The following is a 71,504-nucleotide window of genomic DNA, read 5'->3' on the forward strand; positions in this document are numbered from 1 at the left end:
AAAGTAGCTTCCTGAAAAAGATTCATAAACAGACATGTCAATACTGCATTATTTACTGTAACTCCCTTCGTCTGAAAACAATCATCTTAGCATGATTAAATGATGTTTATGAGGAAATTGGCCCAGAATATCTACATTTAGTGAAGATGCTCGAACTCACCGAATCCCAGGAAACACATGAACACCAGGACCACGATTCGGTGCAGGAGGTGGCTGGGGTCGCAGATGGCCGGCAGGGGTCTGCCGGGGCCGCTGGTCGTCGGTCCACCGGCGAACGAGACCTCATCCTCCGGTTCCAGCAGGTCCCGCCGCTCCTCAGCATCCGCCATGTTGGATTGTTTGGGATATGAGTGGACAGCAGCGAGAAAGACGGAGCCGATCGATCATATGACCCGGCAGACGTGTCACGTGACGTGAGCTATTGTGGGTGAACTTGTTTGACATGTTCCAGTGAGACTGGACCTCATGGACCCGAGGTAGCAGGCTGCCGACTACGGTATTAACACTCTACGTGATACGGCCAATTGATACGTCCATCGCTGATCTTTATTCATTGAGCAAACTCCCCGGTTTACTGAGCAATAATACTTTTCCCCCCTGTCTGTCTTGCGTCAGCGAGTTTTCCCTCGGCTCTCGACTTCCGGCGTTACGTTGGCGAGTTCACGGTGTCAAGTGACAGCCGCTCGCGGGAGCGCGCACAGCCTCAACTTCCAGGTATTTCATGGATTCCTCGCAAATTTTGGTCAGATAGCTTCATCTGTATTCAGCAATAATAACAGTGAGTTCAGTGGTGAAATTGATACATCTGATCAGTTTCTGCACTGTAGGGTAATTTTAGGTAATTGCACTTTAGGAGAATCGCTACTAAGATGCAAATGTGCTTTTAATTCATAAAATGTTACCTTTCACATCAATATTTCTGCACATGCAAACTATGACAGCATTACATATTTATTTTCCAACCAAAAATCAGTGGATATATAGAGAAAACAATCAGTGGTTTTGTCCATGAAGAAAATACTTACTGCCACATAAAATTATGATACGGCATTAATCCAAGAGTAAAAGTGATCTATATATGACACATAATTGTAAATATAATAGTCAATTGAAAAAAACTTTTGTCTGCATTTGCATTTAGAGAGACGAGGTCAGTTCCTGTTTGCAGCCGAGCTACTGATTCTGATTTAAAGTTGGTGGAAGTGTCAAATAAACAAATTGGATTATAAAGGATCTATCGTTTTTGTATGCATGATTCAAATATCCATCCATCCATTCTCTACTTCTTATCCTGTTAAGGGTCATGGGGGGCTGGAGCCTATCCCAGTAGCCTTCAGGTGAGAGGTGGGGTTCACCCTGGACAGGTCGCCAGTCCATCACAGGACCAACACATACAGACAGACAACCATTCACACTCACAGTCACACCTACGGTCAATTTAGAGTATCAATCAGCCTCGTCCCCTCTTGATGTCTCTGGACTGTGGGAGGAAGCTGGAGTACCAGAGAGAACCCACACAGGAACAGGGAGAACATGCAGACTCCACACAGAAAGATCCCGTGCTGGAGCCCGAAACTTTCTTGCTGTGAGGCGACAGTGTTAACCACTGCACCACTGTGTGTTTTTTTTCCTCTTAACTATTTTTCTCCCTGGTGGACAAAAGAAATCACTACAGTTTCTTTGTACTTTGCCTTTGTGAATGTCGATATCAAGGATACATTTGAATATAAAAATCAGATGAATTCTTCCTGCTCGGAACTTACTTATTCTTTTGGCCATTAGTTGACATTATCCGCATAAAAACATGTTAATATGATCTTAACATTTAGTTCATACTGAAAAATAGAAGTTAAATTTGAAAGAGTAGCAGTTTTCTTTATTTGCCAAAACATTTGGAAAAGCCTATTACTTATTGTAGCTTCATCACCAACAACAATGACAACAAAAAGAGTTATCTGCTTGGCCGATACTGATGTCAGCCATCAGACTGATACTGCTTTGAAAAGTCACCAACATGTGCCGATATTATCGTGCATCCCTAGCTTGAAGTTTACATCTGAACAGCTTCTAAGCCACGTGAAATCATTTTTTTCTGTTGTGCATCACCATGAAACAGAGAAAAAAGGAAAGCTGCACCATCTTGTCTCACCAGGACCTCCACCAGCACCCATCCAACTGTGACCATCCATCTCTACCTGCCTCCTATTTGTCCGTCTCTGTCCTCTCTCTCCATCCTGTGTCAGCGCGCGGTGCTAGGCAACACTATCTCGAGGGTTTATTTAATTCCGTGAATGTCATTTAAAATTTCTCATAATTCACTACAGCAGAGTCAGAAGGTTTTAATCTGAGGGTGACAAACGGTCCTTCATCTGCAGGCTGCACTCGCCATTCTGACTGCTCTATAAAGCTCATTAATTTCCTGCCCAAAATACCAGCCTATGTGCAGTAGCCAACACAAGGTAGGATGGGGGACGATCATATTTCATTATTACATTATTCAAAGCCGCGCTCAGACAAGATTATTAATCAAGTGGAGATGACATTAATCACAAAAGAACCGGTTTGTAAATGTCCTGAAATCTGTTCAGAGATGACGGTAGGAGGTGTTACTCTGCTGGAAAGATGTCAATTTATTCCAGTTCTATATATTTATTCTCCACTCTTTCACGTCAAAAAGGAATCAGTAATAAAGTGAAAGGCTATATTGCAAAGACTTGTAGCCGCAGATAAGTTCATGTTAAGCTCCAGCGGTCTGCACTGGTTTGTTGATATAATATTATTATTGTTATAACTAGTTAGTAGACATATATATCTATTAAAAAAGCACCCTGGATGCTACTGTACTGTTACTGTATAGAGGTAATTAAAACATTAAAACTGAAGCGTCTGCCCTACTGTGGCAGAGGAAGTGGCTTTGTAAGATTTTATTCTCATTTCTCATCAGCTGCCTCAGCTCACGTGTGCATGTGCGAACATAATATCTCCTCTCAGTTATTATTACAATTACAACCAACATTATAAAATTATACTCTTAAGACATTAAAGGTATCAGTCTCATCTATACCTATGACACGTGTTTTAGCTCGTTGCTCCCTGCTCATTGTCATAACTCACTCCCTGGATATATTGCGTGTCATCATAGTGAATATGTGCTGACAAGATGTTCGCCCTTCAGCCAGCATCTAGTCAAGGGAAAGTGCGGTTGAAAGGAGATTAGAGAGAAGGAAGTAGAACATGACAGTCGGAATAGTTAAGGAGGTGTCGGATGACTTTGCAAGTGTGCAGAAGTGCTTACTGAGCATTGTCCACCCAGCTGAGTCAGTTTCCTTTGGGGTATTTTTGTGTGTTTTTTTTTTTTTACAATTTCATCAAGATGGGATTCTTTTTGTTAGCACACAGTCATCACCCTGCTTTGTCCAGGTATAAAATTCCCCCTGCGTCAGTTCAGCACCCCACTGTAGGACTGTCTGTTAGTGAAGGCTATCTGTGACATCTCCTGCTGAGTGGATGTTGCTGTGGCAGAATCCGTGGCACCTTTGTGGAGGGGTTTCCGGCAGAGCGTAGCTGTGAGTCTTCTCCTAAACACCTTGCACAGGAACACGTAGATGAGCGGGTCCAGGCATATGTTAGTGGCCGAGAGCCACAGGGTGGTTTCCTTGGCGATGTAAAGAGCATTCTGTGCCCGACAAAGACCCACTGTGTTACGGGTTTGTGTCAGAGTGTAGGGAACACGGGCGAAATGAAAGGGGGCAAAGCAGATGAAAAACACCCCCACCACTACAAAGACCTTTGCTTTGGTTCTGCGGCTGGCTGCCTGAGATTTGCTCCTCGAGGCTTTGTAGGACTCGTACACCTTCTTACTGATGAACGTGTAGCAAACCACCATCAAGGCCAGCGTGCCCCAGAAAATCACCTGCAAAAAAACACATCAAATAATGAAACAAGAACTGCATTCCCTTAACTTGACTGGTGACTACGCCGATTCATCATTAAAGCGATACTCCACACTTAACACCATCACTTATCTAATACTCAGAGTTAGATATCTTGAATTTATGGCAAGGTTGTTGTTTTTTTTTCTTGTAACTTCTCGGTAAATCCAGGGTTTAAAAATCATTAGCTAAATTGTTGCAATAAGCTATTGGAAACCAAAGATTAACCACAACATAACTATATGATTGTAACCCCGTTATGTGTAAGGTAGCGTTCTTCCATCTCGTCCTAGCTGTGGGTTTATGTCGGACTCCAGGTATCTTGAATTCTGAAAATCAATACCAATATAGCAAGACGGTAACAACCAACAACCGCTCTTGTCAGAATCTCCTGTTCGACTTTGTGTTACGATCCATCTGGTTGTTGAACAGGGACGAGTAGGAACCACAAGTCTCTGCTCACAGGATTTTTACCTGAGCAACTGAAATGTTGGACAGTCTAAAAATTAAATTCTAAATTAAATAATCATATAAAATGGTAAATGTATCCCAGACATTATCAACTCATAATAATTAATATAATCTAAGTATACTGTATCCGGTATGCTCAATACCCCACAAGAAGTTTAAAACCTCTAGGACAAAAATTGCAAAATATTACTCAACGGAAATTTCTCCACCAAGTTAATTCATTGAACTTTACTGCCCGGGGAGTTACGCTGCACACCATGTAAACTCTGCGTCTCATTTTACCAAGAAGTTACGCATTGGGGAAAAAAAAAAAAATCATCCTAGATCCAGGACATGGAGGGGTTAGCAACAACTACTTTGTGAAGCAGCTGGTTTCATGAGAACACAATAACGTGAGATCCAGAGGGGAAAAAAATAAAAAAGAATCAACTTTTCAAGCTTCAAATGATACATTCTTTACCAGAACACTGTAGGTTTGGACCTGTCGGCATCTTTTGAGGAGATGTAGTCAATTTTTAGGCGTAACAACAAGCTGTTTTTTTTAACTCGATTGGCTTTGGCTTCCGTGCCTGCTGATCGGATTTTTCGAAGTTAAACTGTAGAGGATTGATAGACAGATGATTCAATCAATCACTCTCCATATACCTTTTAAAGTTTGGGGGAATTGTCAGATTCTAGAAATTGATTTAAAAATGGGAAGTGTTTGTGTGAAGCATCACTGAAAATAAACCGTTCTATAATTTTTAGTTTTACAGAGGTTAGGTGCTTTACTTTTTTCTCACCTGGGAGTTGTGAGCTGATAAAATAACCATCTGAAATGCGCCTTTTAGCCTTCTTTAAAGAAAAGAATCCTCTCATTCATCTACCTGACAGAAGTAGTTGAACCCTTCGTGCCAGAGCAGCCCAGCTTTGCTCTTCATAGAGGTGCACTTCAATCTTCCTCCAATGATCTGCGGTTTCTGGTCGCTCAGAATAGCATTGGGTAGCGCCAAAGATAACATAACCACCCAGACAGTTGCACTCAGCATCTGACCGACACGGACCCGCTGCAAGACGCCCTTCCCAAATGGCCGGACAATCTTCAGGTATCGGTCCAGGCTTATGAGACCCAGTAAGATGATGCTGATGTACATGGTGATGTAGAAGAGCACTGCAGAGTAACGGCAGTGGATGGCACGTAGCTGCCAGGAACCCACACCTGCATCGGTCAAGATTTTCAGCGGGACAGTCAGAGTCATCAGCAAGTCCGCCACCACCTGTTGGAAAAGTTATTATTATTTCTTTTCGTGCTATTTGTGTTGTTCTGCATCAACAAAACGTATAAAGAAAAGCCCTTACTACGTTTTTTAGAAACACCACAAATGTTGAGGTGCTGGGGATGCTGAAGAAGATCCAGGCAGCCAGGGAATTCAGTACCAGGGCCACTATAAAGAGGATGCTGTATAAACAAGGAAAGACCACCGATGTCACGCTGGTGTCCCGCGCACACTTGATGGAGGTGTTGGACAGGGAGTTGTTCATTTTGCAACCTTTTTTTTTTGTGCTGCAGGTAGGATGAGAGAAATAAGAGAGATGACAATTCATGACTGAAAGGAATGACTTGAAAAGTTAAAACTTTAAAGAAACTGCAATTCAACAGTTTAAAAAAAAAGGAAGATCCAAACTTTTAATTATTATTTTTACACCTCAAGGAAAATATAATGCATTTACTGTATGTAGTGCTTGTCTTGTCGACTAAACATGTTTAAGTTAACACATTTACATTCAACCATTCACTCACATGTGTTCATGAAATATGAGCACATGATACATCTGTCAAATTCACAGAGGAAGTAATCGCTGTCACTGTCAATTTAATTCATGGCTGTTTGTCGGGATGCGGAGACGCAATGAATTTAAAGCTTCCAACTTATGTTTGTTCTTTCTGAAACTTCCTCCCATCTTTGTCTCTTACACGCTGCTACAATATATCTGCCCAGTCTTCTTTTAAAATAACAGCTTAAAATAACTTGAGGGTTGCAGCAGGTGCCATGGAAACTAAGATTCAATACTACCGATACAAACTGTTGTCCAAAGTGAATATTAGATCTTAATTTCTACGTTAGATTGATGTTTTCTTTCTAGAAGCCGGTACATCTTACCTTATTGCTGTGTCCGTCAGCTGTGGTGCTGGGGCAATTGAACAATAATGAAGAAAGGTGAGGGAACAGTACAGTATTTCACAGAAAGGAAGAAGTGAAATAACCCCTTCTGCTTTCCTCTTCTTATCCTCAAAAGGAAATGAAACAGAAAAAATGTTTTGCAAACGTCTATGTTTTACTTCAGTTCTTAAGCCATTCAAGAATTTCTCCTGCTAACCTTAGGCATGTTTCAGGCTCTCTCTCTCCCTGCCTCTCAATCTAAGTGTGTGTGCGTGTGGAGCGACTGTGTGGTTGTCTTGTCACAATCCCAGTGAGCTTGCCAGCCCCCCCCCCCCCCTCCGGGTGAAAGACCCTTTCCTTCCTTGCTTCCTGTCTCAATTGTCTTCTGAGAGGCTTGTTCTACTCTGTGCCAGTCCCCCTGCCTCCGCTAGCTTGTGTCAGGATCAGTAGACCAACACCGAAGCCAAGGACTCATTTCTCTACCCTCACCTAGAGACCCCCCCCCCACACACACACACACACACACCATGACATTTTCTACCAGTCTCTCTATCCTTCCTTTTTTAGACTCAGACGTGGAAAACTGCAGAACAGTGACAAAGGAAAAGCTGAGAAAATGACTGCAGACATGAGAGAATATGATTGAAATGCGATGGCACAGAAATGCTCTTAAAACAGGAGTAAACAAGTTTGAGGAATCATTGTAAGACTAACTGCATACTCTGTAAGGGTGAATTTGTGTTCCTAATCTCATCTGAAATGTAGCTCAAACTAAATTACGTGATTAATATTATATTATTATTAATAAGTATCCTCCACTCATATTCGATTTAGCTCTACCCTTAATATTTATTTCCTTGAGGGCTTTATGGTTAAAAATAGCGAATGCTGAGAGCAAAACATCATTTCCTGTGTGCTTGGCTCCTGACCAGGAGTTACGACAGATAGGGTAAAAGTGGTGAAAACATGGACAGAAAGAGTTCACTACCGGTTGGCAAATGACTTTGTCAACTCTGGTGGCTTTGAATCCATTAACAGAAGTTTGCAGTGACCTTTTTGCCTTAAGTTCCAAAAGATGAATAACCATTGGCACATATCCGGTAATTACGACCTCATTTTTAATGTCAGCAGTACATTGGTACAGTGATGAGGAGTGTTGCAGCTTTTACAATCATGTACTATTTGTTGATAAAAGCAAAGTGTTTTTAATAAATTGGAAAAAAAAACCTCAAACAGTACTTCAAATTTATAGTTGTTTTCTTAGTAAATGAAACGTTTTCAGCATACTTTCCTTTTTTTACTCACTTATTCCTTTTGCCTTATTTTCCTTCAGGTGAACCTGCCGTACATGATTAGCATATCACACATCTACAGAACCACATTATGATATGAACTATTTTTACTGTACTTCATTTAAAATGGTAACTAACTTAAACTTGGTTCATTCCCAGCACGGGAGCACTGTCGCTCTAAACTTCTAATAAACAATCTTGACAGTCAGTTGTATTGCTGTATTGCTAGCAGCCTTCAAGCTACTTGGAGCTACACCTTAACAGATACAAAAACAAAACAGCATGGAAATTTCGGTAAATGGTTCTGAAATGATTATATACATATATATATACATATATATATATATATATATATATATATATATATATATATATATATATATATATATATATATATAGCAAAACTAAATATTTGTAGCTATTGTAAGCATGATAACTCCATTGTGGATATATTCTGATGACGTACGATGGTAGAACCTAGGTCCAGGACCAATCAATGAGACCCTGATCCAGATCTGATGACATCATTTTGCCTTGGCAGGGATATACAGTATATATGTTCTCTGAGTGTGCCCTGATTTACTACTTAGTGGTTATGCGCTGCTTTTGCCCGCCAAAGCCATTTTCAAAAAGTTGGACACATTTTTCATCAGAGAAATTAGTTTCTCCTTAAACTCCCTGCACAGAAAGACATAGATCAGGGGGTCCACGCAGGTGTTTGTGGTGGCAAACCACAAGAAGAGCTCCTTAGAAAACCTGCTCTGCATGAATGAGCATGCGTAGGAGGTTTGTTTCATTTGATGAAATGTGTACGGGATCCTGATAACGTGGTACGGCCCAAATAAGCCAAAAAACACAAGGACAACCAGATAAACACGGAGTTTGATTCTCTTCTTTCCCTGGTTGTTCTTGCTACCAGATTTCCTGAAGGATTTGATCACCTTGTTTGCAACACAAATATAACAAACCACAATCACCACACTGACCAGCCAGAAGAAAACATTCATGCATGTCGTTATCATTCTATGGAGATGAAGTCCAGTTGGTGCTTTCAGCTTCATACAAGTGGAGATGTCTGTTAGATTGGTCACCGATCTGTTACTGAGGGCTATATTAGGTACAGCGGTGCCTCCAAAAATGATCAGCCACACTGAGGATGATATCAGTTTGCTAAAGGTCAGATTCTGACCAAACAACTTCCTGTGTGGTGTCATGATCGTGAAGAAACGGTCCAGACTGATAAGCCCCAACAAAGAGATACATGTGTAGAGTGTACTATAGAAAATAGCACTGAAATAACGACATGTTAATATAAATAAAGTGCTTGAAGTATCCGATAAGGCTCTGACAGCTTTGACTGGGATGATCAAGGTCATGATAAGGTCAGCAGCTACTAGATTTTTCAAGTACACGACGAAGGTGGTGGTGGACTTCAGGTGCAGAGACACCCATGCAGCCACGCCGTTCAGCAGTAAGGCGGGAGGGAACATCAACAGGTAGAGAACAGGGACGATGTTCTTGTCATAAATCACGCGAGGACACCCGGAGACATTGCCAGACGTCTGATTGGATAGCATCACTGCACCTGAGCGAGAGAGAAGAGGTCACAGGTCAACTAAAAAAAATTCTGCCACAGAACCATCAAATAACTTTTTGTAATTAAGTGTGTAGTGATTTGTTTTTTAAAGTATTAATAATTCATTACACCCATTTATACTCTCATATATCAGATATCTGATATTCACACTTACACCAACTAGTGTTCAACTATAAATTTTTGCACGGCGATTTATTGAAAATATTTGCGGATCAACCGTATCTTCTATCCACGTAGCTCTGCCAAACAAGACTTGTAAACTTCTTAGTAAAATGTCTTCTATTCTCAGGAGGTACATTAAAAAGAAATGTCCTGAAATGACAGTCATTTTGGAAAATCATCTAGCAAAGCTGGGACTTCACTTTTTGTTCCCCATCACTTGCATTGAAAGCATTTTAAGAGAGGATTCCCCCCCCCCCAAAAAAACCCTTAAGGCACAAAATATTTCTTCAGAAAAGGCTTGAAAACATTTAAATGGCTTCCATTAAGTCAGTTCTGAATCAAGCACGACAATAACATTAACACCTGAAGGGATCCTTTTCCTCTCGTTTGAAAAAACCCCCGACATTTTAATAGTTACTTACAGTTGACGAGTCGACTCACTCCTGAACAAAGTAAACAGGCCTGTTTGATAAGCTGCTGACATGGTAGGTGTTTTAAAAGAAACTTTGATTTACCTAACAAACAAATCAGCATCTCAACTGTGCTAAGAACAGGTGATCTATCAGGAGGTATGCAAAAATAGGAAAAGCCGAACGCAAAACAAATACAGACACCGCAGCGTAAACATTAGCCGGTGGACTTCCTTTTAATCCAAGATGGAAGTAACCAACTGCTTTGAATTAAGTCATTTGATAAGTTGTTTTCTCTCCCCCCCCCCCCCCACTCACATAATGTGCCTTCTGTGTTTGATGAAGAGCGCCAGATATTTCAGGAATTTAACAGCTATTTCTCTTCTAGCAACATGGCGCTGGTATCGTCTGACCTCAGTAAAATCCAACATGTTGTTGTCCATTAAACCGAAGGGGAGAGAAAAAAAAGGTACGCTGACACTGTCGGGAGTATTTATAGATTTAATTTCATTGCAATTTGATATAAGCAAACCATGTCGTATAGCCTTTAGTCGTAATCAAGTACATTATTTTAGTCTTTGGAATTGTGGTGACATGTAAATTGGATGAAATCGTATTTGATTGATATTTTTAATTACAGTGTTTTTTGTTTTTTCCAGTTAGACCATGAAATCATCTAACGAGGTGATAAAATACTGAGTGTAGGTTTTAGCTTTCAGGAAATAATTACTGTTAAATGGGCTTTGGTCTTACTTCTTTTGATGTTGACGTTATTATGTTTGGATTCAGAACTTGTGAGAGCTATACATTCTGCCTTACTGGAGCTCAAGAAATAAAGTATTAGACTCCCCGTTTCCTCCCTTTTGTCTGGGTCAATCAAAATGAATTAAACATGATGAATCTGCAAACCCTGAGAAAGCGTTATTATAATATTCCATATAAAACCAAAGAAAGACCGGACTGAGTTGATATTCTTGTAGAAAGTAATACTGTTAAAACAGTCCTAATGACACATAACCAAAGCATAACTGCACTTCATAATGAATATTTAATGGATCTCTCAGTAAATCACAGGTTTAATAACTGCTCACTCTGACATTTAATTTGAAGCTGTGAAAACTGGAAAGAACAGAATATATGATTAAGAAAGATAACACAGTACAGCGCAATTGTTCATGCATGAAGCTACTCTGCTTTAGCATCTTCGGTTTTTCATAGTATTTGAATCTGAAGTTTACAGAGTTGAAGCCACTTAATTTAGAATGGGAAATATATATTTGCATAGTCTATTCATAGCATAGAGGATAACAATCAAATTTACATTTTGTTTAGCAATGTTCTTTTGTGCTTTTTTAAACCTATTTGAGTTGACACATACAGTCAAAGATCCGATAGGTACCAATGCTCATTAGCACACTAGAGGGCAGTGCAAGATGAACTTTTAAAGATCAGTTATCACCTCCAGAGTGCTGAAGACTTCAGTCCCTCAAATGAAAAACACAGTGTTTTCTGCAAAGCTTATAGTCTGATATGTCTCGCTGACTCGCACTCAGCACACACATTTCACCAGAAAAAAAATAAATCATAAATACACAACACTTTTGAGTTTTACCTAAAAAGCTATTTTGTTGTATAAATTACATGTTGTTGTTTTTTTTTATTGTTTCATTTGCCAATATATTCAAACTTTTATCCCACTTTGGAGCAATATAATATTTACAGCAAAAATAAAGGTACAATTTGTCGCTCTGGAAAAGCACAGAACTTATTTTACTTTCCAAACCACTAGAGGGCAGCATGTTATCTGAAATGACAAAGCAATGTGTTAATCAACTGATTTACATTGGTATGACAGGGTCAAAAATAACAAGTCCCAAGTGTTCAAAGTCACATTAAACCTAAATCATTTCACATTTGTATAGAAACAGTACCTGATATCGATAGAACACAAACATCTTTTAGTGTATCTTTTCAAACAACAATCATTTTAAATTGTGATTCGTTTATCCTGGTTGTCCAATTATTGGCTTCTTCCTACTGTGATGTCTCCTCTGTCTCACCTGAATACAAGTGAACACACACGCCTCGAGCTCTCATCATATTGACAAGTTTGTCTTTGAACTCCCTACAGAGGTACATATAGAGTAGAGGGTCCAGGCAGGCATTGGTAGTTGATACCCACAGAAATACTTTATGGACTATCACCAGCCACGATTCACTGCACACACCGGTGGTTTCATGTAGTGTGTATGGAACACGCAATATGTGAAAAGGCACAAAACACACAAAAAACACAAGGAGGATCAAAAATACTCGCAACTTGATTTCCTTCTTCCCGTGGCTGTTGCTGCTCCCAGAATTCTTGAATGACTGCAGGACTTTAATGGTGATGCAGATGTAACAAAACACAATCAACACACACACACACCAAAAGAGGATATCCATGAATAGAACCACATACGCCTGAAGAAAGACACCAGCTGAACTTTTCAGGGACAGACAGAAATGATGTGTTCTATTACCCGGATCCTGGTCAGTCAGAATCATAGTTGGGAAAGCGGTGCAGCCAAATAACATGACCCAAACGAGAGCGGACATGCCAATACTGAAGTTCAGGCTTTGTCCCAACGCTTGTCCACGTGGTCGAACGATTTTGAAGAAGCGGTCTAGGCTGATGAGACCCATTAGAGAGATGCTTGTGTACAAACAACAGTAGAAAACAACACCGGAATAACGGCAGACAAATGCCTGTACTCCTACGGAGGCCTGTGGCAGCATGCTAGCAGCCATCGGAGGCAGCGTCAGGGTCATTAGCAGGTCAGCGGCCACCAGGTTTTTGACATAGATTATGAAGGTGGAAGTGGAGTGGACATGCAGAGACACCCAAGCTGCTAACCCATTGAGCAGTAATGAAACGGGGAACATGAGAAAGTAGAGGTAGGAGACAGCCGTGTTTACAGTCATAAAGCTGTAATGGTTGCAGCCCAAGGAGAGCAGCGAAGAGTCATTGGACGCCATCATGTAGTCTAGAATGAAAGACATAAAGATATAAAACGTTTCAGCAGAACTGAGACAAAGACAGCTGTTTTCAGATGAATGCAAGGATTTGCAACGGCAGGTAGAATCACAAACAAGCAGCGAACAACCTGGACAACCGTATCATGATCCTTTAGCTAGATATTGTTTTTTCTCAGTTTGACAAATTAGGTTAAAAATGAAGATTACAGGAGAGCAGATGTGATCAGAACTCCAGCTTCGGTGTGGATCAAACACAGACGGCTTTCATAGTGAACGCCCAGGATGATGGGAGGATCAAATATAAAAACTGAGATATGTTTTCAACTTAACGCTTTCAAAATGTTTTGCATTTGCCATTTGTTTTCAACGCATTTGTTACTATGACTTAGTTTTGAATGCTCAACCAGAGCATTTGAATGCATCCTGTACACTGGACCAGACACTTTCACTTTTGACACTCAGAGATGAAAATTATGTAACATGTTAGATTTGTTTTCACTGCATTAGAACAAGTTTAAACCATAGTATGATGTCACCTAGCAACTTTCTTAATGTAATTCATAAAACAAATTCAAAAGTCCTTAAATGACCCTCTGCATGCTTCCCAATTGGTTTGGATTTAATTATTGTTATCAGCTTATTGGATTACATTCATCCCTCAAAAGTATTAAACCTGAAATATTATAAGGATAATGTATTATCACTGAATATTGAGATGATGGGTTGTGACAACAGCAACAAAAAACCAGCCAAATAATGAAGTTTAATGTGAATGAACCTGAGCCAAAAAAAGAAATTAAAAGCCTTAAAAAAAAACGTTGTAATTTTAGCACAATTAAGTTTTAGATGAGGATTTTTATGGGTTTGGCTAACTCTTAAATATGTCTCCCAACAGAAAGACTGTTTCATTTTAAGAAAGCACTCTGGGCTGATCGGAGCCATACTTGCTGTGTACTGTTTACTATTACATGCTATTTCATTCTTTCAAGATATATTATGTGTATTACATTTTAATGATCATACATGTCCCTGGCCAATCAGTATTAAACCTTGAATTTTAAGAACCTCCCCCCACAATAATAATTCGAGACAGAAGCACTCACCAAGACCGGTTCTCCACTCACCACCACACTGCTGCCTGCCAGGTTGACACCTTTTCAGAGGGTTATTTCCCAAAGTGCGTTCATCTCTTCAACCGGAGAGATGCAAATCCATGAGCACTCAACTGCTGTGTGTGTGCGTGTGTGAGAAGAGTACTCATGGAGGTACTTTTGTGTTGATACTTAAATTTTCACAGTCTTCTTTCACTTACCTATTTTAATGAAAGTTATGTATATTCATGTATGCTGTGTAGGAGGCTCGTCTGGGTTCTTTGAACATTTGAGAAGGCTTAAACGGGGCAGGTGAGAAACAGCCTGAGTAACAGAAAGGGACTAAGCACTTATCCCCAATCCTGAATATAAACATCTGTAAGGCAAAAAGTTGGTAGTTATATGGTCCATGTCCCTCCTCCCCTTTTTCACAAAGGCCACATCATCAACAAGATGCTTTTCAGTCCTGATGGTCTGGGCATATCTTTTCCAGATCCTGTGGACAGACAAAGCAGGGCAAGGAAAGAGAAAAGATGGCAGGGGTTGCAGAAAGTGGAACTACAGAGGAGAAGATAGGTGTGGTTGAGGTGAGGCTCTGAAACTCTGCCAGTTGATCTGCCGTCTGACCAACCAGGGAAGATATCAAGACAATCAGGTTTTTGTATTGATTCGAGTGGAGAGATGATGCTGACAACAATATCAAAATGTCTCGGAAACAGAAAATAAAATTGGGTTTTTTTAATGTAAAAAAATCAACAAAAAAAAACAACAAAAAAATTGGGCTAAAATCCGGGCCAACAATCTGGGTTACAGGAATGCCTTCTTCATTTATGGACAACAGGTGAGACTGCAGGTGTTTTATACTTGTCAGAAACTTTCAAAGAATACTTCTGATGACAGTGAAGTACGTTTTATTTCGACTTTGTATATACATGAATCACATCTCTTCTTTTCAAGAGTTGGGGGGGGGGTGTGGTAGAGAAACTTTTTTTTTAAATCAATATAATAGAGAACAGAAAGGAAAACTTAAGAACTTACTTGTTTCTTCATATTTGAAACTAACTTTAGCAGAACTCTTTAGTCCTTTTTCATATTTAACTTTCTCTCAATTGCAACTCTGAGAACATCTGCTGATGTTCCATCAGTCATTAAGCCGATGGATCGATAGTTGCAGATTCTGGTACCATATTATAAATGTTGCCATAGTGTCCAGTCCACCTGGTCTACGTGCAGACAGAACTGTCCCTCAGAGGGGTGCTGCCTGAGTCTGTGTCGGACCCTTTCCCTGTTATCCAGCTACAGGTACCAGGGGGTAGCCGAAGGGTCTTGAACAGGGTGGTCCTGAAGGACGTACAAAGAAAGAAGTAGATGAGAGGGTCCAGGAGAGAGTTTAGAGACGAGAGGAAGAGTGTACTTTCCTTCAGCTGAAAGAAGAAGAGTTTGAGTTTACAGTCAAAGAGGAGGCCTCTGGTCTGGCTCATGGTGTACGGCACTCGGGCGAAGTGAAACGGCACAAAACACAAAAAGAACACAGCGAGAACGAGGAATACATTTGCATTCATTTTCCTTTTTGCCTGATTGGTCTTCATGGTTGCTCCCCTGCTCGGTGCTCTACATATGGTCCCCTCAGTGCAGTGGGACTTTGTGCGGGAGTAGGATTTATACAGTTCTCTAGTGATGAGAGTGTAACATATGATCACAGTCACCAGGTTGCCCCAGAAAATAACTTGACATATGTGATTTACCACCTCATGCCAGTACAGCCCAGCCTCCGTCTTCAGGTCGCTGCACTTGAAGTATGGAGACTTGGGTGTTTTACATGTCAGGATCACATTGGGAAGACAGAGAACCAGCAGAAAGGTCCAGATGAACCCTGAAAGGAGCTTCCGACGGGTCAGCCTGGCTGCGTTTGTACCCCGAAATGGCTTGAGGGTTTTTCTGCAGCGATCGATGCTTATGAGGCCAAAGAAGAGGATGCTGATGTACATGGTGAGGTAGAAGAGCACTGAAGATACTCTGCACACAAAGATACGCAGCCCAGTGGATGCCATGTTGGAGTCTGCCAGCACCTGTGGAAATACAAACTTTTTCTTACTTATGTTTAGCCGCAACACTTTCTAAAAAGACAGTTCGACAAAGGCTACAGATTACCTGGACCTGTACATTATTTATGTATTCATGTTTTGGATTTATTTTTCCTACAGCTTTTTTCACACATTTTGTCCCAGACATTTTGTCTTCATCCTACCAAGCTGTCCCGATGGTTGGTTCGCCCACACTAACATGGACTACTACATGCTTCCTACATTATGTAGAGTCATAGGTGGAATCTTTTCACCTGACAGAGAAAAGTTTCATCAGTGGTACATGGAGAGATCATGCAGTACCCCCCCCCCCCCCACACACACATACACACTCACAAAACCAATGATAGGTAACACAATAGACTCCTGCACTATCTATTTATTAACATCAAAAATAATATACGTCTGTGGACTCACTGGATTATTGTCAAAAATCAATCAACAGATATTATGAATTAACATGAAAAAAAATTGATGATGGCTTTTCTGAAAGTGAAAAGCACAAGCATCATTTTTTTTTAAATATCTGCAATAATTACAGACCTGATAGTTTGATGGTATCCAAAAACATTATTAGTGTTTTATTAACAAGTAATAAAGCTGTATGATTAATAAACCTTGTATTATGGTGAGTTATACAAAATTGACACCAACCTTAAAAGGGAACGTGAAGGTCATAACAACATCAGCAACCACAATATTCTTCAAGTAGATAATAAAGTGAGAGCGTGAGGGGATTCGTAAAAACACCCACACCGCCAAACCATTGAGGGACAGCCCCACCACGAAAAGGAAGGAGTAGAGAATAGGGAAAACCACTGTCTTCAAAATGTTATCCCGGGAACAAGAACTGTTGGTGTGGCTGTGATTGCCGGGGAAGAGGGGGACACTTGTGTTTCTGTCCATTGGAGAGGGTTAGCTACAAATACAAGAAAACATATTTTTTGTTCAATGATCATATCTATTTGAACACGAACATGCTACAAGTCTAAAAACAGGGATATATCTGATCACGTATATCTGCTTTCATGGCATATCTTTTGAGGTAAAAATCAAAAATCTGCGTTAATTATGCACATCTTCCTTTCTTTGATAAAGGGGATTTGAACTGACCTTAGTTTTGTCCCAGAATGATCCCTTCTTGGTATGTTTTGGTGGATCCGGACCAAAGTCCCAGTCAAGTTCTTATTGTTTCCCTCTGCTCAGTGCGGACTGCCCAAACTAATCTGACAACATCTGTCGGGAACAGACACAGGGACAGTTTCATTGTATCAAACTAATGTGTGTGTGTGTGTGTGTGTGTGTGTGTGTGTGTGTGTGTGTGTGTGTGTCTCTCACAGGAAAACTTTCTTTTCTCTTCTCCTTCCAACTTCCTGTCACGAGAAAAAGCTGCAGTCTCCACCTCGAACTACTTTGATAAAGACGGAGATTCTGTTGATGAATTGTCTTCAGAGGGCACTGATAGAACAGCAAACCAGCAATTAAAAATTACACAAATACTGTCAATTCACTAACATAAAATCCTGATAGACGGAAATAATGTGGAATAATTAGGTTGTCATGGTATTTCATGATTATGACATGTTCCTCGTAGATGTGATTCAATCTAACACGTTTCCTCTAATTCTCTTTAGCTGACTGTTATTGTGTAATTTCTACTGCTTCTGCATTATGTCAGGTAGTAGCAAATTCATTTTTGATAGGACATAAGTAAAGAAGAAAGTATCATAAGTATAACAGTCATTTTATAAAAGGATTTTTATCGCTATATACATTCATGATTGAAAGGACATCCTTCTGACCTGTAGATGTGTTTGTGTGTGTGTGTGTGTGTGTGTGTGTGTGTGTGTGTGTGCAGTTTAAAAAAAAAGTTCCTCTGTAAGGTTGAGGAAGTGCGTCCTATCATAGCATGCACAGTGACATAGAGAGGAAACACATTTGATAAACCTAAGTGTCAACATGACCAAAACACACATCTGAATGATGGTATTTTCTACTTCAGTGGTACTGAATAATGTATTTCAAGTGACTTCCTAGTTATTCTCTATTTGGCTCTTTCATTTTTTACAATGTGGTGTCTGCATGTGAAATAGATTTTTCCATTTAATTGATTTCGCCCTCCGAATTCTTCCATATATTGTATAGCAGACAAACTTATTTTCGACCAACTATTTTGTTTGAGTGTCACTATATCAAACAAATATTTTGTTTTTCTGATTTATTTCAAAGTCTCTTAAAATCACAGTACCCACCGTTAAAAACTACTATTGGTTAGTTATACTTTTTTTTTTATATACTTCTTCTAATATTTGTATGGTGTTATTGCCCTTTTTGCTCTGTTTTCAGTAAATTTGCATACAGCTTTTTAAATATTTTTTTTCCATCATTTTAGGAATTGAAAAAAGTTTCCTAATATCTACTTCTCTGCACCACATGACTCTGATGACCTGCTGCCCTTCATCCTCCTGAGTTCAAGCTAGTACTGACAACATAACTAACCGGTCAAAGACGAGTTGAGTTGCTTTTGTTAAGTTGACTCAGTTCCACTTTTACCTGTTAGGTAACTGGTTTGAGTATAATTTCTAGTATGTAGTATTCTCTTCTTCATTGGACTGTTCAGATCTGTATCTGAATGACCGCTGATTAATTAGCACTTAAATCCTGAGAGGACTAAGAAAACATCCATCCATCCATCCATTTTCTGCTGCTTGTCCTGTTGAGGGTCGTGGGGGCTGGAGCCTATCCCAGCAGCCTTAAGGCGAGAGGTGGGGTTCACCCTGGACAGGTCGCCAGTCCATTGCAGGACCAAGACATAGAGACAGACAACCATTCACACTCACAGTCACACCTGCGGTCAATACACCCAGGCACAAGGAGAACATGCAAACTCCACACAGAAAGACCCCGTAAGCACTGCACTGCCATGCCGCCCGCTAAGAAAACAATTAAAAGAAAATGACAATGATTAAAAAAAAAACATCTAAAAAGCAATAAAAGAGGAGTTTTTATCTGACGGTGTGCATAAAAAGGACATGATTTCCCTATCAGCGAACGTAAGCTGCAAACAGGACCAGAGTTGTTAGTGGTTATAGTGATGGAAAAAACATGAATAACTGAAATTAGTCATAAAAAGTGAGCAGGTGAAATAAGAATACATTTTTCTGTCCCTGCGTAGGAGGATGTATCACACCTGTACAATATCATGTGTTTAAAGATTTTTGTTTTTACCTCACACACTCATTGAACTACTAATATCACTTACACATTACACCCTTTGTAGTTTATTAGTTAAATACATGAATTTGACTTGAATCCATGATTATTTGCTTGGTGTTTTGGCTGGTTCATGACAATGGTATTGCTGAAACTTCCCGTGTCTGGGCCTGAACCCACTCTGTCAGCATCATTTACTTCCTTATATCAGCATGCCCTTAATGTGTTTATAGTTCAATCTAAATTTAGGCGTACACACTATACCTCGCTGTCCATATTTACGTGCAGTCACATTTCCCACAGATGTGATCTCTCTGCATCTGGGTCTGATCAGGGCTACGTCGAAAACACATTCTCCTGAAGAGGAGTAGCGAAGAGTAACTGCTTTTCAGTTTAACTCTGGTGTGTCTGCATGTCTTTTGAGTCAGCTGTCTACTGCTCCTCCTTTCTTTTGATTCTATTCCTCTTTTTCACTTCAATCCTGATGAGATGATCGTGCATTCGATCAGGCTGGGTTGTCTAATAAAGCCAGGAAAATCAGTATGTAACCATAACATTGTATTCATGTTTTAAACTCATAAATCTTTCACCTGAAGTTGAAAAGTCATTCTGTGTGTGCGTGTGTGTGTGTGTCCATACACCGTTGCAGTTATGCACATGTTCACACACAGTAATCCGTGTCTGCTCCCTCCCAGACAGACAGGAAGAGAGGAATGAGGAAAGGAAATAAAAAGAAAGTAACACAAGACCTAACTGAATTTCCATTCAACCCCCCCTGAGCTCTCTACAGCCCCACGTGTATGTTTTTGACTCGCTGTATTTTGGTCACCTCCCAGTTCTTCATCTGACCTTTAATGTCATTGTTATCACACTTTGGCACACCACATGCCTGTAATTGCACAACTTTCCGTTCAAGATAAAAACTCAGCGATAAATAAAAAAGCTGTGAGGTAAAGGAAGAAAAGCTTCATCTCTTCTATATGGGGCGGGGTGGGGTGGGGGGTTTGCATCACAACACTCAGTAAGAGGTCATGGAAATGGTGACAGAGAGAGAAACCCGTGTAATTTTTCAGGGCAAACATGGAGTCAGCGTGGTCAGCTGTGGTCTGAATGACTGGGTCAGTCTGAGGGCAGGATGAAGCTGACCTTTGACCTCTGAGCCTCAAAAAATAAACGCTCAGCAGTTGATCATCTTGTCATTGTGACAGGTTGACGGCCATAAAAACAGGAGCTTATCACAAAGCGAGAACAGGACCGAATCCTCGTGGTGGTCCGTGCGGGCCGTTTGTTTGGGACTGTCTTTGAGGTTATGGATGTGTGTTTTTGTGTCTTCGTTTCTTTTAGCAGGTTTTCAATTTAGCTTGTTCAAATATGGTGGCCGCTCTTTGTTTTGATAGTGTAAGGTTTCTTTAGCTAGCTACTGGTATGCTGCTCAGTGCAGGTTCCAATGGGTCTGTTTCCCATATGGTTCTCCGCACTAACAAATGTAAAGCAGTTCATATGGAGGTGAAGGGCTGGATGGATGTGACTATAAATAGATTTTATTGAGGATGAGACCATGTTTACTGTCATGTGCTGTTAAGGTGTAGCGAAAGCATCATTCCACATTGTGTTTAGAAATGTGGTGAAATTGTCTTTTTTGTCCTTCTGGAACTCATTATTTTATTTCTGTATGACCTTTGTGAGTTTTAAAGACATTCCCTAATTTTTTTTACGAGCCCCATGTGTCAAGTGTGGGTGTTTTGGGTGCCTACATCAAAACTACACACATCGATGGGTCCAACTGGCTCCAGGGTTTTATTCCCTCCACTGAATGATGTCGTTGATTCCATCCTGAGCTCCAGGTTGTTGCTCACGTAGACATTTCCCTAGCAACTGCTACAAATCATGGTTCATGTCTCAAGGTCTGGCATATGCATCACTGAGCAACCTGTTAAATACAACCTGGCTTACACAACTGATCTTTTCACAAATGCAGAGGAAATATTCATTTGACCAACATGATGCAATGCAATTATTTCACAATATAGATGTGGGTTTTCCTGAGACCAGTGAAAAAAAAAGATGACTGAAAAGCTAGCATGAGTCAGCATCTGTTTAATTCAAGTGTCTTTAATTTTTTTAAAGGAAATGTTGGTTAATCTCAATTGTAATTAAATGCCAATTAAAGATTTAGTGCATCATTTCATGTAAATGAACCCCCCTTGTATTCAAGCATTTGCCACAGAAGTACATTTTATTTTAAGTACTGATGTTGTCTGGTTTAGGGATGCAGGGAGTCACCAGGAACGGGGATGAGACTGATGAAGACTTACAAATTGATGGGACACAGATGAATAATTCAAATAACAGGCAAAGACAGGAAGTGACTCAAGAGTAATCGAAAGGGGAAAACATTTAAAAAATAAAACAGGGATTTAACAGTGGCATTCCTCTCATAAATTCTCATTCTGAGTGTTGATGCTCACCTGATAATACCTCAACCCACTGCCTGCGGAAGTGGGATGTGGAGATGTGGTTTGTGAATTTGAAAAGAAAAGACAACAGCTCCCTTTGAGAGTCTGTCCAGCCCGGGATACCTCACATATTTGACAGGGTGTCGCTGTGTGCTCAGCAGAGACTTGTGTGCACAAAGAGGGCAGCAGATAGGCAAGGCACAAGCTAGAAGACATCACTGTCAGCTGTTAACCACCACGCAGGGGAATACCTGCGCAAAAAGGTCAATGTCATGTACACGCTGTAACAGGAGGGATTAGGTGTAAATGGTTTTAACCTAAACCCATGTTATTCATAAGCAAGCCACAATTTAACTAAATCCTGAAAAAGCCCAAAGAAAGAAACTACAGGGAACTAAACACATTTTTGTGTTCCACCAAGCAAAGCAACAACCTCCTTGTCCACTTTTGACGCTGGATGTGAGGTCATATGTCATAAAACAGTGTTATAGACAGTAGTTTTAAGAAAGGTCTGCAGCAACTTTTACGATCCAAGTAGGAAGCATGACTTCAGTAGCAACCAGCGACCTCAGAGCTATTAAGGGCGTGTGTTTTTCCTGTGATGTCATCGAGGTATGTGCGGTTGCTAAGTATTGGACTGACAGACAAGCTGCAGCAGGTGGTCTAAACAATGTCATGTAAAATATCCTAACTGCAGCACTTAGCATAAAACTAGGACTGTTAAGCTGTTTACAGGATTTCACAGTGACACAATTCATGATTGTCTAATGGGGGGGGGGTGTGGGGGTGCATTCTGGCAGTATCACAGCATCCAATTTGTAAATTATATCATTCTTTGCTTTTGATTGTGTTCTTTTTTGTACTTTCATTGTGTCTACACTGTGGACATCCCTCTTCTTTTTCTGTTCCACAAGGAGCCAAACATATCAGGCAAATTGATTTACATCAACACTCCATAAAAAAAAAAAAATGTCTTTGTTGTTACAGCTCAAATGTCTCTCTTGAGCATAAATGTCCTTCTTACTGACAAAAACTTTAATACAGTATTGTTTTAAGAGTTAGCTCAGCTGTGTTACAGCTCCTGTGGACAGCACTAAAATCAGATTTTCTACTGGCTAGTTTTCTACTGGAAAGGATTCAATGTTTTGAAAGATTAGAGAGATAAAGGAGGCAAACCCCCCCCCATACTGAATGTCTGTTCCCTCCAAATGTCATTACCTTTATGGTCTTACAAACACACCCCCACTACTTCATCACCAAACTTGAAAAGGCCTAAAAAAGCTAAACCTGTCAGACGGAAACATCAACCTTTCTTGTAAAGTAGCTGTGCGTTATTGTTGATGCAGCCTAATTAGGTGAGCTGGTTGTGTTTAAAAGCTTTGGCTCTTTGGTACGCCATCATTTAGAGTTGCTTTGATGTTTGTAGATGGGTGTTTGTATGAATGAAGTGAAGTGTACAGTAGTGGAGTTCACCAATTTACCTGGTTTAAGGACCACATCTGCACCCAATCCGAGTACTTCCACTGCCCCCGGGTCACGGGGAGAATACTGACCTATTAAAATGTACAGAAAGTCTGTTTGATCCTTTTTATTCTATTCATTACACCCATTTTACATGAACACTTGCAATAATATTCCAAGAGTTTAATGTCAGGTGATTTATGTTCTGTTAGTACAACTGATTTAAATCTGCAGAAAGTTAGTTGTAGATCTGACAGTGATATGTGGACTGCAGATAAATCTTTAACAGTGATTGCATCTGTGGTATTAAGTTGACATTCAATACCTGCATATATCGTTTTCTTTTACCAGCTCATAATGATTTCCTAATAAAACTGACGAGCTCTAAAAAACAGGCCCGAGAAGCATCGTTGTGAGGAACCTGGGACCAACACAGCATGACACGTCTTGCCTGGAGGCGAAGTGCAAAGATGAATCCGTCTTACTTGTGGCTGGAAGCTTGAGGTGTGGATTGTACAGTGCTGGTGTGAAATTCCCACATCACTCCAGATACTGACAGAGAGGTGGATTTACAGTATGCTTGTTTGTATATCTGCAGGATTGTATGTGTAAAACACAATTTTTAACATTTTGAAAAATGGTTGTCCACCTGGACTGTTGATCCGTCTCAACGCTCGGGGGAGGGGTTCTGGAAGTTTCCAGCATCAAAGAAAATAACACAAGCAGAAGTTAAGTGCAACTGGTCAGCTCCCAGCAGCTCCTCTCTGGAGATCTTCATGTTCAGTCCCCCAACAATCTAAGTATGGAATTCAGACCACAGACCAAAAATATGTCTCACCCTTCCTTGGTTTACCTCACCTACCAACTCTCTCAGACTATTGCCTTCTTCTCCACTTTTTCCTCACTTGGTTCTCAGTTTTATCTGCTCGTCACTCCTTATACCAGGTATTTTCCATCACAGATTCAAAAAAGGGTACGTTTTTTATAGTCCACAAAATGTCCAAAAATACATAGCATTTGCTGTATAGCACAAAATAAAGAATATTTAAGTTTATGTGTAGGAATTTGTGAAGACTGACGTGTGTAAAATGGTACATGACAGACTGAGAAATCAAGTCATTATCAAAATTGAATGAGACTCATCGTCATGAGGTCAAGGATATTTAATCCTAGTTATCTTTTCCCTAATATTGTGCGTAAAAGTTCATTGAAAAGACTTTTTTTGGGGCACTGAACCACTGTCAATATTATTACGTCTGCTTATCTCTGCCATGAAGTCAAAAGTATTAGCAGAGAAATGATAAGGAAAAAAATAAGAAAAAGGTAATGTGGTTAAAAACGAGTAATTCACAAAGTAAACCTGCATTAAATTGAACATTTAAAATTACATGGTAAAATATGACTGTTTTTGACCCTGACCCCGATTAAGATTTACGAAAACTTAAACTCATTTTCCAATGATTTTTTTTTTGGCTCCTAATGCTCCATATTCTCACCAACTTGTTACTTATTCTTTCTAAAAGAGAGAGCTTTTGAAATGTACACCGCTGTAAGCATTTGATGCTTTCAAAACCTTAAAAGTACTCCGAAAAACTGGAGTGGTGATCAGCAGAGCTTTCTGATTGGTGGTTTTATTTTGCATGTGTAGGAATAGGAACTGCTTGAACAATGTATTCATACTTAAATGTTACCTGAATATTTTATTTTACGCTCACTTCGACTTAAGAACTCTGATGGAGGTCCAATAATTAAGTGGTTTGCTGGTTGCAAGTTGGCAGCAGAATACATAAAAGACAATAATATAACACAATCCATGAGCTGACTCAAAGAAAATTCACTTTAGTTTATTGTGAGTCCCTTGGAGCTGGTGAACCACAGGGTAATGAGAAAATCTTCCCAGCAAGGAGTCATTTGATTTTGAACAGTTCCCTTGTTTTTCCACACTTCTTCAAGGTGGCCATACTTTTACCTACCTCATCTGGAGTAAAAACAGATTCTGTTTATTCACCTTGAGAAATGGTAGTGGTGGTGTAACTCTGTATGCCAACATGTCTCACTTCAACAGCTGTGACCAGCAAATTGGTTGAGAGCAACAGTATATTTGACCTGGCGGAGGTTAATTTTGCTCTTGCAGTCATGCAGGCAAAGAAAAAAAAAAAAAACGCACTGCTTCTCTTAGTAGTTGCTTCGAAAAAGATATTTCAAGTGGTATGTGTCAAACTTGAGTTCCTTTTCCTTTAAACACCCAAGAGGGGAAGATCGAATGGGAAAATCACATGTTCAAAATCCTCATAAATATCCAAGCTAGCAGAAGACAAACTACTAGTCCCCAAACATGAGCTGCAAGACCAGAACAGAGCAAATAAACTGTACCATCCGCAGAGGGCATATATTTGGTGTGAATGATGAGCTGTCTTTCACACTGCAGCGCTATACATTCACATTATGTGGTGCCTTTTTAATTTGTGATTGATTGTGCTAACATGTGAAAGTAGTTTCCCCTCCAATCATGGAGCAGGCAGCCTGCATTCCATGGTTTATAGAGGACTATTCCCTTTCTCCCCATGTCTGCCCAGTTCATGTCCCAGTGCTGCAGACTGGCTTGTGGCTTGGGGAAAAATATTCTTAACATGTAAAAGATTTAAAATCACTTTTGGACTAAACATTCTGAATTGAAATGCAGTTGTCAGGAATTGGAATAACATTTGAATTGAATATTTAATGTTGTTTGTAGAAGGGGACTGAAACTCCATTCTTGATCTCTCAAAAGCTGAAAATGAAAGAGGTTCAAGCTTATTGATAGCGCTATTGATTGGGTTGAAGCGCTTGAGAACAGACACACATCATTGGTTTAAGATTAAGATTATACTGAATGATGTGTTTGGATGTTTTTCAAAGGACATCTTGACAACGTATCAAGACTGGTATGACATGTACATAAACGCTCCAGTTTAATCATGTGACACTAACAATTCCCTCAATCTTAACTTCACTATAAGTCAAACATTATATAAGAGGTCTTGCAAGAGGGGAATTAACTTGCGTGTCTTTACAAAAAAAAAAAATTGCAATGGGGGCAATTTACAATGAAAATTGTTGAATACAAAGTGCATTTCTCTTAATCAACATCTCTACAATGACTGTTGTAACCACTTCTTTAGGGAAAAACATGACGTGTATTTGTTGCCTTAACTCACTACTTAGTGAATGATTTCAGTTGCATCTCTCAGACATATTCATTTGCTTTGCATTGCCAGCGATATTGTTCTTTCTTGTCCTTGAAATATACATTGACCTTAGTACAAGAAAAATTACATGATCTCAGTTCTAAATATAAATACTCTGAAATATATGTCACTTTTCCTGCTCTCTGCCCCCTCCCTCGTCTCAATTTGCTGGAAGGTAAAATTGGCCCAAAGTCACAAACAAAAGCTAAGGACTCCCCTGTGGGTCTTGCACATTTAAGAACTGGACGAAAAACTATTTTCACAGCTGGAATATTAAAAAAGGGAGTTTTTTGCTGAAACCAAAGAGTTTTACCAGCAACCTCTGTCTGTAGAGTATTTTACAACCAGATAATCCCAATGAATTTAATAATTTCACAATATTAACAGTGATTACTGCTTATGTTCAATAGTGATGTGTTTTATTTATAATCATCTACAAGCTGTTTTCAATGTATTTTTGCAATGGTGTGATAGAAAAAAACAACTTTCAAAAACATGAAACACATCAGTTTAATATCATTTTTTCCTCCCATACATAAGTAGCTACCACAAAAAAAGATACACACATACAGTATTATTACAGGTAAGCATAATGTATAACATTACTGTAAATTCTTGTGTACAACACAATCGATCAATAGTAGGCATCTACAACCGTTTTAACCAATGAACTGCTCTGTAAACAGACAATCAATTTGTTTGAACTGTCATCCAATGAGTGTAATAATTCAATATGGGTTGAAAGCACTATATTGTGCTGTACTGTATCCATGAAGAAATGCATCCAGTGTAAAACAAGCCTCGTGTGTTCTGAAAAATTCTCCTCTTCGTTTTCCCCTTGTGAAATTCAATGAATTGCTCTTTGAAAGATATTTGTAACGTGCCAGTTGTCTTTTTCATTTGCTGCTGAAGGAAAAAGCAATGTGTTATGACAGCAAAACCTTTTGGGTATTGTGTACAGGGAGTTGAATACCCAGTGGAAGCTTTCTCTCTGCCATTCATTCTGTTACAATTTTTTTCTGTGGCTGTGTTCACTGTAATCCTATCCCTATGTGTTGCCAGCAATACCTGGTAAATGAAATCACATTAAGTTTGACTCTGTGAGTCTTTTTTCCCCTGGGAGAATCAACCTTCAAATGAGAACCACCATCATTTTCCAGAGCCCCAGTTCCAAATTACAATAACAACATTCTACCTCCAGGATTTCAGTTAAAAGCCCTCCCCCAACTTTAAATGTTCAATTCATTCACTTCTTGTGCTCTGTACATTTTTTTCATCCCCATTTGTCACTTCTTAAATAATGATCCACAAGCTGTGATCCTCATCCTCACATGAGAAAGTGCTTCAGACACAAGCGATGTGTCTGTTAATGTTGACATGTTTTGTGGACTGTCCTTCAATTATTCAATTACTTTTTTCCTCACAGCACACGCACATATGTGATCCTTAAGTCTTTACCCAGGAGGTTCTTGGCCAAGCACATATATTTGCCAGAGTCTGATGCAGAGAGTCTCTGGATGATGAGAGTGCCCTGAGGATGGAGCAGTTCGCTGCCCATCCGTCTGCCCTCTTCTGCTGTTGACAGAACTGAATGATCAGGCAGCTCCCAGGTAACATCTGGCTTTGGGATTCCAGTTGCGACACAGTTGAGTTGTATAGGTGTCCCAGCAATTGCACTCACAGTAGGAGGTGGTCGTGTTGTGATTCGTGGAGGGTAGGCAATGATCATAACAGGGACACTGAGCACAGCCTCCCCAGCATCATTCTGAGCCCTGCAAATGTAGTTTCCTCGGTCATGGAGCGTTGTGTCCTGAACAACTAGAGTACCATTCTCTTGCAACTGGTAGCGCCCCAGGATTTGAGGCCTAGTGAGGGTGTGACCCCCAGGAATGGTCCAGTGAACATTGGGTTTTGGACTCCCCTCAGATAGACAATGAAGGAAGAGGGGTTCCCCAAATACACTACGTATGACACCCCTCGGCCTTGTCAGGATGTAGGGCTTCTGTCCGATATCCAGAACTATTAGCTTTTCTATGTAGCCCATGAAATTCTTGGCACCACAGTGATACTTCCCAGCATCTTCAATCCGAGAGTTGTATATGATTAAGCTCCCTTTGTTGACTTCGTGGTAGTGGGCATGATCATGTTCACCAGTAAGGCGTGTTCCATTAGGCAGTGTCCAGATAATTTCTGGCTCTGGATGCCCATCAGCAGAGCAGTTCATAATCACAGTTTTTCCAATGCGAGACACAATACGCTCATTGAAAGGGTTCTTAAAGATTGGCCTTTTCAGCATACTGGTCACCTTCAGCTGCACCACCAGTACTGCCTCTCCTCTGCCATTTCTTGCCAAGCAAATAAACTCTGCTGAGTCAGTAGGACGCACGTTCTTTATTTCCAATGTTCCATTTTGGTGGACATTAATCCTACTGCCAAAGTATGGTGCTGTCAGGAAGATGTTATCTGGCATTATCCAAGTAATAGTAGGTGTTGGATCCCCATCAGCCTTACACTCTATTAGTTTCCTGGAGTATTTAGAAGCAAAATCTTGTATTACAGTCCTGTTCTGCTGATAGCCATTGATGACTGGTGGATTACCATCCATTTCAAGCTTGTAGACTTTTCTGTTCTCACCAGCAGGGTTACGAGCCATACAAATATACTCTCCAGCATCAATTAGCGACACACCTCTTATATCCAGAGAGCCATTAACATGCATTAGGTAGCGTTCATTAGATGCTGCTATTATGTCATTGGTGGGTAGCATCCACAGGATTTTTGGTTTGGGTTCTCCAGTTGCTTCACAGTCAAAACGAATATTCCCGCCAGGCTTCACCTTCGCATAGGTCTGGCTGAGTGGTCGAATCCTGGGGGCAGCAGTCACCACAGTGATATGCACATGCATCTCATCCTTTCCCACTTGGTTCTCAGCAATGCAGGTGTAGTCTCCTTCCTCTGACATACCAACCTGGAGAAAAGTGGCATAGATGAAAAACTTTAGAACAATTTGATTAAATTTGATAGGATAATGGCTCAATCTTTAATATTTTGGACTTAAAACGGATCAAGATCTGATGGCATTTGAATGTCCTGTATTTTCATAACGTACTACTTTGTGTAATGAGCTGGAATCCTGTCTCTCATTGATTTCAATAATGCACCAGTCTACCCTGTAAATGAAATAATCACTGCTCCTAAAAATAGATATATCAGTCAAACAGAGGGTCATGGCCATGTTAATTTTCATAAAAATGTAGCTACTCATGGACACTCAATAACATCCATAGACCTTGGTGAATTTCTGCACTCTCCAATTCCATTTACAGTAAGAATGTTGTGGGAGTTGACACTTACTTGATTTACGTAGAGTGTTCCATTGTCAAACAGGGTATAGCGTCGTGTTCGTCGTCCTCCAGCACTGGCATCAGCCTGCAGAGCGCTGTTGACAACAGTACCATCCGGAAGACCCCAGGAAATCTCTGGCTTTGGAGCCCCTGAGGCTTTGCAGTCGACCTTCAGATCATTACCGTAGGGCACCTGCTTCTTGCCGTAGAGCTTAGGCTCTATTTTAGCCGGCTTCATTGTCACCCTGACCTTCATAAGTTGTAGGTCATCACCAATTTTATTTCGTGCGACACAGAGATAGTCTCCCTCATCTTTATCAATCACAGTGTTGATGATGAGAGTACCATTATCTAGGATCTGGATTCTGCTGCCCATCCTGAAGAAAAACACAACAAAAAATTAAATACTTTTCCAAAGGCATTGCAAGAATCAGAGATGATGTAATCACATTAAATAATGTCATTATTCTGTAGTTTAGTTAATGTATCAATATAAAAGTTTCAAATCAACATTTTAAAATCAAATCAGTACAATATAATTTGATGTCTTGATTTTTGTTGTTGCTTTTGTTTTAGCATTTGGATACTGCTAAAATTTTATTGATTTTATTATTTATTGTTCAGGTTTGCTTATTTGAAGTTAGATATAACTCCAAATAACTAAATAACTCCAATTTAAACTTTTCTATTAGGAAGACTTAGATATCTGTCAGGAAATGGTTTTGCTGTTTTGTCCAATTTTTTCAGCTTTTACCACTGTGGTTGTTCATGTTAATTTTCCCCGTGCTGCAACCGATGAACGAAACTTACCTGTGCCATTGGTCCACCACTGCTTTAGAGGGTAGCCTCCACATTATCCTTGGTTTAGGGTCTCCTGTAGCTGAACAATTCAGTTTCAACTGGTCCCCAAAGAACTTCTCTGTTAGGCGTGGGGATATCTCCATTATTTTAGGAGCAAATTCCTGTCTCTCTACTGTCAGTGACACCACTCTTCGCTCTGAGCCAGTAGAGCTGGTAGCAATACATTCATATTTCCCATTGTCTGTTGGAGTCACATTCTTAATGTGGAGGGTTCCATTGTCATACACTGATATCCTTGATTCCCTGGGAGACCTATTATAATGCACCACTGACCCATCATAGAGAACCCAGTGAATACTGGGCTGAGGGTTGCCTTGGCCAGTACAGGGCAGCCATATGTTTAGGCTTTGAACAGCCTTCACTTGCTGCCGTTTCTCCTCCAGGATGTCCGGTGGAGCTGCCACCACTTGTAGTCGAACTGTAGCAGTATCAGCTCCAGCTGGGTTGCTGGCAATGCATTTGTAATGGCCTCTGTCCAAAATCGATACCTTGTCAATGATAAGAGTACCCCCAGCACTCACCGATACCCTTCCAGTAGGTGTGCTTTGCCCCCTGACTTGTGTTCGGTTGGCCAGAATCCAGGATACCATAGGTGTGGGTCGACCCTCCGCTTTACATTTCATCTCCACAGTTTTACCTGCATGAGACTTAATATCACGAAGTTTTGGCTCAAGGATGCGGGAGGGGTAGGCCACCACTGATAGGGTGACAAGAAGTTTATCTGACCCATGATCATTTTCAGCGAGACAGAGGTACTGGCCACGGTCCTTAATGTTGGCATTCTGGATTGACAGTGTGCCATTGCCCAACACCTCAAACTTGCCCATTCTCCCCTGAATGGCAACAGTGCTTCCTGGGGTATGGAGAGAAAACCATCCCATGAGAAACATGCCACTTCAAAAATGTTCACTTGCAAGACAAAAGTTTGACTATGCAGCATTCATCAAAATTAGTTGAAAAGCAAAACATTTACAATGTTCCATCCTAATGTATTCCAAAATCTCTTTGTCAAATCAAATTTATTCGACAACAAGCATGCACTATAGGCTGGACTAATAACATGTGCAATCATCCAGTCCCCTAATTGGCTATGATGGCCTTTCTCGCCAACCCCCTCACCTCATTTGGAAGTGTGAACACTGTGTGTGTGTGTCTAAAAAAGGAAGTTTTACTTCAGTTTAAACATAACTTTTTAGTATTTAACAACATTCAAAGAGTGTCGGTACCTGTGCTTGAAAAGCGTCGCCATGATATGCTCGGCTGAGGGTTTCCAACAGCTTCACATGGCAAGAAAGCATCTGAGTTAGACAAAACAGTGAAGCTTGCTGCATTGCCACCAACTATCTTAGGCTTGCTGGTCATGGCCTTGGTAGCGGCATGGGTAGCTTCATGATTATAAACACTGGAGATGACATCGTGTATGTCCTTGCTGTTGTATGTTGCAGGAGTGTTGGTGTATTCCTGCTCCGCTGTAAGTACGGTCATTGTGTCAAAGGTAATGTGTCTATCCCCACTGCCTTTGGACCCTTTGCTTTGCACAGTCGGTCGGGTTCTTCTCACTGCTGTTGGACGACCATGAACTCTGGTGTTAGCTGTTGTGTAAGGCTCTTTTGAGGTAGCTAACATGTATGTTGTTGAAGGTGTCACAGGTGTTTTGGTTATAGAATAGACTGGTGAACGGGTAGGAGTGAGCCTACTCCAGTCATATTCCTGGTAAGAGTATGTCTCCTGGTGAGATGAAAGAGTTACTTTTGGTCTGTCTGTCCGGGATGCTGTGAACATGGGCTTGGAGACTGAGACAGTATGTCGTGGTACCTCAGTTGTCCTCATGGTAGTTTCCATGGTTTTCACTGTTGGTATCTCTGTGGTTAAAGACTCAGTTGTACTCTTGGGGAGTAATTTAATGGTCTTTGAGGGTCTTCTTCCCCAAAAGGGCCTCCTGCTCTGTCCTTGCCACTTTATTGTCCCACTAGGTCTCAGCCTATTTATAAACCAATCATCTGGGGGTCCACCAGACCCAGATGAAAACCCTTCATCAGGGTTTTCACTTGAAGATGGTTTAACAGTGGGAGGAGAGGGAAGAGTCTGTAATTCTGGTGGTGATTCAGCTGTGGTGGAGGACTTGGAGTAATATGATGAGCTCAAAGTAGTTGGATGCTGAGGGGTGGGCCCCTGTGTTGTTAGCTCAAAATCTCCAGAAGAGAAATCTCCATAGTCATCATCAAATGAGCTCTCTTTGCTGTCTGAGTGTTTGGACGGGGTCAAAGTCTCAGGTTCAGTCTGTGAATTTGCAGTGGTGGTGGGCCTTGTTGCAGGGGAGGTGGTTGAGGTCATTGTTGTAGTTTCAGCTGTGGTTGAGGTTTTGGGGGTGACAGTTGTCTGCCTTCGCCTGCCCAGCACACTTTCCTTGAGTCCGCCAAAAAACCTGTTCCATACAGTTCTCCCATGAGTAAACCTAGCCTCCGCGGTTGTCGTGGTAGTGGTGGAGATGAACAGCTCTTTATGTGTAGTAAAAAGTGGATCGATTGTTGGGTCAACCTCAGGGGCATCAGCAGAGGTGGTGTAGCCACTGGATGCTTCTGGTCTGGACTCTGTAAATGTGAAAGGAGCAGTTAAGGAGTCAGTAGTTAAAACTAGAGTAGAGCCAAAGTGCTTTGTCTTTCTTTTCCCTCTACAGCACAATGCAAGTATTTGCGCCCAGTGGGGTTGAGATCTGGTGGCCAGACAGTCTGTATAAGTCACATAATTTTGTACTTACATTGACCCCACTTGTAATTCCACCTCTCTTGTCATTTATTCAGGTATTTACTTTAGTTTGTCTGACATTTAGATGACTAGTGTCACCAGAATTTCAGTGTTACTATTACAGTGACATGAGATTGAACAGTGAGGCACAGCAAGATGATTGATTGGCTCAACATACAAAACAAAGTTCCTTACCTGGGGACGGTTCAATCCTGTATGGTACAGTGGCATTCACTTCTTTCTGTACTGATGGCTGTTTAAATCTATTGATAAAAGACTGTATATCAGTAATCTTGTTGGGTTTAATAATCCTCCTGCGGCCCTGGAAGGTCCTTCTGCGCCCGCCTCCCCTGCCATTCTTGTGTGGGATGATGTGGATCCGCTGCTGAGAGATGATGGTAGATCCCGGAGGTAGGCGGGGTGATTTAATAGTTTGGGTAGTGTGGAAGGTGATCTGATCTTGCTGCCTCTCTGTGGTGGTAACGGCTGTGAATGTAGTCTGGCTTTCTGAATCTGTATGAACATATAGTTCCATTGGACTTGGTCCATCCCTCATTGGAGTGACATTAGGGTCTGCAGTAAATGACAGTGCTGCCCCAGTAGAAGTCTCTGGTTCTCCAGGTTGTTCTCCTGAGAACTGGAGCTGAGTTTCCAAAGAAGAATCTGTCAAACTGAGTTGGAGACTGACAGGGTGCCTGTTTGAGGGTAGTTTGGTAGTTTTTTCAACGGCATACAACTTTGCAGTCTCATGAAAACTAGAGATACCTGTGTTATGTGAAAGTGTGTCATATGGTGTGACTGCATCACTTTCACTATTTATCTGTTCTGCTGGATTATGTTTTATGGACTTGGCTGGTGTAGAATCTGACTGAATATATGACCCTGTTGTTGCTATGTTTGTGGTTTGTCCTTCCTGACTTGTATTTTCAGATTGTCTGATCTCCTTTCCAAATACTCTACTTTTGTGTGGGTTACTTACTGTTGGCTTAAATACAGTAGCTACAGTGATGGGATGGTCTTCATTTTGATCTTCACCTGAGCCAATTTCACTATCGCCTGAAAAAACATTGTCTGACTCTAAAACTTGGACCTTCTCTCTCTCTTTCTCAGTCTTTACCCTAGCTCCAGCTTGAGCTTTTTTCATAAATTCTGCAAATTTCCCTGGGTCCACTTTCCTTGGGGTTTTATCAAAAACTCTGCTGCTCCAAATACGTCTGCTGCTAATTGGACCCCTCCTTCTTTGTCCCAGTCTGCCTCTGAAGCCTCCTTTGCCCCGTGATCTGTGTCTGGAGTAAGGTCGATCTGAAGTAATGGTCCTTGATTCTTGACCAGTTCTCTCAGAGGAAGTGGATGAAGGGATCCCATTTAAGGTTATTTTCTTTTCAGCCAACCCAGGATCCAATCTGACCTCCATTTCCATCATTGAGCCCTCATTGTCAAATTCTGTCACTGTCTCAGGCTTTTCCCCTATCATTGTCACCTGAGAGACCAGCAGGTCAACTCCTAAGTGATTGGCAACCAAACATCTATAGAATCCTCGATCCCTTGAGGTGAGGCGCTCAATGTGCAACGTTCCATTCTCATACACCTTCCTGTTACCATGGGACTTGTCCAGTATTGAGTGGTCAGGGAGGATCCACTGTACTGAAGCCTCAGGACCTCCTGTGGTGCTACACTCGAATACAAGACTTTCACCCAGTTGCCGTGATACTTGAACACCATTGACATCGGTTTCTTCGACATCAGGGGACAAAACAGTCACTCGAAAAATCTGAACATCTGCATCCAGGTAATTTGTGGCAATGCAGAGGTAGAGGCCTGTGTCTGAGGTATCTGCACCCCTCAGAGTGAGCTTCCCTTCAGCAGTGATTATAATCCTCCTGTCCTCACTGGTGTAAGGGGCTCTGATTTTACTTCCATCTGGTAAAATCCACTCCAGCAAAGGCTTTGGCTCACCCTGGATTTCACAGTTCATCTGTGCAACACCACCTATGTTAAAATAAGATATAATGCATATTAACATGTGTAATGTTAAAGTGCTGCTTTTTGAGTCATTTGAACTGCTGAGTTTTTATGTTGGTAAAAAGTTTAGCTATGGACAGATGGACTAAAATTGAAGTAATATCAGCCAATAACTTCTTTATTTAGACTAAATCTCTATATCTCACCTGTTAAGACAGCATGCTCAGTCTTGGTTTGGTTGTCTCGCTTTATCATGGTCCAGGAGTAGCGGCCTTTCTTCGGGGATGTGTTTTCCAAACGTAGGTTGACCACAGATTGATACTTGATGTGCAGAGTAGAAAAAGTGGTTGTAGTGCGGTCAAGTTGGAAGTCAATCTCACCCTGCATCAACCATGCTGGCAGGGTTTTAATTTCAGCCTCAATGTGTGTGTGAATCCCCTCCTCTCCCTCTGTTGCTTTCATCTGAGTATAACTATAGATCATTTCTGGGTTTCTGGCCAGCATTAAGCCTCTCTCTAGTCTCATAGGAGAGTCACTATAGGTGGCCAGTATCTGCCACAACTGCTGGATGTGTTCATAGTCGATGTTACACACCAAATATGTGGTGATGTGGGCTGTTAGCACAGTTACATTGTTACCCTCCTCTTCCTCCATAGTTAGAGTAAGGTTCTCAAAATGAGTTGGCCTCTGGACAGTGCAGGATAGGGTGGCCTCCAGCCCAAACTGGTCAGTCAGGTTCATTTGCATGGAGCCTAATGGAACAATAAAGTCCTTGGGGGAAACTAGATTAAAGTCTCCTTCATCCAAGCTGATGTTTTTCTGCTTCAAGTGAGGTTGGATCCAAGGTTTGGTACAAGTGAAGGCATCTCTAGGAAGACGGGATAGAGGTCTTTTGTGGTAAAGGGAAGGACTCTCACAAACAGGACACAGCTGGCCTCTTGGATATCTCCTGTCTTGCTTGCATTTCAGCACACCTGGAAACATTTAAATCAAGAAGTTTAGCGTGGAGATGTCTGCATGAATGACAAGAACCTTCACAGTTTCCACATTGAAGGTGAACAAAAAGCAAAAAATTATCAGCACAATACGTGAACCATAAAAGATCATTATTATCACCAAAATATTGTAAAGCTGAGTTCTACATTGGTAAAGTCATGACTGAAAGGCGCAGGTTTGCTCTTCTGTGTCTTTTTATGTAGCAGTGGTGATGAGAAGAGAATATGGTCTCTGTCTGGAGGGATGTAACGGCAAAGATTTACATGTTTTCTTTGGATGTATGCCATCATTGCTTGGGAGACTGAAGCACTAGTTAGTTTAAATGACAAAACTCTTTTAATGTATAACAAATTATTGAAGTGCTAATACAATTAAGTATTTTTACCAGATGTGACTTATTAAAGCTGTTACAAATTACAAGTCCTTAGAAGGGAAGGGGTTTCACAGGGAAGGGGTTGCTTAAAAATCAAGACAGCAGATTCTTTCCCTTGTTTTTTTTTTTTAACTTACAACTTCTAGCATGTTTTCAGACACCAAAAAGAACACAGCTCTACTCCTCACCTGTGTTTCTCTGTGTCCACGGGGGGAACCAGCTCATACGGCAATCGCATGTCCAACGGTTGCCATGGAGGAAGACATTCTCCAGTTGGCTGCATCCTGAGAAAATATCTGCAGGCAGGCTAGTGAGGAGGTTGTCTGACAAGTGGATGTTTCTCACTGAGGACACCTTGAACACCTGGCTGTGTCTCAGCGTGATGAATGTGTCTGGGTGGAGCTGCTGGAGACGGTTACCCTCCAGATGGACCAATTGTAGATGGGTCAGACCATAGAACGCCTCTGGACTAATGAACTCAATGTGGTTGTGGTCCATGTGAAGTCTCTGAAGACTTTCCAGGCCTTTCAGTGTATCTTTGATGATTTCCTTGACTCGATTATAAGACATCTTCAGGACCTGTGAGTAATTGAAAAAGTGTTATTATTCACATAAATTAGATTTATATATATATATATATATATATATATATATATATGTATGTATATATATATATAATTTGTTCAAATACAAAAGAACTTTGTGATTATTTAGACATTGGTAGGAACAAAAAAACTCAGAAGTAAAATTTTGGAAGTGCATTGACATCTTTCAAATCTTTCAAGGTTACTGACACAGCACTTTACCTGTAATGACTTGAGGTCCTGGAAAGCTCTGTCTTCAATATTGTGAATAGTGTTGCTATGCAGCATCAGTAGCTCTAAGTTTTCAAGTCCTGACAGATCATTTTCTCTTAGGACAGTTAAACTGTTGTACCTAAAAACAAACAGATAAGAAGGACTTTCAGCATGGAATTATTCAGTTTAATGTATTTTTAGGACATATGAAAGGACTGTCTAGATACACACACGCACACACACACACACACACACACACACACACACACACACGCACACACACACACACACACAAATGTTCTGACTGATAAGACATCTGCTAAGGTTTACCATGTAGAGCTGCATTATGATTATGTGAAAAAAAATCATAGGTAACTATTTAGAAAGTATCCAAATATAAATAAATTTTTTGGAGCTATTTTCCCTCCTTAACAGCTGCAGGAAACCTAATAGGGATGGTAAGCATGCATCATCCTCCCACTACACATCCATGGGAACTATTGAATTTGACCTATAAGTGGAACACAGATGCTGCACAACTAAACTGTATAACATTTATAGAGATTTCAACAACAAAAAAAATTCTTTCTAGGTGGCACAGTGGTGCAGTGGTTAGCACTGTTGCATCACAGCAGGAAGGTTCTGGGTTCGAGTCCCGGCTCAGGCACAGGATCTTTCTGTGTGGAGTTTGCATGTTCTCCCTGTGCCTGCATGGGTTCTCTCTGGTACTCCAGCTTCTTCCCACAGTCCAAAGACATGCAATTGGGGTTTAGGCAGATTGATACTCTAAATTGTCTGTAGGTGTGACTGTGAGTGTGAATGGTTGTCTGTCTCTATGTGTTGGCCCTGTGATGGACTGGTGACCTGTCCAGGGTGAACCCTGCCTCTCGCATGTAGCCGCTGGGATAGGCTCCAGCCCCCCGCGACCCTGAACAGGAATAATTGGAAGAAAATGGATAGATGGAAAAAAATTCTTTCACACTGTCATTGTGTCTGTCTCTAAGTTCTAGTTACTTATTGTTCAGCACACATTTTGACTTGACGTATCACATCACAAAGCAAAGGTGTAGGTAATAACATTAATTAGTCAGGGCTTTAAATGACAGTCAGTTAAAATACATCTCTAAAGCTTGTCTATAAGTCATGGGACATTCTGTGCATAATCTGGAAATATTGAAAAAAAATCCAGTTCAACTGTTCAGCTGTTACAATGGTAAGAGGCAGACTTCATATGGACGTTTATTAGCAGATGAGGGTTGTTGTATATTGCACTCCAATGAAGTATAGAAAATATGCTGCTTGTACAAATAAACTGTGTCAAATATGGTGTTCCACCAAAAAGTAACAGTACAGGATGTGTCATTCTCTTCATGGCACTGGCTAACTGGCGAGTAGAGAGGGATTCTAGCTCCTTGGACAAGAGACAGTTTCGAAAGGTTGATATTCCAAGGTGAGAAGCTAGCTGTCAGTTATTCTAAAAAGGGCATTTTAATTTAATGCTCCTGAATTTTGTAGCTATTGACCTTGTCAAACCTTGACCATGCAGCTAGCTATCTCGCTAACCTCCAAAATCACAATGAAGTAATATTCAACAACAGCAACAACAAAAAATACTAATCATTGATGCATCTTTTATTTGCATTCTTATTTTTTTGGTTAGCCTTTAGCGTAATTGTTGATGTATTTTTTTTGTCATTTGAAATGCTAAAATGGCAGCTAACATTAGTAGGGAATTATAAAATTGTATCGTTATCATTGCCAATTCAAACCATTTATCAATTCAGGTTATGGGCCTTATTATTGATTCCCCTATCGATTCTCTTTGAGTAAAAAAAGAGTACACAGTTTATAGACTGTATACTGTGCTCAAAGAAATGTGCATCAGCCCTGAAACATTTGAACATGCTAAAATAAATGACACTGCTGCTTTGCTTTTCAAAGCTGTTGCGATGACATTGTGTTGCAATTCGCAATTGTGAGAAAATAGAATATATTCAGGCGCACTATAATGATTTCTAGCGTTAATGATAGCCCTTTTTAAACAATTACAGGTCCATCATTAAGGCATCCCTGATTTCAATATTACAGTTTGTTTACTGTTACTCAGAATATAGAGATCATCCAAATGCAAATGCTACAAACAGAAATGACAGAGCATGCTCACCCAAGGTTCATTCTTTCCACAGCTGGCTGGATGTGGGCAGGTATTGTGGTCAGGTACCTGAAGGTGCAGTGGACTTCAGTAGGAACATAGCAAGCGCATGATCCAGGACAGTCAGCTCTCACCAACATCACCAGCGCCAAGAACAACAAAGCCCTCAGCGGCCACCTCCGCAGGTATGAAGTTCTACAGCCACACACACTCATGGTGCACAGACACGGGTTTACAGCTGTTGAGACTAGAGGGGCTACACTTTGTCCTGGGCATTAATGAAACCCACCTGGAGAGAAGTACAGCGTATTTGCAAAAATTGAATAAGGGCAGATCCTTTTGTTAATCCCATTCATAGCTATTCGCTTTAAAAAAGTATTCAGCAAAGGAAAATAAGGGTGATGAGATGATAAAATTGAACCAGAGAAAAAAGTTACATGCAAAATCATGCAGATGATAAATGTGAATATGAATATATGAATATTACACCAAGAAAATTCAATACACAATACCCTCTATCCTACAATCTTCCCCATCGCAGCTGTAGAAATCAGAAGTGCTGTATTGATATAGAAATCCAGTGGAAGAAACTGGTCCAGAGTGTTTCCTCTGAGGAGTCCACTGTGTCTGAAGCACAGAGAGACCGGAGTCATGTCTGTGTGAGAGTTTAGTAGTTGAGAGCTCACATTGGTCTCCTCCTCTGCACCCCCCCCCGTAACCTGCTGAAATGTAATCCTGGAGTAACTGCGACTACGTACGAAGTACATTCAGGGAAACTGTCTGCTGGAAAGAACACCCATCTGTTAGACTTTTAAAACGCCGCCAAAATCTCTTCAGTTCACAAGACTGGAATTATTCACTGCTGCCAAGATATTTTAGCCTACTTTATTACATCTTAGAGGGGAAACTTTTTGAAGAACAAACAACCTGAAGCACACAATGTAAACGTGATTTATTTGTTCCTGAATTATTCTCAGTTTTCCGCATCTCCCTTTCATAATGATAAATAGTGGCGGATAACGTTTAGGCATGTTATGACTCGTGTACCTATTTGCCTTCAATACAAACTTGGAACTCATCGTGCCAAATGAAAATTCCATTCCAGCATGATGTTTAAAGGACCAAAAGCATTGCACATTCTTTGCTCTCATCAAATGGAATATTTGAGTCTATTGTTGTCTTTTATTTGTTTGTTTTTGAGGCATGGTAAAGCCACAAAACAACCGTCATTCCAAGTACCAAATGAAGCGCCTCGGCTATTCTTTTGTCTTTTTCCAAACTCCATTTATTTTGGCCAGTTTATTTAGTCTGACTGTTCAGTGTATTTAGATATCAACATATTTAAAAACTCAAACTAATGGAATCAGTTGACTTTTATGTTCACTCAAGTTTGTTAAATTGAGTTCTGATACCCTAAACCATCTCAAAGCTACATTCCCTGATTTTATCTGTGAGAAATGTGTTATTTACAGTCGTCCCCCCTCATGTGGTTAACACATTGGGACCATCAACATTTTTGAATAATTCAAATGTAAACAGTATTCGTGAAGAAGTACCCTTCAGCTCAGGCCGTCCTTAAATCACACCAGGAGTATTTTTGGTCTCCCAAATGATGTCTCCTAAATCTGTTGGTTTACCGCGGACCACATGCACACATCAACAAGCATGCACACACTTTGGACACCTCCTCACTCACACACATACACACACACATGCACATTTTCCCTGGGACAGAGAGAGAGGAGAGGAAAGATTATGGTATTGGGTTTAGGTAAAAAGATCCAAAAATAATCCGAAAATTGTCAATGGACCAGTACTCTGTGTGGAATTAAAATTTTTATGGGGAAGCCTTTCATCATTTATTTCGGGTCCAAGTCATCACCACTGTTGTTTATTTGGACATCTGGAAACTACACTAACATGTGGACAACAACACCTCTTCTCTTCTTCTCTCTTCTCTTCTCCTCGCTTTCATAATGGCTTTGCGTCATCTGTTGTTACTTTTCATTTTCAACAGGTTTCAAGTAGGACAGGAACAGTTAATCCTGTACTGTCAGACAACATTGATTCACTTACTTAACTTTCGTACCCGTGCTCTATCCTCGTCTCTCTGAGGTAATCTTGATACAAAAACACATTAATTCAATTATGCAGGATTTGATCTGTCCCCTACAGTCAGAGTGAATTTAATCTGCCAACAGAGCAGATTTTTTTTTCCCCTGTGAAAACAGATAGAGTTAATTGTGTCCTGGCTAGTGTCATCATTATTACAGAAATGTTAAGCCTCTTCTAAGAGGTTGTAAATTGCACCGATAAGAGGCTTAGAGGGTTGAGAAGAGGAGATGAATCGTGTGAGTGTGTGTGTGTGTGTGTGTGTGAGAGTGTGTGTGTGCGCGCGCGCGCAGCTATGTGGCCTGGATGATATGATTTGTTTGTTTGTGATTCTGCTGATCACAAAGCTGAATGTGATTCATCCTTTTTTTTTCAGGCCATGAAATCTGTTTCCTCTTTGACGTTAATTCACTCCAGACGATGGAGTACTATCAGGGAAGCTGTATTGCTCTTAAAGTTACAATGCTTAAAAATACGGTGGTAAAATTGTTAATCCATATGTGTTTTTAATTACTTTGATTGAATTAACACCATATTGTTTAATAGCTATTGTTTCCATACGAACTTCTTTCTCTTACTGATGGCAGGAAATGATAAACAGGCATCGCTGTCTTTTCTCTACACTCGGTGTGGGCTGAGGGGACTGAGGAGGGACGGCTCCACTGTTAAAAGTCACAGCTAGCTGCAGGCTCAGAAGAGTCTATAGACACATGCAACACTGGCCTCAGCTCCTCACACTCACCGCTTGATTCAGGACCCGGGGGCCCCCACCCCAGTGGGAGGTGAATGACAGGAATAGTGTGGTTTGGAAAACTATCACCTTACATTAGACAGTCAACATCCTTGACATGGTTTTCCTCATGTGTAGAATTCCTTCCTGATAATTCAGCAAATACTATGTTCTCAGAGTTCTTGTGTCACAGTTACAATCATGAGTCACTTGCTGTTTGCTGTTTAGGGTTCAACGCTCGTACTGTGGAAGAGCATTTCTGCCAGTCAAAGGAAAGGAAAAGATAAGATGTGGCTTTGAATTAAAGTATAAACCAATGATCAGCAGTAATTTTGAAGGTTAAAAAGTCAAAAGGATGAGATCAAATGTGAAGATAAAAAAAAGTTATTCATGAGATGAGATTAAAAAATGTTGAACAATTGGATTCAAGTCTTTATTATGAGATACAATATAATAGTGCAGGATACAAAAATCGAAATTAAAAAGAAAACACAAAACTGAAGTCAAGACCAGACAATAGTACAATTACATCTAACATGACAGTCTGGGCCTCCTTGCTGAGGCTGCTGCCCCCGCGACCGGGACCAACTGGATAAGGACGACGACATCTGACATTCCCAAAAGGTGACGCTGACACCTCAGCCCCTGCATGAATGTTCTTGAATACTGTCCTCATACATTTTAATTCATAATTTCAAATTCTCTATCCCCCAAGTTTGACTTTTTTTTTCTTAATCTAATCTTGACTTTCTTTCCCATATTTGTGACTTTTCATCCCTGAATTTCAATGTTTTGTTTTCTAATTATTACTTTTTATCCCACAATTTTCAGTTTTTTGTCTCGACTTTAACATTACATTTCTTAATATTTCAACTGTGACATTTAATACTGAATATTTTTATCCAGGCGATTTTGCATGTTTTCAGTGACAGAAATGGGCTCGCTTACAAACACACACACACACACACACACAGACAAACACACACACACACACACGCATATTTTACTTTCCTTCTGGCAGATTGTTAATTTTTAAGTCCTGCTGTGACTCTTTAGTGACTGAAGTTGTCCATCTAAACTACAATTGCAATGCGGCTCATGTGTCTAAACATGTTCCTGAGGCGAGTACGCTGGTAGCAAGTTTCTCAGAGGGGTAAACAAACAAGGAATGCGCTTATTGCAGAATGTGGAGAAGCATTAAAGTGACTTCATACTCTACATAAAGGGAAGAGAAATGATTTATTGTTGCGCTCTCACACTGGCACTTTGAGAAAGAGAACGATTATAAAATGCAGGCAGATGTATGACAGTAACTTGTGGACAGATGGCCAGGTTTTGTTTTGTTTTTTTTGCAGTTTTTGATGAATGCCACATGTCACATTTTGTTTTTGTGTGATGTTGAGTTACCCAGCGTCTGTCTTCTTCTGTGTTTATTGAGTCGTTCGATATGTGCTCCTCTTTAAGTGTCGGGACTAAGGAATCAAATTATCTCAGAGGAGATGTTTGTCACATGTGAGGATGTCTGTTTCCATTTCTGATCTGCAGCACTAACTTTGTGTCCAACACATTTCCTCTGTTCTTTTAGCCACTTTGACATCCCCCGAAAAAAGGAAGAAAGAAAAAGATCATGTGTCAAAAATTGATGCGATTCAAAAAATGGCTGCCGACATTGCATGAATTAAAATGATGCAATGACTCCCGATGACAAAAAAAAACACTGCATAAAGATACTTTCAACAATACTTATATACAGTAGTTTATGTTGAGAAGTGCAGTTTTAATAACTTTGTTGTGCCGTTTCTTGGAATTCATCTGTGTGATTTCTCTCCTGCATACTCTTTGACTCAGGTTTCATAAGAGACCAGCTAACTGCACACAGGGAGCCTGACTTTCTTGACCCGTGTTATTAATGTGACATTAGTCATACATGTTAACAGCCGTCTGTCGTGAGACTGAGGTGACCTTTTCCCTTTTAGGTTTGTGCCATGGGAGGGTGACTTTTTCGTTCAAGATAGAAGCAACTTAAGTTTAGAATCTGTGTGGCAAAGTCTCAAAGCTGATCGGCCTCTTTTCACCATTTTCTCACCAAAGAGAGCAATAAGCAATTGCCTGACTGTGTGTGTGTGTGTGTGTGTGTGTGTGTGTGTGTCTGTCTGTCTGTCTGTCTGTTTTTTGTTTGTTTGATTGTTAGAAGGATATCTTAAAAACTAATTAACATAGCTGAAAATATACCCTGAATAAAACTGCTAATCCTGCATATCGCTGTTGGCGGTATTGTTGGCATAAAAATTACAATCAAATTCCTTGAGTCTGTGTGAAATAGTTGAAAGGACATTTTGTCTCTGGTAATCAGTAGCCTGGACTGGGACCTATTCTTGATACAACAGTCAATTCCTTTTGAGAAACTGATCCAGTAAACCTATTTTTGGCAGTTGAAAATATAATTTATGATCAGATTGCAATTAGATTATGTGTATCCACAGTGTTATTAGCAGATGCATGTGTTCTCAATGTCCATTCTAGTTGTTCTGTGAAACCTATTGTATGGCACTGTTTACACAGGGGATCTAGTAATACTGATAATTACTATCATACTATTAGGATTAGTGGACTTCGGTTCTGGAACAGACACTGGAACTCAGTGGCTTTAGAAAATGTCACTCAATCCAAGCATTTGGTTCCTGAAAAACTGAACCCCATTACTTTTCCGTTCCAAACCCCTTATTTGTTTTTCTTTCCTTCTAAGACTGTAAAAGATAACTTTCTAAATACACACGCAGGTTTCAGTAATTGTAATTAATGCCTGTTTGCTTAAAAATGCTCAACTGCAATGTCAGTGACAATCACACAATGATCTAACGGTGTTACGCAGCCTTTTGCTCAGCTGGTCAGTTGGCTAACATCTTATTAGCATCAATGACTCCACCTGGACATCTGTCATAATTTAGCACTCCACACTTTTATTAGAGCTTAAGCTTCTTCTGTCCGTTGGTTTTCAGATGATAGGAACCATGTGTGCTGACTTTGCTATGCAAGGCATACTGTTGATGTGTGAGTGGGCCTATTAAATGCCCCATTTGTTTTGGTGGAATAGGTTCCACACTGCAACAAAGCGAGATATGCATCTGTCCCTTCTCACAGTAAACAGGGTTTCCAGAAAGTCTGCAGTTAGTCCTTTATACTTTTTTCATTGTAATTTCGCAAGAAAGTCATTTATAATTTCTTATGAAAGTACTGACTTAGTATCAATGCCATCCAACTGATGGTACTTTCCTAACAACTGAGGATATTACGGTTGTAGTATTTTATATCGTGGAAAAATAGCAATTCCTAATATTTTCTGGAGACAAGAAATAGAAAATGATATGATGTTGTACAAAAACAAACAATACATTGTTTTGAGTAGTTAATTGCTCATTGACTAAGTGGTTTATCAACTAATATTTTCACTTCTATAGTGGTCAAATGATACATTCAACGGTGTGGCTACATATTTGTTCACCATTAAATAAAAGGTTTTACGTTTCCATGTTGAAGATTCTGAGGATGCTCGAGGGGCTTTAAAGACTTGCAACATGAACGTGTGTGTGTGTGTGTGTGTGTGCTTGAGGCTTTGAACGCATTGGCTTTGAAGTGTGAAAAGCAATCCCACACTTGATGGATGCTCTGTTTGAGTATATTAGCACAAAGACGTAATCAGAGGAATTTCACTTCTAACGACTGACTGACTGACTGATCTGTCGGCCTACTGGTGCAGGTACTCATGACAAATGTTTTTCATCTTTAAAGCCAAAGTGTTCCACTGTTCTATTCAGGTTTATATTTGTATCGTCTCCTCATCTTGATTGACGGGATTAAGCAAAGACGTTTCTGTTCATGATGCATCGTGCGGCTTCAACATTCCAGCGAACGATGAAGTGAGGGATTTCTGCTGAGCCATAGTTAGAAACTGGAATTTGGTAATATTTTTGCCTCCAAATGTTATTGGAGGTCTCAAAATTCACATGTCTGTTTGGCATTGACCTCGTCAGTGATGATTAATGAAAGTGTCAGTGACTGTCATCTGTGTCAGTGAGCGCGTAAATCACAATGATGGGAGAAAGCGGTTTGGCTATGGGGAGGATGCTCATGATAGCGAGAAAATGTGCTGGGGATCATTCTTGGCATCTTGGATGTGTGGTGATGGATCTGTCCTCTGGAGCTGTGATCAGCAGGATCTTTGTATTGTACTCAGTGTTGTGAGTGTTTGGGGGCCAGTAAATATTGACTGTTCTCGTCTTCAACACAAAACAAAACCAGATGGTTATTTTCTGATATCGTGTGTAAAACCAACGAACACGTTAGAAAAAGCTAGAGTGAGAATGACAAATGGATTTATTTTACGACGGATTTATGGGTATTACTCTTCTCATGTTCTATACAGTCTTGGAAAAACTCTTGGCTCCCTTTGAGCTCTAGCTGGAGACAGCGGGGATGATTTTAGTCGCTCTCTGCAGAGAGTGCACTACTGAACTCTGCCGTTATTCTCAAATCCCTTCATCCAATCCCTCCCAACTGTGCGGAAGAGTCTGCAATGAAGATTGGAAGCAGCAGTATGAGTTCGTGTACGTCCCAGCATATATCAGACCTGCTTTCCCTGCAAGTGCACGAATGACCTCGAGACACGAAGAGTTTCGGTCAATATGCTCCAAAGATGAAAAACCTTTAATTTACTTGAATATAAAAAGTATCAGTTCTTGTGCTCTTAAACACAAGCCCGTTTATACCGCGCTCTTTCTCAAGCCTACTGTATTTGCATGTGTGTGTGTGACGTTACTTGAGGAAGCAAGATACTCCTATTCTCATGCTCCAGTAGTCTGGGAGTATTTTCAATTTTGAGAGCTCATTAAGCTCTTTGAAAGCTTGAAAGAGCCGGTGTCAAACTCTGTAAGTAGTGTTAAGTGAAGCTCTCTAGCTTTAAAACCTCAGTAGGATGCAAACATGCAGTTTTCCTGGTATGCATCACCAAACTATCAATTTGGCTTCCACTGAGTGTTCGCTTTCTACAAACCCGTGTTGGTTATTTTGACCTCACACCCTAGGAAAAATATTCAGTGTAAAAGTACAAATACTATTAAGAGGTGGTGCACGATTACTGACATCACAAATATCCCGGTCAATTATTCAGCATGCAGAGTGTGAAGAGTGTGATGTGGAAACTTATGGCCTCTAGGGCACAAACGCTGAAAATGGACTTTTTATGAACTAGAGGACATCTTTTGTCCAGATGTGGAACTTGTGAATTGAAACATATTTGCATGTTCTTCTGGAATTTTTAATGAGAGCGAATGGGAGTAAATGTCATTTTCATGACTGTAATCGATTTAGTTTGGTACTAATGTAGGTCAAACACAAGATATCATATAGAGAGAGATGTTTTTGTATGCCTTCATGCGCGTGTATTTACACTCTTTCCAAATTGGAACAGCTATTGTATTTAATATATTCTTACTACTGTCTGCCTTTTGACATGGAAGCAGAATTGCTCAATAGATAAAATGTGTGCCTGAGGGTAACGGGCTAAACCAGAGCCAATCTGATATATGAACTATGACAAAGTGTTGTGGCAAGTTCACTAGTTGGACCCCAGAAGCAGACACAGAACCAAGGGAGGAGCCGTTTTACTGCACACTTGAATTAGCTAACCAACACCGGCTTCTCTGGTGAGAAGCAGTGTGAGTAGAGGTGAGGGCTGCGCCGATGACTGGCAGTTAATTAGCAGGACTGGCAGATGTAGGTGGTGAAAGCGGGCATACGGGCACTTAACCACTCACCCCCAAAAAGCTTTTTTTTTTTTTTTTTAATTAATAAGAAACACAGTTTAGTGGCACAAGCAATTAGGGGAGGAGTAAAGTGAGCGACTACCACAGGAGCCATGACAAAAACACTTCATGGCTGTTCAACCTGATGAAAAACTCGTGTTTGTCCGACTTAGTGGTTCCTGGTTTTAAACGCTGCTGTGATCTCCCTGTGAAGCTGCGGACGTTACTGGTACGGAGAGATACAGAGGCGCAAACTCAGAGAGGTAAAGAAAAACCAGGATTCATATTTTTTGAGTCACGCTCTGGATCGGTTTCCCTTTGTCACCATATGTCTGTTCCTTATAGACATACAGAGTTAAAAAGGAAACACAGTGAGCTGTTATATCTTTTCCCTCACGTTTATCTGCTTGCTCGTGCACAAATAAGCTGTGATATATCATAAATACAGGAGTGATTACCAGTATAAGTTATTTCAGTAACTGGTGCGTGCCTATGTAGTCATGCACATACTGGCTTCTTCAGATTCTGCTCATAAATAATGTTCATTCTCCTCTGGAAAGACAAAAAAAAAAAAAAGACTCAGGATGCAGCAATGGAGTGCAAGGATGAACCTCCCGGGGATGATGCCCTCATAGTAAACTTCTTGTTCCTTTCCATCTCCCTTTAACCAAATGTTTTCCATACATTTCCAATCTACATCCAGCTGGAACCCTTTAGGCAGTTTCTGATCAATTTAAAGTTATTGTTACTTCAGGAGGAAGAAAACAGATCTCCTACTTCTTGAAGACCGTGCAAATATTTTCTTTCCACCTATTTTACTTGATTTTTTTGTATCTGACCAGTGCTTTTAGCCACAAACAATATGTCTGTCATGCAAGTCATTTCAGTGGCGTCGTTTCGCAGGTTTCCTGATATTTTTGTGTGTGTGGTGTGTCCTTGTGGGCATTTTTTAACGTGCACTTGGATGCGCAAGTGTGTTATTGCAATTGAATGTGTCTGACTTCATTCCGGCATTTACAATCATGCCAGAAACACTGTCATTTGAGAGAGTTGTAAACTCATGACTTTACTGCTCTGTTTGTCCCTCTGATTGCTGTGATCAAATTGCCATGGCAACTTCATTCAGCAGGGCCATGGAAAGTTTGTGTGTCGCCCTCTGCAGCGGATTGAAACTTCTCATCAAGACTGACTCCTTAATTACTTTATTGATTTGTCTTAAATTCTCCAGTTGGGTGTAAAATTCAGTTTTGCATCATCATTATTTCTTAGTACTGTCAATAGCTTGCACTAAGATCAAAATCATACAACCGAGCAGACACTTAAGCAATTATTGATTTACATGTGCACATCTGTTGTAGGATTTAGAGACCCCCCCCCCCCACACACACACACACACACACACACAAACACAAAACTTTAATCCAAAGCACAACTCTTCCTGGTTAAATGGTTCTGTTCTCTGTATGCAGTGTTGTCTGTCATTGTTTGATCCATCTAATGATGCAGGAATTACTTGCTTCTGATGGTCAGGATCCTGAGTGGAGGCACTGAGCCTGCTGTTTGTTGTGTTCTCAACTTCCTGTCATGTTTAGCAGTTCTGACTCTCTGTAATACCCGAGGCCTGAACATGAAGAAAACATGATAACATATGTTTCTGATCTACTGCTCCAGAACAAGAGCTTGGTCATTCAGGACTGTGTAAATAAAAGTGTCTCCTGCCACCAATTTTAGCCACTTTTATTCCACTTTTAGTGGACCTTCGGGCCCTATTGGTCCTAATAAAAACAACGCATTCCATAGGAGCCATTAGAGAATATGAAGGTCCTGCTGGTGGTGCAGAACCCCCCTCTCTATTCATTCTATTCATCATCCTTCCCTTTCATCTGCATGTTTGTGTTAATGTCATGAATGAAAAACAGCTCTAACATTGTCAGTCGCATGGACCATTATAAATATGCAAGAGTTTAAAGAACATAATGTTTTCAGTGGGGGGCTGCATGGCTCAGAGGTAGAGTGGCTGTCTAGCAACCGAAGGGTTGCTGGTTCGATCCTCGCTTGCTCTTGACAGCCCTGCGACGGACTGGTGACCTGTCCGGTGTGTACCCAAGCCTCTTGGACAAAGTCAGCTGGGATTGGCTCCAAAATGAGTACATGAATAAATTCACTCAAATCATGAATAATCGAATGAGAAATTCTTAAGCTGCCAAGGTTTTATCGGCAAAGTACCTCGACGTAGTGTAACAACGATTTTAGGAGAACAGATCGGCCCTCGTGTGACGTTACCTGATCCAGTTGTTGTAACGATATACAGAGCATTTATAGTCTTATTATACTTCATGTGTGACTGATATCTCTGGAACTTTCCCAAAGACCTAAATGTATTCCACATGAGGACATCCTATCGACAGAGTACTATAAGTTTGATGTGTAAGAATCTGGTTGAAGAGTTTTGAGTCTGTGTATGAATGTTGAGAGTTCAGTTTTTTGACTGTATATTTGTTTTGTGCATGTTTGAAAAATGCCAGCCAACATCTTCAACATGTTCATCTTGTCTCTACTTGTCAAATAATGCTGTTTTTTTATGATCTTATCTTGAAGAACTTGCGCATCTGCATCACTTCATCATCAATACTACCACTTTTTGTCATTGAAGTGTTTTCCTGCTGATTCTGGTACGAATACTTGTACTTCCATTACAGTTTTGATGTGAGTTTGCTTCCAGATGAAAACTCAAATTTACATGAACATCTCACAATATAAAAAAAAAAAAAACGAGATGAACGTAGATCAGAAATGGCTTATAGAATAAGGAGCGATAGATGTGTTGTACAGCTCACGTTAATGTTGACAATTTGACATGGTACCCTGCTAAGAATATTTTCTGTTTGTAAGGGTCTTGGGAATTGACTTACTCTTCCAAAGTAAATATAACCTCTAATGACCTAAAATATCTCTGATGATGTAAATATATGGCAAGACCATCTCAAATTTGGTAGGTTATCCATTTTTTTCTGTCCTCACAGCCGGTTGAGGTCTCAAGACCATAATCTGAAGGACTAACCTGTGGACTTGTTACTCAGGAACACGTACAATTAAATTATGAGTATGCCTGTTAACCTTTATAGCCTCATTTTCCTCCAAATATTGAGGCAGTTAATGTCTGATGAAAGTCTTAATTCAATAAATAAATTAAATAAAAGACAATTCAGAAAATGTCATTAAAGACTATGTAAGCGAACCGCAAATGGAAAACAAACTTTCCGTGAGTAATCTCTCGTGTGAGTTCAACTGCTAATCTTCAACCACATTAGACCAATTATGGCTACCACATGTTACAGATTTAAAAAAAAACAAAACCTAAATGTAAAAAGATAGAGAAAAAACAACACGCCAGCATCCAACTTCTGTGGAGATCAAGGACTGCAAAAAAAAGAAGAAAAAAAAATCAACACTATCTAGAAGCCAGAAGATTTTTGTTGTTGTTGTTGTTGTTGTTTTTGTTGTTGTTGTTTATTTGCAAAGTGCAAACTTCAAAACTTCCAATCCTGGCTTATCATGTACACTACAGGCCTGTAAATCTTATTGGAAACGATATAAGACTGTAGATCAACTGCTGTCTCCCTAAAGTGTGAAGCTGTAACGGCCCACTTTCTGTAGTTTGTCTGCATGTGGGTCATTGTCAAAGGCTGATGCATAAACAAGATGGATAAGACGATGGAAAAGTGCTACTATTGTGTTTTAGTGTTTGCTTTTTATTTCCATATACCGTGCGCTCAGATTTGATCACGGCCCATTCTATAAATCACCTCTCCTTTTATGGGTTTGTGGCTCTAGAGGATTGCTGTTGCATATTTGCGGGGTATCTTTCTCAGACTGAATTTAGTGATATGTCACATTGCATTTGTCAGATGTATTAAACTGCCCGTATGACTGCCATGTACAGGCCTATGCTAATTTTGTTAAACCTGAAAATGTTATTATTGAATGTAAATGAAATAATCCATAAGAGAACATCAGCAGTTGGACACAGTTATGTTGTGCATGGGTGTGTCTGATCCGATTGGTCTCAGCCCGTCAGTATCATGACAGGATTTTTCCGTCTGTCCTCCTCAGCCTCAGATTCAAAACAACGAAAGGTTTGAAGCTGATTGGGTGCGGGCGCAGGTTCATGGTGATCTTTCCTTTATAGTCTTTCTGTCTCTTAAATGTACACGCCCATCTCTAGAAATGCAGTTAATTTATATGAATGCATCAAAGATAAAATAGACCACAGGTTTCCATGGCAACACGGTTGGGTGACGAGATAAGAAATATAGTTGTTGTGCACAGCGACCACGCCCGACACAGTATGTTACCATGATGTGCTCATAATCCCAGCCAGGCAGCGAATGCTCTTGCAACATGGCTGACATTACCTGCAAGATATCAAGGAAAATATTCTAATATAACATTTAAATAACATTTTACTGATGTTAAATCATTTCAAATTATATTCCTGTGGCTTAAATATTAGAGAAAAGGTTTCAATGGGAAAGTTGTAGAATATTTTGGGGACGTTGTTGCATGTTTGATATGAACATACCGTAATATTTTGCCCCAACAAACATTTTTGGCTTTTTTTTTTTGTTGGTGATTTTCTTTCCTACCCTTTGCAAGAATGTAAATAAAATCTTCCCACTGTAAACACGAACATGAATATTACACATAATATTCTCAGAACATTTTCAAACCTGCAGGCTTCACCAGAGAAACAAAGACAACAGACATCTGAGGGGCCTTGAGGAATTTTTGTAACAGCAGGAAACCAATAAGAAGCAGGTCTGATTACATGTTACATGGTCAAAGTGGTTACAAGGTCACAAAGAATGAAAACGGATAGGAGGAAGCTCCCCCAGGAATACTTGTTTGAATATTTGAGCTGGAAAACAGGAAGGAAATCTCATCATCATATTTTGTCTAAGAATTTGGATACCATTTCCAAATATTTCCAAACTGAGTGCTTGTGTTGTTTTTGGAGACGTTCGCTCACCAGGCTATAATCTGAACCTGATTGGAATAGAACTGGTCCTAGTTTAGTTTAGTGTTTGTTTTTAATTTTTTTGAATATAATTTGCTATAAATAAGGACAAGACAAGGGGCGGCATGGGTCGGAGATAGAGTGGCTGTCTAGCAACTGAAGGGTTGCTGGTTCGATCCTCACTTCCCCCGGTGACAATGTTGAAGTGCCCTTGAGCAAGATACTAAATCCTTAATTGCTCCTGATGGCCCTGCAATGGACTGGTGACCCATCCAGGGTGAACCCTGACTCTCACCCAGTGTCAGCTGGGATAGGCTGCAGCCCCCCCCCCCTCCCCATATTTTGCCTGTGTCAGCATTTATTTATCAATTAGCCATAGATTGTAGCTTTCTGGATTGCATCTTACTTTGTAGTCAGATCAGAGAACTAAGAGATCTTATGATCGGATAGGTTTGGCCACTGGATGGCCTTGTTTAGCCAGTAAAATACAACGTAGTAAGATATTTAGGTCCACTGTCGATGGTCCCTGCAAGCAGGATCAACCATGATCTCTATGCATATGGATTTCATCTATCCTGATTCTGCATTAACATTAAATACACACCAAATTAAAGATAATATCATGCAACACTATTGTTTAATCAGCCTCAATCGTATTTCATATTTATATTCAGTGCTTTCTCGAGTAACTCTTTAATCCTTTTAATGTATTTATATTGCAAATGAACAACTATAAACTATAAATGACGACTATGAAAGTGCCCTTCCCATTTGACAGAGCATGAGTACTGGCTATAAAATCCCCCCATTTCTGAACAGTCTCATGTGCTACGTACAGTTGGTAATGATGTGCTTGTTTGAACGCTGTGTCAAACTTCTCAAACTTTTAGGCTTATACTTTCCTTTTGCACCCTCAGTAGAGTTGTTATCCCGATGCAGTTATTGTCAATGACAGGAAAAAAAAAACAAACAACAAACAATAATTGCTCTGAAGCAGTTGCCTGGAAGTCAGGCAGGACTTGTTTTGGGTTATAACACCATCTGCTGGCGATAGAGAGCCATGAAATATCAACAGACCAATATTTTTCAAAATACATAATATGGGCCATTCTACAAAACATTCTTTGGTGTTTACCAGCCATCATCTGCGTTAATCCCTCCCGCCGCCAACCACACACGCACACACACTCACACAAATTTAGTGAATGCCTTATGATTAAATTAATTCACATTAAATTTGAATTTGTGGAGGAAAACATGAGATTTTTCTCTGATTTTTAGATGTATGAATTTAAACAGCATACTTCAGTCAAAATTTAAAGTTAAGTAAAGGTTGTTAAGGGCAACACGGTGGTGGAGTGGTTAGCACTGTCACCTCACAACAAGCAGGTTCAGGGTTCTAGTCCTGTTTACATGTTCTCCCTGTTCCTGCGTGGGTTCTCTCTGGTACTCCGGCTTCCTCCCACAGTCCAAAGACATCAAGAGGGGACGAGGCTGATTGATACTCTAAATTGACCGTAGGTGTGACTGTGAGTGTGAATGGTTGTCTGTCTACATGTGTTGGCCTTGTGATGGACTGGTGACCTGTCCAGGGTGAACCCGCCTCTCGCCCTGAAGGCTGCTGGGATAAGCTCCTGCAACCCCCCCCCCCCGACCCTTAACAAGTTAAGCGGAAGAAAATGGATGGATGGATGGAAAAGTTTTAAATAAAATGAAACAATTAAAAGGATAAAAGATTTTTGGCAAGATTCCAAGCATCAGAGAATTTTTGCAAAAATGCTATTTGCAAGCTGACTGTTGGGGTAAGTGAGAAGGCTTCATGCAAATCACTTTAGATTGTGTATGAATTTGAGATTACTTATTAAAAATTCACCACGCTTTTTGAAACATGTCTGAATTGATGTAGGCCTCTCTCAAATTCTTAGAAACACATTGATACTAGCATAAATACTTTGTAGTTTCCTCGACCGTAGTTCATCCTATGTCTAGTCATAATATAAAAAGTTCACGTGGAATGGAGTGAGAGTCCAACATTCCTTGAGAGTGAAGGGTTGTACAGGCGACCAACTGATAAAGAGCTTATCCTCTGCTGTTCCTTACGCTCAGTCCCATGATCACGAGGCACAGTAGAAACAGTAAAGCCCAAGATCCTTATTGCTGCCTTGGTCACTAGTCACCTGAGGAAGGGAATTCTTGTGGGAAAAAAAGTGATTAAACTCATGTTAAAGATTTCCAATGAATAGGATATTGTTCACACGAATATTCCCATATTACATAAAAGTACATGAAAGCAAATTATGCAAAGGCTAATAAGGTAATAATGCCTCAATGCACTCAGAGTGCATGCGCTGACGTGCATGCAGGCTTGTGTGGTTGCTCCTGTACTGTATTCTGCCTGAACATTTTCTCTCTGAGATCAATAAATCGGATCAAAAAAGTAGGTTTGAGTCTGATTCTAACTGGGTTAAAGGGGAATGAAAATGCGTTGACTGTTATTAGACCAACCGAGTTAACATTGCTTACATACCGGTTTGTTTTTAATTTAGTGATTGTCGATTCTCTTTTCTGTCCGCCATTGATACGACAATACAAATTTAGTGGGGGAATTTTCTGTATAATTGAATTTATTATCTGTATAACACATCACTCATTTTGTGATTTTTCATGTAAAAAAACTTGTATGAAGCGACAAGTACTGACTGCCCCTAACTTATAGGAGATGATTGTATCTTTAAAGGACAAAGCTGACATTATTTGGCTGTTGTGATTGTTAAAGCAGTGTTATTGATTTTTTTGCTGAGAAACAGCAGCCTCTGCTGTAACAAGAGATGAAACACTGTTGTCTTCTGATCTTTCAATTTGAGGTCTGTAATCCCAGTCCCAGTTTCAGTCTAGGATGCAGACACCTGCTCTAAGTTTGAGAGCAGAGTTCAGACCTTCCTTTTTGATAGAGCCTATAGTTAGGTCTGGCTTAGGCTGGCTAGATATGCTGCTGTAGGCTTGAAACTGCTGGGGGATCTCTCGGGGTGCACTGGTCCTCTCTCTCTCTCCTCCTCTCTCTCCTCCTCTCTCTCCTCCTGCACTCATATGTGTTACCAACTCATCTTCTTCTCCAGAGCATTTTGGCTTCCCCCCTTCCCAGATCCCTGACTGATGCTGCTGCTGGAGAAGGCTACAGACCTGAAGAGGCTTAAGCTAGCACCCTTAGTATCACCTGTTCACGTCCCTGTCTGTCCATCATTCTCTCCTCCTTTCTCTCCCTCTTTATCTTTGTCCCTCTCTTTCCTTCTGTATATCTGTTGTCCTCCATTATCTGTCCCCAACCGGTCAAAGCAGATGTCCGCTCCCACTGAGCCTGGATCTGCTCGACGTTCCTGCCTGTTAAAAGGAAGGTTTACATTGCTGCTGTTGCAGGATGTGCTTGCTGATGGAGAATTGTTGGGTGTGAATTCATTGAAGGAGTGTGGTGCTAACCCTGCTCTACCTGGAAAGAGTCATGAGATAACTTTTGTTGTGATTTGGTGCTAGACAATTACAACTGACTCGACTTGAATAATATTACTGGAAAATTGTTACATGATTTGTAGTAGAACAGCTGGTTTGAACGTGGCAGAGAGGAACATGATTTAACATGAAGTCAAAAGATTTCAACTGTGTCATCCTCCAAAGCTTATGATTGATCTCATAACTGTGACTGAAGCTCTGGACCAACAGCCGCTGTGTTTGTGTTACAATACTGTCATTCGTTTGACAAGGATTTTGGGATGAGCGGTAAGATGCTACTTGTTCTGCACATGTGGCTGCGAGGCTTCTTCCTGCTACCCTACTTGTTCGATCCTATATTTTATATAACCTGTCTGGTTGTTTTACACTATATTTAAAACTTAAACACCTTGAATACACCCTGTTGGTATCCCACTTTGATTTTGATGAAATATAAGCTTTTAGTTTCAACAAAGAGAATTGCTTGTATTTAATTTGATTCCAACACGCTGTGCTGTTTACATAATGTAACAAAACATCTCTTCAAAAACCAAATGAAGCTCTGGAGAAATGTTCTTGTCAACAACTGGCCCCAGTTTTATGATCCATCTGAGTCATTTGCCTCTTTGCCGTTTATTAATGTCTTTAATCAAAGCTAGTGTTAAAATGACTGGAGGCGTGGACTCAAGAGCAGGAACATCCAACCTGATGTATCAGCTGTCGTCAAAACTTGAAGCCTGATATGATGCTTCCATGCTTGAGCTTGTGATCGAGCAGAAGCAGTTGCCTCACAGAGTCAGGAAAGTGCAGAAGGAGCAGGCAGGATCTTGAATCAATTATGATATCTTGGGCAAGGCACTAAATGGGACTCAAGGGCTGTGGAGCAGAATGATGAAACCGGCAAACTGAGCAAACCTCACTAGGTCATTTAAAGTGAGCAGACGTCAGACATGGTAAGCTTCACAGAGGAGCCAACAAAAATTGAAACTGATCACAGGAACATAAATCCAGTAGAACCAAGAGAACAATAAGAAAGAGGTGGAAGAAAACAAGGGCAGGCAAGGACTTACTTGACTGAACAACAGAGACCAGATGCAGGGCTACACACGGGACGGCCACACACAGCAAGACGGCAACCAACATGCCAGAGACACGAGAGGCACAAAGAATCCAAATGGACAAAACACAAGTCTGAAGTCCAAAAACTCATCATCCAGACAGCTTTGTGACAACAGGTGTGTTTTGTTTTTTTTCCAACAGTCCAAATCATTCCCTATATCCATGAAGAAGGGTGACAACATTTTTGTAGATTTTTCTCAGACTGTGCAGCTGAGGGCTGCAACTGATTATTCTAAAGTTGTCCAACGTTGTTTGCCTCCTGAGTTCTCGTTTGACCCTGAGCTGCTGCGCCAAATGAATGACGTGCAGTAGAGGAGTCACTGTCACCTCATTGACTGATGATAGAATGTAGGTCAAACTGATGGAGTGTTCGTAAACAAACTTGTCCATGACCAAAAGCAGATGATCTGCACTCGAAGCTGTCGAAAAAATATAAAAATAAAAGTGTGTTCTTAAATTCTTTCACTTTTGTACAGGAGATGTTTAAATTTTTGTTGTGCCGAAGTAGAGTTATTTGAGGGAACATCTCAAAAAAGGGATTGTTCTGATGTCCAGAACTCCACCTTAATCACCACGTATAAGCTGGAATTTCAGATCACCTGCCATGTGCAGCATGACAAGAAACAAACATATGCAAGGACATAAGAGTGGTTAGTATAGCTGATGGGACTGGCTTCACGAGGGTCGAAGGTGTTGGGTTTCATAAAGTTATGTTCAAATATATATACAAGAACATGTCCCTCTTTTGAACATTGACCAAAAATACTTATTTGTCCAAACCCTTGCATTTTTTTTTGTCGTTTCACAAGAATAAAATAATTTTGCGAGTAACAGTGACCTCTGCTGATAGAAGAGGTACACTACAGGACGCTGGTGCATTCAAACCTGTCAGTGTGGGAATTACCTGAGTATCACATTATTGTTAACAACAGAGTCAGCAGAGCCTGTCAGGCAGAAAAATGCTGCCCCTACAAAGTTTCTCTCTACATGAGCATTTAATCAAAACAAAAAAAACAAAAAAAAAAAACTGCTGGTGTTGTCAGGTGGGGAAAGACTGCTTTGGTGGACACGAACTGCATTTGAAGCCTCTCAGCAGATTTAGATCAGCCTTGTCATTTATTTATATAAATAAAAAAAAAAAGATTTTCAGCTTTGGCAGCTGATATATAAACTATATGTCCAATAAGTCTGAGTTATGGCCAGACAGTTACGGATCGTGTCATGGAGGGTATCATTAAATCAGAAGAGTGAGAGGCCTCGGTGTAGGGGTTAGCTCCACCAAGTGTCCTTCTCAGTTGTTTTTACTCTCCTTCATATGTATGTTTTGTGCAATTTTTATTTTATTTTGTTTATGTTTGGTGATCCTTGGAACATTTGGAGTTGCCCTGTGTGATGGGGAAATGTGCTGCATAAATAAATACACACCCATATGCTTTGCCTGTGTTTTTTCGAAAAACAAATGAACTTGTTCTGGCAATGCTGCTCTCTCTCCTCCTCTGTCTAATGTGAAACAGCAGCAAAACCTTGTATCAATACTTGACAGAATTTGCTGTCCACTCTGATAAAGCTTCGAAAATGCTGATGGCTGATAAAAAGTCTTGTCCTGCTCCTTTGCCAAATGCTTTCCTAATCAAAGCAGATAGCTCATACACACAAACAACTTCTGTTTGAATTGTGGTTCATAGAAAGATTGCTAATCTTTCAGTTCATAATGAAAGCATTAACTTACAGGGGTAACTAAGTAACAGGCTGCCGCTGCTGCCGCCGCTGCCGCCGCTGCTGCTGCTGCTGCTGCTGCTGCTGCTGTTGCTGCTGTTGCTGGGATAAACAAGTCTTTGAAACACGCAGCCTTTCTGGCTGCAGTGGTTCACATTATAAACTCGATAGAAGCCATGCACAGTATATTTGGTCACTGGCATGTGTTTGTTTTGCGGAATATCTCAAAACAAAAGATGGAATTTTATGCGAATATATTTGATATTACAAGGAAAAAAGATTAATTTTGAAAGCAATCTGGATTCAATTGTATATCCTGGATCCTGAAGATTGTTTTCAGCCATTGGCAGGTTGTAGATTTCATGAAATATGTTGACATGCACAAGTCCTTTTTCATGTATTTAATCACTTGAATACAATCCTTGAACATACAACACTTAGCATGAGAGTTTGCTTTGGTCTGGACCAACAATGGTGATACAGCACTTTCAAGGTCAATCTTTTGTGTTCATGTAGTGATTTTTTTCCAATGAACTTAATTGAATTTCTGTTTTGGTTTGTTGTTTTTTTAACCATCACACATTTCTTCACTACCACTTTACAATCTTAACAAGCAGCGGTCGATAATTAGTATACAATTCTATGATGCACAAAACTGATAGGAAAGAAGAACACAAACGGTGAAAAACAAGCAGAGACATGAGAGTATAAAGTCAGTGGAGATGCACCATTGCTCTGTGTTTTGGTTGGACCGGTGACAGGATGATGGCCCAACAGCTTGAGGCAGCCTGCCAGGATCATAATTACAAATGGACAGGTTGCGGCCCTGTTTCTGGTCTAGAGCATCAAATCAAAACCAGTTGGTGTACCCCGATCAGTCACACAGAATTACTGTAAATACAAAACAACTCATTTATTTAATGTCACAATGCCATGTTATGTTCTGGTTCACCTCCCTGTTGTAGTTTACATGGCAAAGACACTACACGATTTAACAAATCTGTTCTTGATAGCTGCATAACCATGTTAGGATGTTATAGTCTGTCAGTAATTTTCCTCTTTACATTTGTTTGTACTCCATTTACACACTGAATCGCATCTACAAATTGTAGCACAAGGTAGTTGTAACAATATATTCAAGCTTTAACTCCACTTCCCCTGCTGCTTCATTCCCAATCTGAAAAAATCTCCAGTAAATACCTGTTTGAGCCTACAGGTGGGAGCCAAATGCTGATTTTACACTTCTATTTCTCCATTCACTTAATTATCCCCTAGTTGGCTGATTGACATCGACCCAGTTTTGATTCCTGGTGGGATTAGAAGAATCAACTTGAAGTTTCACAGAAAAAGTTGAATGTTTCTTTTTCTTTACAAGTTGTTTTTGCAGATGAGATGATTCCATCAGTTTAGAAAGTAACAAGACACTCATCGATGCTTTGCACAAATGCACGTACAAAAAGGCATTCAATAGCTTTCTTCCCCTGATCTCTTAACAAAGGAATGATGTGTGTGTTAACAGCTTGAGGGGTTACAGTGGAAACACAGAGATTCATAGGGGAAAGATAGTTATTTATGTAAGAACACGGGCTGCGGTATACCCCTTCAGATTGCTTTTTCATGAACTAATGTCCAGTTCATGAGAGTGAGTAGTTACTTATGCATTTACTTGAGATTCTCAAACTTGGGTCATTAGTTGGCTGAAGTTAGCAAAGCAAACCCCCTTCTTTATTATTATATCACAAAATGTTCTTTCCACTCATCTCACCCTGAACTCAGACCTTCAGAGGCCTCGTTTCATGCTGCTCATCTTTTGCCTCAGCAGGGGCTCTGCAGATTTAGAAGTCCCAAAGTTTGCAGCCTCTTCATTTGTGGTGAAGTTCTGAATTACTTAATTATAAAAATTTAGAGTGCCTCTGCAGATGTGTTAAACTGAAGAATCCCCGCACAAAATGTGGCCTACATGTACGCAGTCACATGCACACATGCTTATTGGTAAGCACACACGCACACACGCACACACGCACACACGCGCACACACACACACACACGTCAACACACTTCTCCAACTCCTTGTTGGTGTCTTCAGACATTTTCACGTGCTACCCCCACACGCAGCAGGGTATTTGACGGCCACGTGGCATCACATTGCACAGCATGGCTCTACGTAGATGAAGATAACATCCCTACCCACGCGTGATGAAAGATTCACCAACCAACTGAGGTGGTCTCCCTTAGAAGCTGAGAGAAGGACGTGGTTAGATGGGAAAGGGAGGGAGGGGATTCCAGAGGGAATCCCTGAGTTTCTGAAGTATAATTTTGTATTCAGAGTAGTGATTTAGTATTCCACGGCTCAGCAGTGATCGGTCTCCCAGTGCCTCCGTCACTCCCAGGATCCTCAGCTCCTTATCACATTTATTCAGAGTTTGAAGACTGATGGAAGGAGACACTTGCCTGCTGCTAAACACATGCCAATTACGAATTCCAACATCATAACAGGACGTTAAAAAAGACCACAACACAGAGGTTAAGGGAACGTGACACTGAGGCATGTGGATGCACACACTTCCAAAACTCACTTTCAAAATAGAAAGTGTGAATTGGCACTTACTCTTCACCTCATCTGCCTTTTTGGTTAGTTCCCCTCCAATAAATAGAGTTATTGAAGCATGAGGATTTCCAACCATCTCTCTAAAGAGCACCAATGTTTTTTTCTTGTCTTATACTTTTTCCTTAATTCCTTTGGAAAATAACTCAAATCAAAGTTTGGAAAGAAGTCTGCGCCAGTGTAAATCTCTGTGAGTACCAAAATGTCATCCGAGAATACCGTACTAGCATATAGGATGAATATGGGCCAGAACATGTTCTCTCTTACAAGCACGTATAAAGAGGATGCGGTTCCTCAGTTATTTCTGCCCTAAGGTCCGCTGGAATTAATAGCAGCCTCATTTTTGTGAGGGGAGGCTCAAGTCCTTTCAAGACCTGATTCAACATCGGTAAAGTGTTGGTTATTGATTTGGAAAAGCAATAAATAAATCAATAAACAGCGAGGCAAAGGAAAGTCAGTTTCCACAAGAAAAACTAAAAGTGTCAGCGTTTTTGGTTTTCACTTCATGCTTCTATCTGCAAGAGGCAGATAAATAAATGTATTTGATGACCTCTTGGTGACGCATGAGTGAAAGATATACCATGCAGCTCTTATATTAAGAAGTTACATTTAATTCACAGCTGTCTGCCCTGCAAACTCCCCACCCATACTGGGTCCCTCAAACTCAAACAAACCTTTTCCAAACAGAGTCGAGTTGCCTCGACAGTCAGTCCTGCCAGGATACAAGTCATCTAAGTTCTAGTCACCTATAATATAATTAGCTTTGGCTGACTTGCAACTACAGAGTCACTTATCCATTTCCCTGCGAAAAGGTTATCACACCAGAGGGATTCTTTCGTTACCGTAGAGTGCGCAGCTGACACTTGAGTACCAGCTGCAGAGTCTAGAGTGACTCTCCTTGAACAAGAAATCATAACAGGACAATTACATCTGACTTTTACATCGATGGTGAGCGGTGAAACTGGTTTCAAAGTGGAATTCTCTCCCTTACAAGCCGTGGCATTTCAAACGCATCTCGGCACACGGCCCCGTGGCGCGTCCTCGTCATCTATGTATGATAAGAAGGAGGCACCTGAGGAATTTGCGGGTGCGGGCCAAGGTGGGACGGTTCTGCCTCGTGAGTGCACAGGGGCGCGCGCTCCCCTGTCTCCATATCGCCGCCGACACTTTTCTGTCATCGACAATTAATTCTCCACAGCGAAGGCAGAGATGCGTCGTTGCACGCGCACGAGCAGCGAAGAAACGCTCAGAATATGCACGCCGATAACCATCAAATGACACCAAACACGTGCTGTCATATTTAGCTGCTCCGGATGCAAAATTAATCCCTTTGCTTTGTCGCGCACTGCAGTAACTTGTCCACACGCGCAGTTTACGGACTGTTAGTGTTTTCCACCCTGCAGTCAATTTGCCGGGGACGCACGCTCTAAAATGAGGTTGGGAAACGTATTTCTATTCGTTGCTCTCTGCTCTTTTACGGCTTATTACATTTACGAGCCCATTCCCGAAGAGATAGAGGAGAGATGGAAACTCATGCTGACCAACTCTTTCTTCAGGAGCCTCAGCCACCTGGTAAGAAAGACAGAAGTTCTTGCTTTAGGTTTTCTTGTACTTAAAATTCCCTTCAAAAAACCCCCCAACAACAACTATTCTTAGAATACAAAAAAGCACCGAGGATATATTCATTATGCCTTATTTTATAATGTGCTCATTCAGCTAGAAAAGGGCGAAATATTCCATATTGAGTTGGTTTTATTTATCATGCTATGCAGGTTATGTGGCAGGTTAGTTGTAATTTGCTGATGTGGATACATGCTGGTTACACCAGATTATGTCAGATGCTAATCCATGTGTTGTATAGTCCTGCTCACCTGTTCTAATAATAGACCCTATTATGGAAACTCTGTTTATGACCTGTGTTGTAAACTAACCCATCCTGCTAGTTCTTTTTGATGGATGTACTACACCGTTTTAGTATAAACAAGAGCACTGGCTTGATTTTGCCACACCTTTGATATTATTGGTAACTCAACACAGTCTATTGTAACAAAGGCATTGCGGCCATTTGAATTTTACTGGCATTTGTGAAAAAAACAAAAACAAAAGATACACTTTAAACCGAGTGGGAACAGAGAAAATCCACGGGCAACAGCTGGACATTGTTCTTTGTTCTGCAGGGAGAATATTTTTCTGCTTGACTCTTAACCTTTTGTAAGAAGACCCATGTGATTTTCAGCATGGAAAGTATATCGTTGGAAATGCCTTCATTTCATTTATCATTCCTAGAGCGGCACAGAATTTAACTTAATTTGAGCGCTCTCTCTCAAATTATAGATCACAACAGCCTTACACTTAACAGATGCTCTTTGTGGTCATCGGAATATACAGAGAATCCTTAATGCCAAATAATTACATGAAGGGTTTTAGATTTTAACCAGACGATGGTCTTGTTTGCTGTAGGTCTGAATAAAATCAAAGTGAATCAACTGAATCGAATAGACCCGTGTCTTTTCGTGTAATTTGATGATTTTTCAGCATTTGCTACAGCAAAATCTCACTATTGTTCTTTTGAAGCACAGACTGACTGTACATTGTTTTTTTTCTTTCCCCCTTAACTGACATCAGTGCCTAGAGCTTGGAAATGATGACTCTCGGATGAGTTTGTTGTGGTCCCAGTAGAAGAGCATCAGCTGATCTGCCTCATTCCAGCCCTGACATCAATCTTATCAGATATATTGGGGCATGAGTCATGCTTGTGTCATTTACTTATGACTCCAAAAACAAATAACTATTGGGGAGTTTGAGATTTTTCCTAAGCAACAATGACATTACTTGAATGAATGTAGTGTAATGCAGTTTGCAATATCATGAGCTTGGGTCAAGGTAGTTCAATCTCACAGATCGTCTGGTTTACATTAGCTTTATTATTGCTGAGTTTACGCCAATAGCTCGGCTTTGATGAACATCCTTGCGATAAATCTGTCCCTGTATTTGGCTTTGCAGGCAGACTTCAGTGAATTAGTAGGACTGAAGGACTACATGGGAGTAATGTACTTCATTACATTGGCTGAAAGGGTAGTGCCTGTGTCTGATGAGCATGTCAGGGTGACGGAGGAGACGTTTGACGGAGTGGAGGTGGTTCTGTACCAGCCGAAGCAGCGAAGCGATGACAGTGAGCTCAGAAGAGCTGTCATATACCTACACGGTGGAGGATGGTGTCTTGGGAGTTCCCGTAAGTAGAGTCACCTTTGTTACACTAAAATGATTTGTGACGTACAACTCGGTGGCTTTAAGAAGTTAATGGGTATTACATTGTGATGTGTTAATCGCACAGTAATCCCTCTTTTCGTCCCGGAAAGAATTCTGAAAATGCAGTCTTTTGATTGATGTGAAAAGTGATTTTATAGCTCTATATAGACTCTCTATGACAGCTTTTGTGACAGGAGCACAAATAATGACAACACTACTGAACAGAATACTTCTCTTGTACAGTTTCCTGATGAAATAACACGCCGTCTGCTGGAGCGGTGGGGACCTCAGAGGGTGGCGAGCCTTACAAATCAGATCCTAAACAAATGACATGCAGTTTGACACGTTTCATGCTGTTCTTGCAATCTGTTGAACAATTACAGTTTTACCAATCTTGGCTGGAAGTACCGCAGACTGTTGCTATGTAATGTCAGAAAGGAACGGACATCAGTTTTGTTTTATTTTTGGGGGGGGGGGGGGGGGGTTTCCTAAGAATATCTCCTCTCCCTTATCCGTCTGTTCTCTCTCTCTGTGCAGGTATGAGTCCGTATGATCTCCTGGCCAGGAAAATGGTCATGGAGCTAAATGCAGTGATTCTCTCCGTGGAGTAAGTATTTCCTCCTGCAACGTGTGGTATTGAAATTAATCTTTCATTCATCATTCCAAGAACAATTAAACATAAAAAAACCTTGTTTTCATTTCCTACTAAATCACATGTCAAACACATTTCTCTAAAACACCACCTGTTTGTAAGGCTCATGGCAAAGCACCAGGCAGCATGTGAGAAACATCTCGCTCTAGTTTTCCTTCTGCTATTGTGGAAAAAAAAAAAAAAAAAAACTCAACAAAACAATCCACCCTGGCTTGTGTGTAGTTGCCGTGGGTGGTGTTCAATCCAGGATGCTGCTATCCTGATGCGAGGCATCTGAATTTGTGAGATCACACCGGAATCCATCTTGCCAAGCTCCAAAAGTGGCTCATGCAATCAGTGTCCCTTGAGGTGATAAGGGTGTTGTTTAGTTATGACAATTGAGCTTGTGGAAAACAACAATGGTGGCTCCTTTAGAGGTCATAGCATCGGTTCTATCAGAAGTGGAGATTATTTCTTCTTGAAAGTTGAAGAAAGACTGTCTCTGAAGGCTTTTCTTGATGGAAAAGATCTTTCCTGGCTCCACCGGCTGATTTGGGCCTCTGTGTGCATTTGCTCATCTGACTGGTCGTAGTTAGCTTCCCCCAGTCATCTGCAGAGTATTTCCATCAAGGTTCTTTGTAGCAAACTAGCTGGCCTGTCTGGTTAGCAGTGACACCAGAGTTGTACCATGCTCCAAACTTTTCTTCTTATAATAGATGAGAATGCCAGCTGAAATACTCATCCAGTGGCAAGCTCATACCTGCAACATTTTTCTGGTCAACCAGACTATTTCACAATCAAATTATAGTTTAGGGCCAAATTGAATTTTCTGTTGTTGTGTTTTCCTTATACATAAGGCACATGGACTATACTGTATCAAGTTAATCAATTCCATACACCTTTCGTGGTTTATCAGAATTATTGACAGTTCGGCACCTCTGTTTCTTTCGATCTCACACTGACTGTCTCTGTCGTTTGTGCCTGTCTTCCCTCATTAGTCACAGGCCAGATTGAAGTGGAGATGCAGCAGAGTGAAGCTAACAGGTTTTCATTGCCAGGCATCCCCTGTCAAAGCTGTGCTCGCTGTTGTTTTTCTGAACACTCAAACTCTGCCTCTTATTTTTATAACTTTCTTTTGCCGTTAACCTCTTGCCTAGTTTTCAACCTCATCAGTCAACAGCCGGGTGAAAGAGTAGCTCTCGGTTATCGAGTCGTATTTTTTTGTTTGTGAAGGGCTGTGCTGACTGACATAATTGACAGTGAGTGGTACAGTGTATTCAGACTAAGTGTGTGTGGGGGGTATTACATTATCTGCCTCTTCCAAATTCCTGTCAGCATTTTTTTAAGCATTCAGTGAGTAATTCTGGCATTTCATAATCCGAAACGCACTAGTGCGTGTGGCTTGGCTCATAGATGGAAATGCTTTTAGAGATCACCATCAGGACAAAGGTTGATGCAAACACCCCAAAAAAACGTAAATAAAGTCAGGTGAATTCAAATTTGAGATTCCATGCTTATTGAAACGACTGTAAGGTTGTTTTAAAGGAGAGTCTACCTATATAATTGAAATCAGCATGTAAAGTTCACATACACTTAAAAGTGAACTTTGTAGAATTTTTTTGTTGAATGTTGAACTGATCTGACATGGAATCTAATTGCTTGTTCAATGGCCCGTACTACAATCCTCCATTAAGTTTGATGAGAATCCTGGGTGTTTGTGAATTCCTGCTGACAGGAAGGCACACTGAGAGATCTCAGCCAAGGCCAGTGTAATAAAATTTTGTTTTTGGCTTTGTTCGATGGATCTGCCCCAAAATGAAACAGCTTTGGCTCATGCTATCCCTTCACTGCAGACCAACAAACACACTCAGACATGGGTGAACTCATCACATCCTTGGTGGAGGCACCACAACATTTAGCTGTGTAATTCATTGTTAGTTTGTGGTAAACCGTACAAATATCGTTGTCCTAACTTCGCCTTCTTCATTGGAGCAGCACGAATGCGAGATAGCATACACCATCAGCTGAAACATCATGACCACCCTCCTAAAAACATGTAGATCTCCCTTGTACCCCCAAAACAGCTTTGATTTGTGGAGGCATTGACTCTGCAAGGCCTCTGAAGGTAAGCTCTGGTACCTGGCTCCAAGATGTTATCAGCAGGGGCTTTAAGTCCTGAAATTTTTTAGGCAGGAGCTGTCACAGATCAGACTTGCTTGTCCAGTACATCTCACAGATGTTGGATTAGATTGAGATCTTGGAAATTTTGAGGCCAAGTCAACACCCTGAACTTGTTGTTGTGCAACCATAGCATCACACTGCCTCTGCTGTTTTACAGTCTTCTTATCCTGGTACCTTCTCTTCTCTCAGATAATCAAAGCTAATTTACCCCACTATCCAAGAAACCATGACTCATCAGACCAGGCCATATTCTCCCATTGCTGGGCTGTCCAGTTCTCATGCTAACATGTCTGCATAGGCACTCTGAGTGGACTACAGCTACGCACCTCGTATGCAGCAGGCTGTGACGTGCTGTGTGTTCTGCCACCTGTCTATCAGAACAAGCATTAATATTTTATTTGTGCTCCAGTGTCTCCATTGTGGGATCAGACAATGCTGCCTTCCTTTCCCTCCCCACAGGCATTAATGAGACTTGGGTGTCCATGACCCTGTTGCCAGCTCACCGGTTTTCCTCCCTTAGACCACTTGTGCTAACCTCTGCAGACCAGGACCACCCAACAAGACCTGCAGTCATGGAGAGGCTCTGACCCAGTCACGTAGCAGTTACAATTTGGTCATGTCAAAGTTGCACAGAATGTTGCTGCTTGTCCGTTTTTCTTGCTTCCATCAAATCAACTCCAAGGACAAAATGTTCACTTGCTGCCTAATAACCCCGCCCCCTTCCCCACTGTCAGGGGATGGCTGATAGGTGCATTTCTTGACTCTCGATGTACTTTTTCATGAATCCAGCAGTTACAGAGTGTTAATAGACAAATACATTGTGATAATATATAGTAAATACTTAGTAGCTTTTGGTTGTTTCATCTATTTCCCACAAATGGCCAAATTTTGCTCATCTTTCAGACTACTTTTTCTCACTGAAGTTGAGATAGTTGCAAAATAAATGCATTTTTGTAAATTTTTTTTTTGTCTTGCAAATTTCATCTATTTCGTTTTTTTTCTTTTTTAAGTTTGTGCTTTTTAATCTCCCCTGTGTTCAATCTGCATTTTTTGGGATTCTCAGGTACCGCCTTGCCCCCGCTCACCATTTCCCTGTTCCATATGAGGATGTATATTGTGTGGTCAAACACTTCCTTCAGAGAGAGGTGCTGGCTCAGTACTTTGTGGACCCAGGACGCATTGCTGTGTCAGGGGACAGTGCTGGAGGAAACCTGGCAGCTGCAGTCTCCCAGCAGGTACTAAATCTCTGTTTTCTTCCAAGTGTGTATTCCGCATTCTTATTTGTGTATGAACTGTTAGAAATGATGGCATAAGAAGGTCAACGTATCAGTTTGTTCGGAGGGGAACAGCGTTTATTTTAAGCAGAAGTATCAAATCCCGAGTCACTCATAATGTACAGAACAGCTTGAGGAGACATCATTCTCACATTTCCAATATTACAAAGGACCAGTGGTCACAAGTCCCAAATATCCACAAGGGCTCATGATTCAGAGAGGTGCAAAAAGTTTAGGGCCAAAAAGGAAATTAGCAGTGTGAAGTGGATGGTGATAATCTTTTTGATGATGCTACACCCTTAATAGCAAGACTTATCAAAACTGCTTCCTTCAGAGAGGATCAGCAGAGCAATTATTATTTTGTGATGAGTTTCAATCTTTCAATCCAGGTTAATAAAACCAGCATTAGCTGTGCGACTACAAATAATAACACATGACAGTAAACTGGCAGAGCAGCAACGCTATGTTTTGACACCATGCAGAGATGTTCATTGATTATACTGTGGAAAATACAACAACAAATATTTGAGAAGAAGCCAAAGCATGACGATCTGCATTGATTATGCAATTCTGATGAAGCTTGCTGCTGATACGTGGCTGTCTGCATCCTCAGTTCTTCCACTCTGAGAAGCTATTCCTCGAGGCCAGCTACTTTGATCAGCCATACATTTTTTAACTCAAATTCTGATTTAGTGGGATTTAGTGTTTATTGCACACAAGAACATTGAAGCTCAGCAGTGAACTGCCAAGAGGAAAATCTGTCTATGGAACGAAGGGGCGAAGAATAAGATTTAATAAAGCAGGAAATATAGTCCTCCCAAGATAATCTCTTAGCAATTTCATTTTCTTTTTTAGTGACATACACTATTGTTGATGCTATGACCTACCCTGGGTACTACAGTGGGAAGTTATCATAATTATACTAGATAATTACTCCGTAACATTCTCCAATACGAGTTTATTTTGTTCTTTTTTTGACACTTTTTGCTGTCTCACTGGATTACCTGAGTGTCATCCGCTACATATATATTTAGCAAAATGTTTGGCTTTTAAATTGAGCATCTTACCATTAATCTTGAGTAGTAATTGTATTTATGAAATTGCATATTATAAGGCTGAAGCTAGTAGGGAAAAAAAACCCTCTTTCCTCATTTCACACTTCATCATCGTCATCATTGTCATGGTGATTCATCATCTTCTTGTGTTGAAGTGCTTCAACTTCACCACTTTTTGTTTGCCTTTATCTACACTGAGGTTAGCATGTCTAACAGTAGCCAGCATGCACAGCGCTGTACAGGATGCTCACCTCAAACCCTGCTTTGTACAGCTGGTGGTAAACACTGCTATGCCACTCAGGATTTTTAGCCTCCTTGCTAACTTCCTTCCTTTCATGCTTTCGATTGTGAATTTGCAGGGCAGGACTGGATTGTTACACAACACAGTTTAAGCATGCATGCAACAATACAGCATAAGCAAGGCAAAGACTATAAACAAGAAGCAAAAGAGCCAAAAACAGCTTCATGGGGCTCTGCAAGGCTTCTCCTTCTGCAATGTGTGATCATTTTTTGGACCTGCACCAGGAGTCTGTGTCTGTGGACATGGAAAAACTAGTTTCGGTGCTTATGTGCTTCAGCTTCTGTGGAGAGAAATCGTGGGGATTTATGTTGGCTCCGGAGAGACAGAACATGTAGAAAGGTCTTTCCGGGTCTTAGGGAATCAAGTTGTCAAGTTGAGCAGTTGGTTCATCATCATCATCATCATCATCATCATCATCATCATCACCATCATCACCTTAAAATTA

The 71,504-nt window shown here is 40.6% G+C and overlaps 5 protein-coding genes across 9 annotated transcripts in view; 1 reads left to right on the forward strand and 4 right to left on the reverse strand.

Annotated features, from left to right (window-relative positions):
- Window positions 1-655, reverse strand: part of mfsd1 (major facilitator superfamily domain containing 1) — an 11,540-nt gene extending 10,885 nt beyond the window's left edge. For 2 of the 3 annotated variants that reach the window (XM_086216332.1, XM_086216333.1), the window contains exons 1-2: window positions 161-655; window positions 1-11 (exon numbers count right to left, since the gene is read on the reverse strand). The exon at window positions 1-11 is cut by the window's left edge and continues 42 nt beyond it. In XM_086216332.1, the coding sequence (XP_086072458.1) occupies window positions 1-11; window positions 161-329 (180 nt within the window). In that variant the 5' untranslated portion in view covers window positions 330-655. The remainder of the gene's footprint in view (window positions 12-160) is intronic. The other variant, XM_086216334.1, reaches the window with a different exon arrangement.
- Window positions 656-945: 290 nt separating this feature from the next.
- On the reverse strand, window positions 946-6,789 carry p2ry13 (purinergic receptor P2Y13). Its single transcript, XM_086216335.1, has 4 exons — window positions 6,545-6,789; window positions 5,742-5,946; window positions 5,270-5,659; window positions 946-3,913 (listed from the first exon to the last, which is right to left on the reverse strand). The coding sequence occupies exons 2-4, from the start codon at window positions 5,922-5,924 to the stop codon at window positions 3,440-3,442; spliced, it is 1,047 nt and encodes a 348-aa protein (XP_086072461.1). The 5' UTR covers window positions 5,925-5,946; window positions 6,545-6,789; the 3' UTR covers window positions 946-3,439.
- Window positions 6,790-14,599: 7,810 nt separating this feature from the next.
- On the reverse strand, window positions 14,600-17,618 carry p2ry12 (purinergic receptor P2Y12). 2 transcript variants are annotated; one of them, XM_086215207.1, is made up of 4 exons: window positions 17,537-17,618; window positions 17,312-17,434; window positions 16,853-17,117; window positions 14,600-16,183 (listed from the first exon to the last, which is right to left on the reverse strand). In XM_086215207.1, the coding sequence occupies exons 3-4, from the start codon at window positions 17,102-17,104 to the stop codon at window positions 15,338-15,340; spliced, it is 1,098 nt and encodes a 365-aa protein (XP_086071333.1). In that variant the 5' UTR covers window positions 17,105-17,117; window positions 17,312-17,434; window positions 17,537-17,618; the 3' UTR covers window positions 14,600-15,337. The 2 variants fall into 2 exon arrangements, with proteins under 2 accessions (XP_086071333.1, XP_086071332.1); XM_086215206.1 differs by lacking the exon at window positions 17,537-17,618 and having other exon boundaries at window positions 17,312-17,494.
- A 9,340-nt stretch (window positions 17,619-26,958) lies between these two features.
- On the reverse strand, window positions 26,959-40,503 carry igsf10 (immunoglobulin superfamily, member 10). 2 transcript variants are annotated; one of them, XM_086216336.1, is made up of 10 exons: window positions 40,298-40,503; window positions 39,798-40,074; window positions 37,643-37,772; window positions 37,025-37,415; window positions 35,674-36,441; window positions 33,701-35,494; window positions 31,987-33,351; window positions 30,710-31,613; window positions 29,910-30,276; window positions 26,959-29,523 (listed from the first exon to the last, which is right to left on the reverse strand). In XM_086216336.1, exons 2-10 carry the CDS (start codon window positions 39,998-40,000, stop codon window positions 27,976-27,978), a joined length of 7,470 nt encoding a protein of 2,489 aa, XP_086072462.1. In that variant the 5' UTR covers window positions 40,001-40,074; window positions 40,298-40,503; the 3' UTR covers window positions 26,959-27,975. The 2 variants fall into 2 exon arrangements, with proteins under 2 accessions (XP_086072462.1, XP_086072464.1); XM_086216338.1 differs by lacking the exon at window positions 40,298-40,503 and having other exon boundaries at window positions 39,798-40,278.
- Window positions 40,504-63,383: 22,880 nt separating this feature from the next.
- Window positions 63,384-71,504, forward strand: part of aadac (arylacetamide deacetylase) — a 13,131-nt gene continuing 5,010 nt past the window's right edge. The window contains exons 1-4 of the mRNA XM_086216339.1: window positions 63,384-63,940; window positions 65,372-65,600; window positions 66,155-66,224; window positions 69,493-69,664. Of these exons, the coding sequence (XP_086072465.1) occupies window positions 63,800-63,940; window positions 65,372-65,600; window positions 66,155-66,224; window positions 69,493-69,664 (612 nt within the window). The 5' untranslated portion in view covers window positions 63,384-63,799. The remainder of the gene's footprint in view (window positions 63,941-65,371; window positions 65,601-66,154; window positions 66,225-69,492; window positions 69,665-71,504) is intronic.

Source organism: Aulostomus chinensis, chromosome 10 (assembly GCF_037954235.1).
Source record: "Aulostomus chinensis isolate RoL2024-O1b breed Wild chromosome 10, RoL_Achi_v1.0, whole genome shotgun sequence".
NCBI classification, from domain to species: domain Eukaryota; kingdom Metazoa; phylum Chordata; class Actinopteri; order Syngnathiformes; family Aulostomidae; genus Aulostomus; species Aulostomus chinensis.

Coding starts and splice junctions, on each gene's coding strand:
- p2ry13 (XM_086216335.1), bottom strand. CDS start 5,924: ATGAACAACTCCCTGTCCAACACCTCCATCAAGTGTGCGCGGGACACC. Junction 5,660..5,741: donor TGGTGTTTCTAAAAAACGTA/GTAAGGGCTTTT, acceptor CTTTTCCAACAG/GTGGTGGCGGACTTGCTGAT. Junction 3,914..5,269: donor GGTTCAACTACTTCTGTCAG/GTAGATGAATGA, acceptor GTTTTTTTGCAG/GTGATTTTCTGGGGCACGCT.
- p2ry12 (XM_086215207.1), bottom strand. CDS start 17,104: ATGGACAGAAACACAAGTGTCCCCCTCTTCCCCGGCAATCACAGCCAC. Junction 16,184..16,852: donor CCTTCACGTTCCCTTTTAAG/GTTGGTGTCAAT, acceptor GTATTTCCACAG/GTGCTGGCAGACTCCAACAT.
- igsf10 (XM_086216336.1), bottom strand. CDS start 40,000: ATGAGTGTGTGTGGCTGTAGAACTTCATACCTGCGGAGGTGGCCGCTG. Junction 37,416..37,642: donor AGGACCTCAAGTCATTACAG/GTAAAGTGCTGT, acceptor AATTACTCACAG/GTCCTGAAGATGTCTTATAA. Junction 35,495..35,673: donor TGAGCATGCTGTCTTAACAG/GTGAGATATAGA, acceptor ATTTTAACATAG/GTGGTGTTGCACAGATGAAC.